We start from the raw sequence: 72089 nt of genomic DNA, 5'->3' as shown, positions 1-72089 counted from the left end.
TATCTCTTGCATTGACAGGCAGGTTCTTTACCACTAGTGCTACCTGGGAAGCCCCAATATAAGAAGAGGCTTTTTATTAATCAAATTGGTTCACTACTTTAGGATTGACAAGCACTGTGCTTCCTTGGGCACATTGCTGAATCATCATATGCATTGTTTACATTTTCATTGACTTATAGTTGTGATATTTTTCTGGGCTCCAAAATCACTACAGATGGTGATTGCAGCCATGAAATTAAAAGATGCTTACTCCTTGGAAGGAAAGTTATGACCAACCTAGATAGCATATTCAAAAGCAGAGACATTACTTTGCCAACAAAGGTTCGTCTAGTTAAGGCTATGGTTTTTCCTGTGGTCATGTATGGATGTGAGAGTTAGACTGTGAAGAAGGCTGAGCGCCAAAGAACTGATGCTTTTGAACTATGGTGTTGGAGAAGACTGTAGAGAGTCCCTTGGACTGCAAGGACATCCAACCAGTCCATTCTGAAGGAGATCAGCCCTGGGATTTCTTTGGAAGGAATGATGCTAAAGCTGAAACTCCAGTACTTTGGCCACCTCATGCGAAGAGTTGACTCATTGGAAAAGACTCTGATGCTGGGAGGGATTGGGGCAAGAGAAGAAGATGGCTGGATGGCATCACTGACTCGATGGACGTGAGTCTGAGTGAACTCCAGAAGTTAGTGATGGACAGGGAGCCCTGGAGTGCTGCAGTTCATGGGGTCGTAAAGAGTTGGACACGACTGAGCGACTGATTTGATCTGATCTCTGATAGTTGTGATAATACGCTGACTGTGAGTATCAACTGATGTCTAAATGAACATTTTTTTGTTATTCTTTTTTTTCTTTTTTTTAATTTTATTTTATTTTTTAACTTTACAATATTGTATTGGTTTTGCCATATATCAAAATGAATCTGCCACAGGTATACATGTGTTCCGAACCCTCCTCCCTCCTCCCTCCCCATTGCAAAGTTAGGAGAATTCCTTGAGTCTTTCCAAGGGACTCTATCTAGCTACATGCAATCATAGTCTTTCAAACTATCTGGTGTCCACCACCTTATGACAAACACAATAATTAAAAATTTTAATAAAACAAGCAGAAATTTATTCCATTTATCACAATCTATGAAGAATGTCAGATATAAAGAGAAGTTTGTATTGGAATGAACTGAAATTCACAGGAAGAGCCTAACAAAATAATTGGGGACTAATTTCACATTTAATAATGATAGGAATAAGGAACAGAAAAAGGAAGGAAGGAAAAGATAGAGGGTGGGAAGAAGGAAAGAAAAAAGGTAAATAGGAAGGAAGAATTTAATGAGTCCATGAATGAATAAGGATTTTGGAATATATCCTTGTCTTCATTATGAGATCCTGAGTGATGTCCTTTGACTCTTTCTTCTATTTTTATAGAAGATCTAACTCATGCCCTCTATATTTTATTGCATCCCTAGCAATTGTCAGTAAAGTGTTCAGCCAAGAATATTTCTTTATTCAATAAATGTTTATTGAGCAGCTACTATTCGTCATGTACTATGTTAATTACTGAGAACACTTCAATAAATAAAACAGACAGAAAGATATGTTTTAGGTAAAGCAAAGTGAGGCAATAAGCAAGTGAGCTTTAAAGCTGGGAAGAGGAGGAAATAAGGGGAAAGGTGACTGAAAGTGTCCTGAAGGGATATGCTGATCTTTGGAAGGTGCTAGAGCACTTCTCATTGTACTTTCCGAGACTTCAGTACAAGTGTATGTTACCTCAGATTTTACTCACAGAATCAAAACAATTTCCAAAGCATGATAAACATAGTCATTTACATTTCCATACACATCCTACACACCAAGACAAATTTCTCAGTCTTTTTTAATATCGAAGAATACGATGTGAACGATGCCACTTTGAGGATTCTAATGTTTCACAAACTCCATCTGTTAGGCACATCTGAGAGATTGATTCTAAGTTAGAAGAATATCTAATTCATTCTATCAGAATTGCATAAAATGTGCAACATACTAAGTGATTTCAAATTGATTTGCCCCTGAAGTAGATAAGATGTAAGAGGGTTATAAGAAACAAGTAGCAAGTGTATACACTCCTGGCACATGGAAAAGACAATTTCCTGAACACAAAGAAAAGAAAACTTCTGAAAAGAATCCATTGGGATAGCCAAAATTTACTGATTTATGACATCTTCTTAGAGGCTTGAGCACCAGTTGATCTGGTTGTGGCCACATTCCTCTGTATTAGGACCTTTGAAGGCACATTTAATTCTATCCCTGATTGACTCCTTGCAGAGAGGAATGATTCGCCAAGGAGTCTGACCTGTTTAATTTTCTACACTGACCTAACTACCTCTTACCATCCCGCATTACTTTCTACTTTGCCCTCTAAATCCTCATTCTATTGAAAATAAACATTCAATAGACCCTGTAAAAATTCCTTCCACATATCCTAACTGAAACCTGACTGTCTGTGATAGAGCTCTTTCATTTGTGGTTACTTCTGGTCCTCCTTCATCTAAAACACTTCAAATTTAGAGATGAGAACAGGATTCTTGTCACTATCACACCCCCTCAAAAAACAGACTCTTGCCTTTGACCCTTTGGGGCTTTGCCTTTTACCCCTACTTTTCCCTATTCCTTTTATCACTCTCATCTTTATAAACATCAGACACTCTTCTGTGGGAACCTTGTTTTACTGTTTTCTCAGAAATGTCTCCTGGAATTGAATCTTACTCATCCCCTTCCTTGCTTGCTCTCCCCTGCCTTTAAGTTAGATGTTCTGGTTGACACATCAGCATTAGCAAGATGCTGTTCTGCATAATAAACAAACCGCCCCCCTCCTTCTTCAAAGACCTTTCTTTAGGACTCTCATGTGATTTCCTCCAGACCTCCAGGAGGTAGCTTCCTTAACCCCAGAGTGCTGGTCTCTGTCTTGCTTTACTGCTCTTAGTTAAAGATTATACGATAAGTTACCAATAAATATGCGCTCAGCGTTTTCTCAGAGAGTTGCTCTTCCACAAACTCTCCCTGCACTGTCTCTTACAATCCTGTGTGTTTGTGAGAATTATTCAGTGTGACACCACCACACTCTTCCTTATATGTTGAATATGTAAACATATAAGATTCTACTGTAACCTAAAATACTCCTTGACTTAAATTCAGAGAGGACAATTCAGAGAGAAACCTGAACTCATCAACTCTGAAGTCTATCAATTAGGATCCCTCTCAGTCACAAACTCCCATGGCCACACTCCAGAAAGATGTGATGATATTTCTCCAGTTAGATGCCGCTCCACCTCTGAAATCTTATATCCTGTCTAAATCTTGATCCTCAGATTCTTACACTCATATACTTCTGCTGCATTCGTTCTTTGACACTTTATGATCATTTAGTCCCCAGATCTCTTTATTGTTATCTTATTTCTCACAAGTTTCCAATCTTTTATTTCTCTTTCTACCATATCTAAACTTCACAGCCCTCCTTCAATCAGTCTTCAGTCACTAACTTCATTGTTTTGAGTTAATTCTATGTCATATCAATGATCTTATTAATGCCTAATCATGGATTAATATCTGCCTTCTTATGTACCTCATTGGGGTAATGATTCAAAACACTATATTACACACATACCATGGAATACTGTTCAGTCATTATAAAGATCAAATTACCAAAAAATCTACTTTCTTATCTACTTTGATAAAGCAGAGTTCAAGAAAATCACACAGATGGGCAGACTGGTGTCATTGAAATTGTTATCACCTCCAACACTAACTAGACCCACAGTGCTTCCAAGAAAGTATTCTTTTTCTCTGTAATCATTTCTCATTGTCAATTCCTAAAGTGACTTTCTCAAAACTTCTCACACTCATCACATTTCTTAACCCAGGATCTCTTTTATTAATTATCTTGGAAGGTACTTAATTTCTATCTACAAGAAGAAAAAAATCCATTAATATTAATAGATGTGTCAACTTTCTGCCTTCATACCCTTAAATAATACTGAAACCCAAACAAATTCTTTCCTTCTTCATTCCAATAAAATTGGAAATAACTGTTTCTCCTCACAAATTAATTCTCCTACCTGTGGTCCATATTCCATCCTGGCTGTCTCTTCAGAAGTTTGATCCATTGTCTATAGAACATTTCCAAAAACATGTAAATATATCTCAACCTTAAAACCCCTACGATTTACACTTCAGCATCCTTGTCTACTCAGCACCATGTCTTTTCTCCCCTTCACAGTTCAGCCTCTGGAAAGAGATTTTCTGTATTCCAAAATTTTTCTCCTTTGTCTTGTCTCTACTACAGTTGAGTTTCTGCTGAAAGACTCAAATCATGATCTTTGTGCTGCTAAAAGTCAATAGACACTTTTCAATCATCATCTCACTAGGTAGACATTTTTTAGCAACTGCACTGATGGACAGTCCTTCCTTTTCGAAACTCCACTTTCCTGCTCTTTCAGGACACCAGTCAGTTCTGATTTGCCATGTACCTCTCCGGACTACCTTTGAGGTTTCTCTGATACTTTTTCCTACTGGCCTTCACATCACTGTTTGAGTTCCTTGGAGATTTTCTTTAGTTTCTATTCTCTTGTGAAGTTTGCTCTGGGTGTGTGTCTTGGTGAAATTGCATTTATTCTAAAGAGTAGTATTGTCAGTAGTTGTCAGTAGACTGACAGCATAGTGGAGTCTAATTGAATTAGGTTCTAATCTTCATATATCCTTGGACAAATCATTTACCTTCCAAAGGACTTGATTTCCCCTCTAATAAGTGAGGATACTATCTAGCCTAATGGCCATAGTGCTAAATTGTCAGTGGCCAAAGATGCAGATTTTTGAATCATACCAATGGGACAAATTCCAGATTACTTACTGTGATATTGAGCAGATTACATCCTTCCTTCCTTGCTTCAATTTTCGCATCTATGAAAATAAAGATTAATTTACTTTATGTGATTATATAATGCTATTTAATTCATAATAATAAAAGAGCCTCTTAATAAGCAAACACCTGAAATATTCTCATCAGTTTAGGATGCTAAGTAATTCAAGCCTAAATAGGAGCAGAAAGGAGATGGGGCACAAAAGCCTGAAGACTCAATTTGTTTCTTTTTTTGACCTGCAGAGGGTGATGTTGGATAAACTGGAAGTGTCTATTTCACTCCTATGAGCTTCTTTATCTTATAGCTCATTGAAGTGCATATTTGTACAGGCTCAACATCAGGAGCAGTCATTCTTAAGGAACCATTTCTTACTGATAGTAGCTAGGATTGCCTAAACAGGGTTCTTCTTAACTCTCAGATTTTCCCCGTTACAAGGACTCAGCACACCCTGGCACATTCGTTCCTGCTCCTCAAGGGAGATCTTCCTCCCTGTATAGCCATGCTCTCAGTGACTTTTCTGCTACTTGGAATGCTCTTCACAACAAGTAAGTAACATTATATTCCATGCTTCTGCCTATATAGGAGGAATTTTGTTCTGAGGGTATCTGAATGGAAACACTGTCTCATTATGGATAGGTGTGTCCTGGATTCACTGATTCTGCATTGATGTTGCAGGAGGAACTGGAGCCCAGTTAGTGACCCAGCCTGACGGTCACATCAACATCTCTGAAGGAAACCGTCTGGAGCTGAGATGCAACTATTCTTATGGTGGATCTATTTATCTCTTCTGGTATGTCCAGTACCCCAACCAAGGCCTCCAGTTTCTACTGAAGTATCTATCAGGGCCCACCCGAGTTAAAGGCATCAAAGGCTTCGAGGCTGAATTCAAAAAGGATGAAAACTCCTTCCACCTGATGAAAGCTTCAGCCCATTGGAGTGACTCTGCCAAGTACTTCTGTGCTCTGTATGACACAGTGCCTGAGTCTGCAGGGGGAGCTGAACAAAAACCTTCTCAGACATTGTAGCTTAAAATACTCAGGGTCTCAGCCTGACCTGATTTTAGAGAGGTCTCTGATCTGATGAAAGTGAGCAGGAGAAGCAGAGTCCTAAGGAGTGCTTGGTCCTGGAGGAAAAACAAGATTTTCAATGTGTCCCTTGTTTTACAGCTATGCAAGAGCAGACCCGGAATAGATTTGTATGGATAGTCTCCTTTTTCGTGGTGACATAGCATTCTGAAGGATCAGGATTCTAATTTAATGTGTTGTGGTTGTTGTTTAGTCACTAAGTCATGTCCAACTTTTTACAACTCTGTGGATGGCAGTCCCCCAGGCTCCTTTGTCCATGAGATTTCCCAGGCAAGAACCCTGGAGTGGGTTACCATTTCCTTCTCCAGGAGATTTTCCCAACCCAGGGATCAAGCCCATATCTCCTGCTTGGCAGGCGGGTTCTTTACTGCTGAGCCACCTGGGAAGCCCCAATTCAATGTGAGCAACACTAAACTTCTGATCTTTCACCTTCTGAACTGTCTTCCAACATGCTCCTCCCACACCTCTTGCTTTACAGTTGACAGCACCTCCATTCTGTCCATATCTCTTGCTATAACTTTAGTTATCTTTGACTCTTATTGTTTTCTCACTGCTTACATCTAACTCAGAGAGAAATCCAGTTGGCTGTATCTTAAAAATTAATGCCAAATCAAACCACCGCTGCCATTTTCACGGCTACTTCTTTGGTCAAGCCACACTCATTTCTCAAATGTATTACTCTGAAACCTAGTTTAAATATTATGACATAGACATTCTTCAGCAAACGGTATTGGGAAAGTTGGAGAACTGCATGTAAATCAATGCTGTTAGAACATACTCTCACACACCACACACAAAAATAAACTCAAAGTGGCTTAAAGACTTAAATATAAGACACAATACTATAAAACTCCTAGAAGAGAACATAGGCGAAACATTCTCTGACATAAATCTCACCAATGTTTTTTCAGGTCAGTCTCCCTGGACAATAGAAATAAAAGCAAAAATAAACAAATGGGACCTAATAAAACCTACAAGCTTTTGCACAGCAAAAGAATTCATAAACAATACAAAGACCTAAGCTACAGACTGGGAGAAAATATTTGCAAATGTTGTGATGGACAAGGGCTTAATTTCCAAGATATACTAGCAGCTTATATAACTCAATAACAAAACAGCAAACAACCAGTGGGAAATGGGCATATGACCTAAATAGAAATTTCTCCAAAGAAGACATACAGATAGCCATCAGGCACGTGCAAAGATGCTCAACATTGCTAATTACTAGAAAAATGCAGATCAAAATGACAGTGAGGTATCACTTCACACCATTCAGAATGGCTATAATCAAAAAAATCTACAAACAATAAACATTGGAGAAGGTGTGGAGAAAAGGGAACTCTTCTACATTGTTGGTGGGAATGTAAATTGGTGCAGTCACTGTGGAAAATAGTATGGAAATTCCTCAAAAAACTAAAAGTAAAGTTCCTACATAACCAGCAATCCCTCTCTTGGGCATATACTCAGAGGAAAAAACATGGTCCAAAAAGATACACGCACTCCAATGTTCACTGCATTATTTACAATAGTCAAGACATGGAAGCAACCTAAATGTCCATTGACAGAGGAATGGATAAAGAAGATATGGTACAAGTATACAATGGAGCATTACCCAGCCATTAAAGGAAATGAAATAAATGCCATCTGCAGCAACATGGATGGACTTAGAGATTATCATACTGAGATAAGCAAATCAGACAGAAAAGGAGAAATATTGTGTGACATTCCTTGTATACAGAATCTAAACAGAAATGATACAAATAAACTTATTTACAAAACAGGAACATATCCACAGACTTAGAGAATGATCATAGGTTGCCGGGGGGAAGAATGAGGAAAAAGAATAGTTAGGGAGTTTGGGATCAACATGTACACACTGCTATATTTTAAATGGATAACCAAAAAAGTCCTACTGTATAGCACAGGGAACTCTGCTCACTGTTATGTGGGAGGGAAGTTTGGGGGAGAATGGATATGTGTATATGTATGGCTGAGTCCCTTTACTGTCCACTTGAAACTATCACAACATTGTTGATTGGCTATATGTGTCACTCAGTCGTGCTGACTCTTTGTGACCCTATGAACTGTAGCCTTCCAGGCTCCTCTATCCAAGGAATTTTCCAGGCAAGAATACTGGAGTGGTTTGCCATTTCCTACTCTAGGAGAATATACAATAAAAAGCTTTAAAAAAGTAAAGTCGGTTAACTTTGTACAAGTTAATTTTCATATAGAAAGTAAAAGGCAAAAAGAAAACTCAATCTATGAGCTTCTCTCATAGAAATATTTACTATGCACAGCTCAAATAATTTTCTAATTTCCTACCCTGTCTACCCTCTTCAACTTTTTTAATTGGTGTTTCTCTAGTTTCGTATGTACTATGCAGCATGTATTATGCAAAACTATCTGAGTATGTATGTAATTCAATTATAATCATAACCTGGAAAGTAGAAATAATCCCTGATAAGTAAAGCAATATAAAAGCATTTAAGAGGGTAGGTGTATGCATATTCCAATTCAATTGAAATACAGCAAAAAGAAGTTGATAAATATTTTAATCTTAGTTTTGTTCTTGTATACTGGGGTAGTTACAAGAAAGAAAGGGCCATAGGACAGTGTTCAAAAGATAGTAGATGGAAAAATGAGTCCGGTCCGGCTCATTTGGAGACTGCTGTGATGGCCATGGAAAGAAAATAAAGATTCAAAGTGTATGGCTTTTCAGCAAGATTCTGGACCATTCTGAATAGCTGTAAGTCAGCGGCCAAAATGTTTTTGGTTGCTGAGTATTGTGGAGGGAAAGATTTCACTTCTGAATTTGAATTATTAGGTGACATGTTTTGATATGGTGGACTCTAGCCCTTTAGTTTTCTCTATCGTGTAGTCACACGCACTTGAGGAAAATTAAAGGATAACTAAAACAAATTTTTTTTAATCACAAATCTCTCACTATTATGACTTTGTGAGCCAAGTATTTGAGTGTGAACCTGGAAACTTAGCAGCCATAAAGCCTTCATCAGCAGAACAGAACCATGTGCTCTGATAAAGGGGATAAGATCTTATACAAGAGGTTGTTACTGTGAGCAACTAATTCACTTAAGGCATGTTCTTCAAATTTTACAAAAAGAATGAAAGATAAAAATGGGAAAATCAAGTTATTTTTATTATTGGTTTCACCTAGGTCTTTACAAAAACCTTTCTTAAATATTTGAAGTTAATTCATCTTTTTTTCTAAGGTGGTTGACCTGTGACTGCCCTATAAGCTCACTCTCATGTAGCTCATTTCCAAGTGTGCAGGCATGTGTGTGACCCCATGGACTATAACCAGCCAGGCTCTTCTGTGCATGGAATTTTCCAGGAGTGGGTTGCCATTCTCTTCTCCAGGGGATCTTCCTGACCCAGGGGACTGAACCTGCATCTTTTGCATCTCCTGCATTGGCAAGCAGATTATTTACCACTGTGCCACCTGGGAAGCCCAAGAGCAACAGTGTATATTGTTTGTTGACTGCTTGTTCTCTCTCACTCTTGCTATGCTAACCTTTAGCCAGAGTATTTCCAATACTTCACCAAAGTGTGGACTTTGGACATAACGATGTGACCATGTTTGACCAATAAAATGTGAGTGGATAGTTATATCCTAGTTAAAACTAAATATATTTACATGATATATCTTTTTTGTTTGTTTGTTTCTTCCCTGCACATACCAAATAGTAGTTGTCCTTTCAGGTTTTATTCCATAATGTGAAACAGATGCAAGTTTCAGAATGAAGAGACAACTCATGGGAGCAGACCTGAATCCACTTGTATGCAAGAGCAGAGCCACAGTGTTGGAATGGCAGCTGACCCACAAGTAACACACCGTGGACCATTCATTAAGCTTTGTTCCTGTGAGCCACTGAGATTGTGAGGTTCTTTGTAATAAGTCTTATGCTAGTCAAAGTTGACTGATATATGAAGTCACATCAGTCCTATCTTCTAAATATCTCTCACATTCAACCACCTCTTTTTTAGTTCCCTTGTTACTATCCTGGTTCAGGTTCTTGTAATCTCTCACCAAGTTGGTTGGAATAACTTCTTAAATATATCCTTTACCCATGAGCTCCTACCACTCCAAACTCTCTAAAGTAATCATTGTAAAACACACATTTGGATTAGATTGCTATTCTATTTCAAGACCTTCTATAGCTCACCATGACCCACAAGTGAAAATCAAGGTTTCTGTGGCCATCTACAGTATTACTTCCAGGAAATTTTCATCCTCATCCCCACCACTACCCCAAGATTTCTAAACATCAGGCATAATGAACTCACTTTAATATTTTATTCTCATATATATTATTCTTTTCTCAACTTTGCAAAAGTCTACTCAACCTTCAGGACTCAGTAAATGTCACATTTACTTTTTAAAAGATTTTCCACCTTATATTTATTTGTCTTCTTCCTTTTTTAGTATTTTGTACACAATTTTGCAATAGCAATATTTACAATGTCATGAATATTGTTTGGTTTTTAACTCTTTACTGGTACAAGTTCCTCAAGGATAGGGGCCATTCGTACTATTCTTTAATCTCACCTGTTATTACTGTCCCTGACATACAAGGAACATTCAGCAGATGGGCCTACAGCTTGACCACAGGGTGCTTTTGACATGTGCACTGATGAATGAGAGCTGGTTTGTGAAGCTGGATTGTACAGGTGGACTGGAAACCTTCCACTGTGGGAACACTTGAGGACACCTTAACTTCATTACATCCCTCAGACCAACACATGTCTATGTTTCCCTCTCTTACGTACTTAAACCCTAATCCCCAGAAGACAACATGACTCCATCCAGCCATATGAATCATACAGTCTTACAGAAGTTTGCCTCCATATATTTGTGGCTTTTTTTTTTAATGAAATGGTGAATGAAAATTTTTTCATGTTTCTATAATATATCATTTATATCTCCTTTGACTCTGTACTCTTCTAAAATAGCCAACCTACCACATTTGATGAGTCATGGTAGGTGACAATAAAAACAATTCGTATCATTAAATGAATCTTCCTCAACTTTCTGCATCCTAGGTAAAACATTCTTGTTTTACACATATAGTTTACGTTCTCTCCCATAATAATAAAAAAGGTGTCTCTCTTACTTTGAAATGGTACCCCTCTGCCCAAATGCTTTACCCACAGTATTCTGTCTGAATTCTCTGGTGCTTCAGCCCACTGATCATACAAACTTTGGTCTGACTTTTCAAGATTTTCTTGCTAATTCCCTCCCAGCATTTAAAATATCAAGCTTTCTCATCTTAAAAAATATTTAATATTCCCACAAACCCATATGTGCCTCTCCAGCAACAAATCTTTTTTTTTTTGCCACATGTTCCTTGCAAGATCTACAAGATGATAGATATCATTATTTTTATTATTTTTAAAAATTTTTTAATTGAAGGATAATTGCTTTACAGAATTTTGTGGTTTTCTTTCATACATCAACAAGAATCAGCCATAGGTACACCCATGTCCCCTCGCTCCCAGAACCCCCTCCCATCTCCCTTCCCACCCCACCCTTCAGCCTGTCACAGAGCCCCTGTTTGATTTCCCTGTTCCCTCAGCCTCTCTTCGGAGTCTTACAGCAAATTCCCATTGGCTATCTGTTTTACACATGGTGTTGTAAATTTCTATGTTACTCTTTCCATACACCTCCCTTTCTCCCTCTTCTCCTACCTTGTCCATAGGTCTATTCTCTATGTCTGTTTCTCCATTGTTACCCTGAAAATAAATTCATCAGTGCCATCTCTTCAGATTCCATATATATGTGTCAGTATACAATATTTATCGGAGAAGGCAATGGCAACCACTTCAGTGCTCTTGCCTGGCAAATCCCATGGACGGAAGAGCCTGGTAGGCTGCAGTACATGGTGTCGCTAGGAGTCAGACACGACTGAGCAACTTCATTTTCACTTTTCACTTTCATGCATTGGAGAAAGAAATGGCAACCCACTCCAGTGTTCTTGCCTGGAGAATCCCAGGGACAGGGGAGCCTGGTGGGCTGCCGTCTCTGGGGTCGCACAGAGTCAGACATGACTGAAGCAACTTAGCAGCAGCAGCAGCAGCAGCAGCAGCAGCATACAATATTTATATCTCTCTTTCTGACTTACTTCACTCTATATAATGGGCTCTAGTTTCATCTACCTTATTAGAACAGATTCGAATGCATTCCTTTTTTATGGCTGAGTAGTATTCCATTGTATATATGTACCAGCTTCTTTATCCATTCATCTGTTGATGGACATCTAGGTTGCTTCCATGTTCTAGCTATTATAGAGAGCTGCAGTGAACATTAGGGTACATGTGTCTTCTTCAATTTTGGTTTCCTCAGGGTATATGCCTAGGAGTGGGATTTCTGGGTCACATGGTGGTTTTATTCCTAGCTTTTTAAGGAGTCTCCATACCTTCTTCCATAGTGGCTGTATCAATTTACATTCCCACCAGCAAAGCAAGAGCATTCCCTTTTTTCCATATGCTCTCCAGCATTTATTGTTTGTAGACTTTTTGATCATGGCCATTCTGACTGGTGTGAAATGGTATGTCATTGTAGTTTTGATTTGCATTTCTCTGATAATGAGTGATGTTGAGCATCTTTTCATGTGCTTGTTAGCCATCTGTATGTCTTCTTTGGAGAAATGTCTCTTCAGGCCCCTTTCCCACTTTTTGATAGGTTGTTTGTTTTTTTAGGTATTGAGTTGTATGAGCTGCTTGTATATTTTGGAAATTAATTATTTATCAGTTGTTTCCCTTGCTATTATTTTCTCCCATTCTGAGGGTTGTCTTTTCACCTTGTCTGTAGTTTCCTTTGTTGTGCAAAAGCTTTTTAGTTTAATTAGGTCCCAATTGTTTATTTTTGTTTTTATTTCCATCACTCTAGGAGGTGGGTCATAGAAGATCTTGCTTTGATTTATGTCATTGAGTGTTCTGCCTATGTTCTCCTCTAAGAGTTTAATAGTTTCTGGTCTTACATTTAGGTCTTTAATCCATTTTGAGTTTATCTTTGTGTATGGCATTAGGTAATGATCTAATTTCATTCTTTTGTACATCGCTGTCAAGTTTTCCCATCGCCACTTATTGAAGAGGCTGTCTTTGCCCCACTGTATATTCTAAGGTACCCATAGGTGTGTGGGTTTATCTCTGGGTTCTCTATCTTTTTCCATCGGTCTGTTTTTCTGCCAGTACCATACTGTTTTGATTACTGTAGCTTTGTAGTATAGTCTGAAGTCAGGAAGATGAACTGCTCCAGCTCCATTCTTCTTTCTCAAGACTGCTTTGGCTATTCAGGGTCTCTTGTGTTTCCATATGAATTGTGAAATATTTTGTTCTAGTTCTGTGAAAAAAAGCCACTGGTAATTTCATAGGGCATTGAATCTCTAGATTGCATTTGGTAGTATAGTCATTTCACAATATTGATTATTCCCACCCAGGAACATGGAATATCTCTCCATCTGTTTATGTCATCTTTGATTTCTTTCATCAGTATCTTATAGTTTTCCATATACAGGTATTTTGTTTCCTTAGATAGGTTTATTCCTAGATATTTTATTCTTTTTGTTGCAATGGTGAATGATATTGATTCCTTAATTTCTCTTTATGATTTTGCATTGTTAGTATATAGGAGTGCGAGTGATTTCTGTGTTTTGACCTTGTATCCTGCAACTTTGCTGAATTTGTTGATTAGCTCTAGTAATTTTCTGATAGTTTCTTTTGAGTTTTCTATGTGTTGTATCATGTCATCTGCACCAGTAAGAGTTTTACTTTTTCTTTTCCTATCTGGATTTCTTTTATTTCTTTTTCTTCTCTAATTGCTGTAACTAGGACTTCCAAAACTATGTTGAATAATAGTGATGAGAGTGGACACATTTGTCTTGTTCCTGATCTTAGAGGGAAAGCTTTTAGTTTTTCACCATTGAGAATAATGTTGCTGTGGGCTTTCCATATATGGTCTTTACTATGTTGAGGTAGGTTCCTTCTATGCCCATTTTTTAAAATCATTTTTATCATAAATGTATGCTGTATTTTGTCAAAGGCTTTTTCTGCATCTATTGAGATGACCATATGGTTTTTAATCTTTCAATTTGTTGATATGCTGTATCATGATGATTGATTTGCATATATTGAAGAATCCTTGCATTGCTGGGATATACCTGACTTGATCATGGTGTATAAGTTTTTTAATGTGTTGTTGGATTCTGTTTGCTAGAATTTTGTTGAGGGTTTTTGCATCTATGTTCATCAGTAATATTGGCCTGTAATTTTCTTCTTTCCTGTTGTCTTTTCCTGGTTTTGATATCAGGGTGATTGTGGCCTTGTAGAATGAGTTTGGAAGTGTTCCTTCCTCTGCAATTTTTTGGAAGAGTTTCAGAAAAATAGGCATTCGTTCTTCTCTGAATGTTTGATAGAGTTCCCCTGTGAAGCCATCTGGCCCTGGGTTTTTGTTTTGGGGGAGATTTTTTTTTATCACTGTTTCAATTTCAGTGTTTGTAATTGGGTTGTTCATAATTTCTATTTCTTCCTGGTTCACTCTTGGGAGGCTGATCTTTTCTAACTATCTGTCCATTTCCTCTAGGTTGTCCATTTTATTAGCATACAGTTGCTCATAATATTCTCTTATGATCCTTTGTATTTCTGCATTGTCTGTTATAACCTTTCCTTTTTCATTTCTAATTTTATTAATTTGATTTTTCTCCTTTTCTTTTCTTGATGAATCTGGCTAGTGGTTTGTCAATTTTGTTAATCTCAAAGAACTTAGTTTTATTTATCTTTGCTATTGTTTCCTTCATTTCTTTTTCATTTATTTCTTCTCTGATTTTTATGATCACCTTCCTTCTGCTGACTTTAGAGGTTTTTTTGTTCTTCTTTTTCCAGCTTCTTTAGATGTAGAGTTAGGCTGTCTATTCGATGCTTTTCTTGCTTCTGAGGTATGATTGTATCGCTATAAACCTCCCTCTTAGAACTGCTTTTGCTGAGTCCCATAGTTTTTGGATATTTGTGTTTTCATTGTCATTTGTTTCTAGGAATCTTTAGATTTTTTTTTAATTTATTCAGTAGCCTCTTTGTTATTTAGCAATGTATTGTTTAATCTCCATGAGGTTGTGTATTTTTGCTGTTTTTTTTTTTCCTGTAGTTGATATCTAGTCTCATAGCATTGTGGTCAGAGAAGATACTTGGTACAATTTCAATTTTCTTAAATTTACTGAGGCTTGATTTGTGTCCCAGGGTGTGGTCTATCCTGGAGAATATTCCATGTGCACTTGAGAAGAAAGTGTATTCTTCTGCATTTGGATGGAGTGTCCTGAAGGTATCAATTAGGTCCATTTGGTCTAATGTTTCATTTAAGGTTTGTGTTTCCTTATTGATTCTGTTTTGATAATTTGTCCATTGGTGACACTGGGGTGTTAAAGAATTCTCCAAGCCACGCTTCAGCAATATGTGAACCGTGAACTTCCTGATGTTCAAGCTGAATTTAGAAAAGGCAGAGGAACCAGAGATCAAATTGCCAATATCTGCTGGATCATGGAAAAAGCAAGGGAGTTCGAGAAAAACATCTATTTCTCTTTTATTGACTATGCCAAGCCTTTGATTGTGTGGATCACAATAAACTGTGGAAAATTCTGAAAGAGATGGGAATATCAGACCACCTGATCTGCCTCTTGAGAAACCTATATGCAGGTCAGGAAGCAACAGTTAGAACTGGACATGGAACAACAGACTGGTCCCAAATAGGAAAAGGAGTACATCAAGGCTGCATATTGTCACCCTGCTTATTTAACTTATATGCATGAGAAACGCTGGACTGGAAGAAACACAAGCTGGAATCAAGATTGCCAGGAGAAATATCAATAACCTCAGATATGCAGATGACACCACCCTTATGGCAGAAAGTGAAGAGGAACTCAAAAGCCTCTTGATGAAAGTGAAAGTGGAGAGTGAAAAAGTTGGCTTAAAGCTCAACATTCAGAAAACGAAGATCATGGCATCCGGTCCCATCACTTCATGGGAAATAGATGGGGAACAGTGGAAACAGTGTCAGACTTTATTTTGGGGGGCTCCAAAACCACTGCCTATGGTGACTGCAGCCATGAAATTAAAAGACGCTTACTCCTTGGAAGAAAAGTTATGACCAACCTAGATAGCATATTGAAAAGCAGAGACATTACTTTGCCAACAAAGGTCCGTCTAGTCAAGACTATGGTTTTTCCTGTGGTCATGTATGGATATGAGAGTTGGACTGTGAAGAAAGCTGAGCGCCAAAGATTTGATGCCTTTGAACTGTGGTGTTGGAGAAGACTCTTGAGAGTCCCTTGGACTGCAAGGAGATCCAACCAGTCCATCCTGAAGGAGATCAGCCCTGGGATTTCTTTGGAAGGAATGAAGCTAAAGCTGAAACTGCAGTACTTTGGCCACCTCATGGGAAGAGTTGACTCATTGTAAAAGACTCTGATGCTGAGAGGGATTGGGGGCAGGAGGAGAAAGGGACGACAGAGGATGAGATGGCTGGATGGCATCACTGCCTTGATGGACGTGAGTCTGGGTGAACTCCGGGAGTTGGTGATGGACAGCGAGGCTTGGTGAGCTGCGATTCATGGGGTCACAAAGAGTCAGACACGACTGAGCAACTGAAATGACCTGAACTGAACTATTATTGTTTTGCTGTTGATTTCTCCTCTTATGCCTGTTCAGTTCAGTTCAGTCACTCAGTCATGTCCGACTCTTTGCAACCCCATGAATCGCAGCACGCCAGGCCTCCCTGTCCATCACCAACTCCCGGAGTTCACCCAAACTCAGGTCCATCGAGTCAGTGATGCCATCCAGCCATCTCATCCTCTGTCGTCCCCTCCTCCTCCTGCCCTCAATCCCTCCCAGCATCAGAGTCTTTTCCAATGAGTCAACTCTTTGCATGAGGTGGCCAAAGGACTGGAGTTTCAGCTTTAGCATCATTCCTTCCAAAGAACACCCAAGGCTGATCTCCTTCAGGATGGACTGGTTGGATCTCCTTGCAGTCCAAGGAACTCTCGAATCTTCTCCAACACCACAGTTCAAAAGCATCAATTCTTCAGCTCTCAGCTTTCTTCACAGTCCAACTCTCATATCCATACATGACCACTGGCAAAACCATAGCCTTGACTAGACAGACCTTTGTTGGCAAAGTAATGTCTCTGCTTTTGAATAAGCTGTCTAGGTTGGTCATAATTTTCCTTCCAAGGAGTAAGCGTCTTTTAATTTCATGACTGCAGTCACCATCTGCAGTGATTTTGGAGCCCCCAAAAATAAAGTCTGCCACTGTTTCCCCATCTATTCCCCATGAAGTGATGGGACCAGATGCCATGATCTTCGTTTTCTGAATGTTGAGCTTCAAGCCAACTTTTTCACTCTCCTCTTTCACTTTCATCAAGAAGCTTTTTAGTTCCTCTTCACTTTCTGCCATAAGTGTTTGCCTTATGTATTGAGGTGCTCCTATGTTGGATGCATAGACATTTACAATTGTTATGTCTTTTTCTTGGACTGATCCCTTGATCATTATGTAGTGTCCTTTGTTTCTTTTGATATTCTTTATTTTAATGTCTATTTTTTCTGAAACAAGGATTGCCACTTCAGCTTTCTTTTGGTTTCCATTCACATGGAATATCTTTTTCCATCCCTTTACTTTCAGTCTGCATGTGTCTCTAGGTCTGAAGTGGGTCTCCTGTAGGCAGCATATATATGGGTCTTAGTTTTGTATCTATTCAGTCAGTCTGTATCCTTGGTTGGTGCTTTTAGTCTATTTACATTTAAGGTAATTATTGATACATATGTTCCTATTGGCATTTTCTTGATTGTTTTGGGGTTGTTTTTGTAGGTCTTTTCTTTCTTTTGTGTTTACTGGCTATGTAAGGCCCTTTTGGTATTTGTTGCAAGGCTGGTTTGGTGGTGCTGAATTCTCTTAATTTCTGCTTGTTCATAAAGCTTTTGATTTCTCTGTCAATTTTGAATGAAATCTTTGCTGGGTATAGTAATCATGGTTGTAGATTTTTCTCCTTAGTACTTTAAATATATCCTTCCATTCCCTTCTGGTCTATGGAGTTTCTGCTCAAAGATCTTCTGTTAATCATATGGGTTTTCCCTTGTATGTTACTTGTTGCTTTTCCCTTGCTGCTTTTAATGTTCCTTCTTTGTGCTTAATCTCTGTTAGCTTTATTAATATGTATCTCAATGTGTTTCTCCTTGGGTTTAACCTGTAGGGGACTTTCTGTGCCTCTTGGACTTGATTGACTATTTCCTTTCATATGTTGAGAAAGTTTTCAACTATAATTAATTCAAAAATTTTCTCACTGCCTTTCTTTTGTTTCTTCTTCCTCTGGGACCCTTATAACTCAAATATTGGTGCATTTAATATTGTCCCAAAGGTCTCTGAGGCTTTCCTCAAGTCTTTTCATTCCTTTCCCTTTATTTGGCTCTTTAGCATTTATTTCCACCATTCTATCCTCCAGCTCACTTACCTATTTTTCTGCCTCAGTTATTCTGCTATTGGTTCCTTTTAGAGTGTTTTTAATTTCAGTAATTGTGTTATTCATCTCTGTTTGCTTATTCTTTATTTCTTCTATGTTCTTGGTGATTGTATTAGATATCATTCTTGTTATTGTTTTTATTATATGGCAAAGGGAAGGAGATTTGCAGATGTAATTAAAGTGCCTAATCAGTTTGAACTTGAGTGAATCAATAGGGAGATTGTCTTTGGTGGGCCTAATTTAATCAGGTAAGCTCTTTCAAAGAAGGCTTAAGCTTTTTCTCAGATTAGAGAGATTCACCCAGGCTTGAGGGAGCAAGCTGTCATGAGGGCTATGGCTATGAGGAAATGAATTCTGCCACAATCACACGAGTTTGGAAGAGAACCCTCAAGCCTCAGACAGGACCACAGTGTTAGTTGACTCCATGTTTGCAGATTTGTGAGATCCAGCTTAGCTGTGCCCTGACTTCTGACATACAGAAACTATGAAATAAATGGATGTTGCTTTAAATCACAAAGTTCATGATAATTTATTACACAACAAAAGGAAAATAACAGACTTAATAAATGTGTTAAGTGTTAGTTCATAGTGCTTAGAATTGGTTGTAGAATAAGAAAACTTGAAATACAGTGAAATCTTGTAGCACATAGTAACTTGATAGAAAATTCCCAAATTTAACTCTAATCATAAAAATGTTCATGCATTACTAAAACTGTGAATAGTAAAAAAAATTATCAAGTATGCTAGGAGTAAAGACCAAATTATCTTTATTTTCTTTAGATAGGAAGTATTAACAAGTTTATTGTCATATGAAGAAACATAGTATGGAGCCAAAGAACATAGAAAGAAAAGGTATTATAGAAAATGTCAGGGAAATAACTACTGAAATATTTTATCATTTTCTAGATATATACTGCTTGTGGTATTTGTTTTTGAGATTGTAATTTCCTATAGTTTTACTTCTCATTCTAAAAATTATTTTATATTCAATTTTATTCATAATTTTGTGTTTTTTTAAAAAGCCCAATCTTATAACTTTCAGGGCCTACAAACCATAAATTCTCTTCTCTGCATAATTTTAATGCTTTAAATTCAACCATACAAGGGCAGGAAGGGAGTGAAGAAGGTTCACAAAAATGTGAACTTCTCTTTATTTCTCCATCTGGCTGATAGAGGAGGCTGTTGAATAAATTGGAAATGTCTTTCTGTATAAGATCAGAATAAACTCACAAAAACTTTCTTTCTTTACACTTTAAAGAGATATTCTGACATTTTTTTTACACAATGATATGTAAAGCATCTCAGACACTAGAGGCAAGCAGTTCTGTTAAAGACAGCCTCTCTTCCTAACACTGCATACAATCTCCTTCAGGAGGAGAAATCTAAATCTTCTGTCATACCTCAACCTCAGAGCAACCTGGGTTCAAGTCAGCCAGTCTTAAGACTTTTGTTTGTGCAGGATCTCCAAGAAAGGTTCTCACCACTTCTTCACTGCTCTGCCATGACTGTGGGGTCCATTTTGAGGTGCTTCCATTCCTGACTGACTGGCATTCCATTTTACTCCCTTGTCTGCACATGGAACATTGTTCCAATTTGACTTTGAATAGAGACTTTTTGTTTTAGCTGAGTTCTTTGATTCAGCATTGATGTTCCAGGAGGAGCTAGATCCCAGTCAGTGACCCAGCCCGATGGCCACATCACTGTCTCTGAAGGACCCCATCTGAAGCTGAGGTGCAACTACTCATCTTCTGTTCAAACAAATCTTTTCCAGTACGTGCAGTACCCTAACCAAGGACTCCAGTTTCTCCTGAAGTATACATCTAAAGATAGCCTTGTTTCAGACATCAACTGTTTTGAGGCTGAATTTAACAGGAGTGAGAACTCCTTACACTGGGAGAAAACATCAGTCCATTGGAAAGACTCAGCCTAGCACTTCTGTGCTTTGAGTGATATGGTGCCTGGGACTTCAAGGGAGATCTGGTAGCTTAAAAGATGCAGGGTCTCAGACGGTGTTATTTTTAGGAAGTTGGCATGTTCTTTGAAGATAAAGAGAATCCTGGAAGAGTTTGGTTCTCAAAGACATCTTAGATTATTTTTCTTTGTTGTTGTTGTTTGTTTTACAAAAGAAAAAATACTGTTTTCTTAAGTTCAGTGTTCTCCATGGAATTGACGATGGTAGGTGGTGCTTCCTGTCAGTGTCACCTGAGCAGGGTTTGTTGGCTGAGCTGATGGGTTGCAGAAGCAGGAACATTTCCAGTCAAGTCATGACCCTTACCTCCCAGGGTTTACTATGTATCTTAAGGTGAAAATTTCCCAGCAGCAAAGCAAAGTGTCATGAAGAGTCAAGTGGACACTGTGCTGGGGCTTCTGTTTGCCCAGGTTTGCTGTGAGTTGGGGCTGCCCCACAGGGGAATCTGAAGGATTGAGTAGTGGTAGTGCTGTGGGAGGGAGAAGCAGGAGCTCACAAGTTCTACAGACTTTCTATCCTCATCGTTCCTGAGGGCACTTTCAGAGTTTTGCAGGAGCTCTGTGGCTCAGCTGGTAAAGAATCACCTGCAATGCGGGAGACATGGGTTTGATCCCTGGGTTGGGAAGATCTGCTGGAGAAGGGACAGGCTACCCACTCCAGTATTCTGGCCTGGAGAATTCCATGGACTGTATATAGTCCATGGGGTCGCAAAGAGTGGGACATGACTGAGCGACTTACACTATACTACTGTGACCCTCACCTGTGACTGTTTCGCTCTTTCTCATCAGGTGTGAGAGGGGTGGATGTGGAGCAGAGTCCCCCAGCCCTGATTCTACAGGAAGGAGTCAACTCTACACTGTGGTGTAATTTCTCCACCCTCACAGACAATGTGTAGTGGTTCCATCTGAACCCCGGGGGCCGCCTCATCCGTCTGTTTTACATTCCTTCAGGGACAAAGCAGGATGGAAGATTGAACACCATGACAGTCCCTACAGAACGCCACAGCTCACTGCATGTTTCCTCTTCACAGACCACAGACTCAGGCACTTACTTCTGTGCTGTGCAGCGTAGTGCTCCCCAAGCACCTGCAGCCTGTACTCAAACCCTCCACGGGGCTCAGCCCCTCCTCCAGCCACAGTCACACCGTGACGCCGTTACCAGGTATTTGCACTGTTTAGTATTTCTTACCTACACTAGTACAGTTTTAACCACAAACACTTTTTGGCCCAACGAATTTGGGATTTGGTCTTTTCCCTTCTGAATATCTCCTATATTTCCCTCTGCACTAGAACCTCTGACTTGTAGATAGGAGAATATCTAGATAAGACTACATATTTAAAGTAAATATTTAAACACAATATGCTGGACACCAAAATGATAAAAAGTGAAAGGATCTAAAAGGGGAGAAAATGACTCCAATAAAGATGTTATCCAGTTTAGTTGGGTGTCTCAAGAATATTCAAATCTGCCTTACCATAATTGCAAATACTCACGTTTGCAAATTGCAAATACTCACATCTCATCCTATGACTGGGTCAAAGCAAACAGAAAATATTTGTTCAGTGTTCATATATGAATTGATCACTTGAAACAAATTTATCCTCTTTCAGTTCTGGATGCAAGAAGTCTAAAATCAGTTTCACTGGCTACAGTCAAGTTCTTGGCAGGGTTGAATCTTTCCCTTCACTGCACATTACCTAGTTTTAATTTATTTATTTTGTAAGTGGAAGTTTCTACCTCTTAATCCCCTTCACCTATTTCACCCCTATACCCACCCCTTTCCCCTTAGTAGCCAATAGTTTGTTCCCTATATGTCTGAGTCTGTTTCTGTTATATTTGTTAATTTGTTTTGCTTTTAGATTTCATATAAAAGTGAAAGCACACAGTATTTGTCTTTCTCTATCTGACATTTCGCTAAGTGTGATATCCTCCAGGTCTATCATGCTGTCCCAGCTGGCAAAATTTTATTCTTTTTAATGGCTAGTAATATTCTATTGTACACACACACACACACACACACACTGACACATATATATCTTCTAGATCCATTCATATGAGTGAAAACTGAGGTTGTTTCTATATATCTTCACTATTGGAAATAATGTTGCAGTGAACATTTGGGTGCATACATATTTTTGAATTAGTGTTTTTGTTTTCTTCTGATAGATACCCAGGAATGGAATTGCTGAATCGTATAATGCATGTGCATGCTAAGTCATTGCAGTCGTGTTCGACTCTTTGCAACCTCATGGAAACATAGATTGCCAGGCTCCTCTGTCTCTGGAAATTTTCCCAGCAAGAATACTGGAGTGGGCTGCCATTTACTACTCCAGGGGATCTTCCTGACCCAGGATCAAAATTGTGTCTGCTGCATTGAAGGTGGATTCTTTATTGCTGAGCCACCTGGGAAGCCCCGAATCATATAGTAGTTATATTTATTATATATAAACTACTACTATTATATATATAATATATAATTATATAATTATTATATATTATAATATATAATTATATATTAAATATATAGAATCAATAAATATATATTATTTATTATATATAATTATATATAAAATAAATATAATTATATTTATATAATTAATAAATATATATTAAATATATAATATATAATTATAAATATTATATTATATATATATATATATATATATATATAACTACTAGTTATATTTTTATTGGTTTGGGGAATCTTTTGAATAGAGGCTACACCAGCTTACTTTCCCAGCAAGAATACACAAGTTTTCCCTTTTCTCCACATCCTTGACAATACTCAATTATTTTTCATTTTTGTCATGATAGTATTCATGACAAAGTAGGAGTGAGGTGATATCTCATTGTGGTTTTGATTTGCATTTACTTGATGGTTAGAGATGTTGAACATCTTTTCATGTGTCTGTATGCCATCTGTATGTTTCTTTGGGAAAATGCCTATTCTTGTCCTCTGCCTGTGGTTTTGATATTATGTGCAAAAGTTATTTTATATATTCTGGACATTAACCCCTTATTGGCCAATCACTTCCAAATATCTTCTCCCATTTGATAGGTTGCCTTTTTGTGTGTGTTAATGCTTTCTTTCACTGTGCAAAATATTTTAATTTAATTAGGTCCTATTTTCTGTGTTGTTTCTTTTTTGTCCTTGCCTGAGGGAATAGAGACAAAAATATGGCAAAGATGAATCTCATAAAGCATATTGCCTATACTTTCTTTAAGAATTTATGAGTTCAGATCTTATATTTAAGTCTCTAATCCATTTTGAGTTTCTTTTAGTATATGTTGTGAGAAAATATTCTAATTTCATTCTTTAACATGTAGCTGTCTAGTTGTCTAACACCACGTATAGAAAAAGCAGTCTTTCCCCCAATTGCTTATTCTTGCCTCCTTTGTTATAGATTGATTGACCATGTATACAAGGGTTAAAATCTGGACTCCCTATTCTGTTCCATTGACTGAATCTCTGTTTTTGGGCCAGCAATGTATATTTTAGATTATAACAGCTTTGAAGCATATTTTGATGTCAGGGACTGTGATGCCTTCAGCTTTGTTCTTTTTGTTTCAAAATGGCTTTGACTATTTGTGGCCTTTTGTGGTTCTATACAAATTTTAGGATTATTTGCAGTAGTTGTGTGAAAAATGCCATGATTATTTTGAGAGGGGTTGCCTTAAATCTATAGATTGCTCTGGTTCAGAGGACATTTTCACATTGTTTATTCTTAAAACCCATGAACATGAAATATTTTTATATTTACTTGCATTATCTTCAATTTTCTTCATCAATATCTTATAGCTTTCAGAGTGACATCAATACAATTCTAGGGCACATGATCTAATAAGTACAATTCTCCTCATAGAGGCAACAAGACTGAATATCCTGATTCTCCTCAAAGTCTAATAAATAAGATTCAATGTCAGATTTCAAAAGAACAATATTCTATTCCTGTTTGAGTTTCATAAAAACACATACAAATGAATAGATTCTGAAAGTCAGAAGAACTGATGTTTCTTCATTTCATGTTAAAGTAATTTTATTTACTAAAAAATCTAAATAGAGCCCTAAAACCCAGTTAAGGAAAAAAAAGATAAGCTAATTATTTTGGATAAGATAGCTTTTCACCAAGACAGCTGAAAATCTGTGGGTTTTAAAAAAGTCATTGTTTCTGAATGGAGGAAAGGTAAGTATGGGTTAAATGAATGGCCAGTAAGTAAGTTACAAAAAGAGTTCACAGCCTATACTAAATTCTATCTTAAATGAGCTGGTAAAATTATTTTACTGAATGACTATCAATTTTTGTCAACTTGTTTAAAATTCAGTTCCCCTCAGCTCATACCTTTATTTTTTTTTAATTAATTTTATTTTATTTTTAAACTTTACAATATTGTATTAGCTCCACCAAACATCGAAATGAATCCGCCACAGGTACACCCGTGCCCCGCATCCTGAACCCCCCTCCCTCCCCCCTCCCCACACCCTCCCCCTGGGTCATCCCAGTGCACCAGCCCCAAGCATCCAGTATCCTGCATCGAACCTGGACTGGCGACACGTTTCATACATGATATTATACATGTTTCAATGCCATTCTCCCAAATCTCCCCACCCTCTCCCTCTCCCGCAGAGTCCATAAGACTGATCTATACATCAGTGTCTCTAATACTATTTTTTTTTTCCCATACTCCTTTTCAGGATCTGCCTAACTCAATTACCAGGAAAAGACAAGTAGACAAAACAAAGTTTGTGGTGAGCCAGACTTTTTTCCCATATGTGCACAGACCACGTGGTCTATGAACATGACAAACCCCACTTCCCGTTGGGGGGAGTCACACAGGTACCGGGTACTATGTATATGCGCTGCCAGGCACTCAAAGACACTGAACTCTCATCTTGAGGCAGAAACTAAGCACATTTGTGCAGGGAAATCCATGCCTCATGCCGCACTCCAGCCTGCTCTGGGTGTTCCTGGCCTTCACCTTCTCTGGTAGGGAGGCTTCCAAACATGGGTGCATGCGTTCAGGGTGAAAGGACTGCACACAGGCGCATGGTGCTTCACAGGGACTTGGGAGGAAAGGAGGGTTGGAGAAAAGCATACTTCTTATGATTTCAACTTGGGTTTTCTTTGGGTCCCAAATTAGTCTAATTCCTAAATTATTTTGTTCATTACTTCAGCTGGGTTTCCTGATTTTTCCCCCACAGGATCTGGTGTGGCACAGAAAGTTATTCAAGACCAGCCAGACACATCCAGTCAACTGGGACAGTCAGTCACCCTGAACTGTCGGTATGCAACAGCCTGGAGCTACATGTTTTGGTACAAGCTGCTTCCCAATGGAGAGATGATTTACCTTATTGGTCAGGTTTTTACTGGCCAGAATGCAAGGAATGGCCGCTACTCTGTAAACTTACAGAAAGCTAGTAAATCCATCAGCCTCACCATTTCAGACTTACAACTGGAAGATTCTGCAGAGTATTTCTGTGCTCTCTGGGAGCTCACAGTGTTTGAAGTAATGGGAATAGCTAAACAAAAACCCCAGAGTTTAATAAAAGAGAGCTTCCCTGCTGCAGAACTCCAGCTGAAATATGCACCTGCAGATCTCAGACCAGAAATGGTAGTTGTGTGTTTGCTTAATCTGTGGTCTGGAAGTTCCTTTTAAGTCACTTAGGAACAGATGTCCAGACTAACTTTCTAGTAATATGTTCTCAGTCTTGATTTTTTTAATTTTATATCAATCATACAGAACATGTGCAAAGTTGTCTAAATTTGAAAACTTTCCCTGTAATAATTTAATGTGGCAACGGCACCTAAAAAAATCTCACATCATAAATCTGGGTTTAATTTTCAGAAATTGTCATGAATATAATTTCCTTAATCTTTTCTTCTTAGGTTTTGTGTCAGTTAGGGTACAATCAGAAAAGTAGAACCACAGTGATACAGAATAAGAGACTCATTTTAAGGAATAGAACTCTCAGGCAATTGCTAGAGTTGGTGGAGGAGTTTATACAAAGCTGTTATCTTTGCATCTTGTGCTGAGCCTGAATTTACTTTAAATCAACTAGAGTGTCATTTGGAAAGGAAAGTTGGATATGGATAAAAGCATGGAAAAACTGGCATTTAAGGACATACTAGAACTCATGAGGATGACTGAAACCCACAAAAACACACTAAATACTTGTCTGTCTCTCACTTCCTTCAATCTCATGGTAGTGGGTGACCTTCAGTAGAAGTGGATATTTATCATCATGCTACATGCACATTTGGCCCAAGACAGAGGGATGATGAGGAGAAGATCTGGTTGGAGGTTAAGGAGCTGTAAGTCAACAGTAAGATGAGCTAGCAGATCAGCAGCAACATGTGTGAGTTGCACAGTGACTGGAGCCCTGCACCAACCAGCAGGGCATAAAAAATGTGGCTACTTTATGACAACTACCTTCTAAACCTTGCACAATCTTTTTTATGGCCAACCCTAACCCAGAACAATACAGAGAAACAAATTCTGAATCATAGATTTCCAGCTAGTAGAGACACTACAAAGCTATTCCAGTACCTTCTATGTCAACTGGTCATCCATCTATACCTCTTTTAACAACACACTTTCAAATAAAGAAAACAGAAAAACTATGCTTCTTGTTCAGTTCAGTTCAGTTCAGTCTCTCAGTCATGTCCAACTCTTTGCATCCCCATGAATTGCAGCACGCCAGGCCTCCCTGTCCATCACCAACTCCCGGAGTTCACTCAAACTCACGTCCATCGAATTGGTGATGCCATCCAGCCATCTCATCCTCTGTCGTCCCCTTCTCCTCCTGTCTCCAATCCCTCCCAGCATCAGAGTCTTTTCCAATGAGTCGACTCTTCGCATGAGGTGGCCAAAGTGCATCATTCCTTCTAAAGAACACCCAGGACTGATCTCCTTTAGAATGGACTGGTTGGATCTCCTTCTTGTTAATATGATGCAATTATTCCCCATTCGACCATAATCAACATAACCTTCTCCTGAAAAGAGTATACCCGGTTTGTGCATGCGTACTAAGTTGCTTCAGCCACATCCGACTCTTCATGACCCTATGTACTGTAGCCCACCAGGCTCCTCTATCCATGGGATTCTCCAGGCAAGAATACTGGAGTGGGTTGCCACGCCCTCTTCAAGGATATCAAGTTCAATTATCCATTTTTGGGTGTTGTTCTTTCCTTTTATACTTCACCCATACTGTCCCATTGGATCCTGCATCTTAACTATTGAGATACTATCAGAGACAAGATTAACTTGTATTTTGCACATCATGATTCCATAGGCAGGCAAGTGGGGGAGAGATTTTAAAATGGTTACTCTATGCATAAATATATTCATATCAAACTGAAAAGGAGATTGTCATAACTACTGTCAACTTAAAAAATATTCACAACCAGAAGTTGAGAGTTACATTTTATCTGGTGGGAATTTTTAGGACTTCAAGCCTGGGAGATAGCATCTCAAGTAAACCTGAAAGAACTGCTCCAAGGAGGTGAGCAGAGGAGCCAGGTTGTATAGAAGTTTTGCAACAAAGTGCAGGTAGTCAGAACATCAAAAGTTTATTGTTAATTAAAGAAAAACAGATATCTCAAGTTAAGGATGGACTTCCCTGGTGGCTCAGACAGTCAAGAATCTGCTTGCAATGCAGGAGACCTGGGTTTGATCCCTGGGTTGGGAAGATTCCTTGGAGGAGGGCATAGCAATCCACTCCAGTATTCTTGCCCAGAGAATCCCCATGGACAGAGGAGCCTGGCAGTCTACAGTCCATGGGGTTGCAAAGAGTCAGACATGACTGAGTGATGAAGCACAAGTTAAGGAGTCTAGCACACTTCTATGCATGGGGAGATGTAAGAGTCTGGGCTCACTGAGGTCATTCTTTTACTATTCTCCTCAGCTATCCTGGGGCCAGTATCTGTGTTTCTTGCATCCTGAGCTCCTTTAGTCTCATGGTAGGGAGTGACTGCAGTTCTGATGGCTGTTAGATCACAGATATTCTTCTCCTTCCTGAGTGCGCTTAGGCTCAGGAGCTCACATTGGGCAGCAGTTGCTGATGACTGTGACATTCTTGTTTACTGATATGGCAGGAAATACTCCATTTCTCATTATTACAGTTTTTGTTACTGCAAATGACCACATGATTGTTGGTAGTATTTATAACTACCTTTTCCATTACCCATTCCATAACATTTTTGCTCATAACAAGCACCTTCACTCACTGCCATACTTGACTTCCTATAAAACAAGCTCCTTACACAGGAGCAATGCTATGTGGAAAGTCATCAAGGTGAATAAGACATTCTGCAAGCCCACCACTGTAGTTTTGACAGAAGCTCAAAGAGTATTGGAGGCAAATCCAAGGGTCTATTTAAGTGGAAATAATCTTGCCAATAAACAGGGAAAACTGATATACTGTATTCTGGGAAATATAGTTAAGAATGATGCTTGATTTCATATCAGATGCAATAGAAGTCACCAAGGGAAAGCATTTTTAAAGTGTTAAAAGGAAGCAAACAAGTAATACTTTCAAACTAGCTTCTTATGAACATGAAAATGATTCCTTTATCTAAATCTTTCTATTTTTTTCCACTGAGAATCAGGCTGGAACACACTGCATGAATCAAGAATGAAAGCTAAAGCTCTGCCAGCTGGTGTCCTGCTCACATATCTTATGATGCTTACACTGGCCTCTCTGCTCCCCTCCAGTGATCATGGGTTAAACTGCGAGGAAGCCTGTTGCAGTGAAAAGGAAAAAAGAGAAATGAGGTTTTTTTCTTTCCCTTTCCTGAGACCAAAGAAGATAAAAAGAACAGTGAGCAGGCCTGAACATTCCTGAAGTGAAGTGAAAGTTGCTCAGTCATGTCCGACCCTTTGCAACCCCATGGACTATAGTCCTTGGAATTTTCCAGGGCAGAATACTGGAGTGGGTAGCCTATCCCTTCTCCAGTGGATCTTCCCAACCCAGGGGGTGAACCGGGGTCTCCTGCATTGCAGATGGATTCTTTACCAACTGAGCTACCAGGGAAGCCCTGATAGAGATTCCCTGAGGTCTCAATAGGGAAGGGTGTGAACATTCCTAGTTGTTTTTGTTTTGTTTTGTTTTGCCTTAAGTGCTCCTAACTCTGCATATCTGTAAGTTTGCTTTACTGCTCCCTAACTCTGCAGGAGCTGCAATTCACACTGTCTCCTTTGTCTCTATGCTAAATACTTCTCCTGTCTAGTGTTTTCCCTTACAACACCCTTCCCTTTGTAGTTACATATCAGAAAGAAGGCTGCAGAGCCACCTAACTGCCAGACTCAATTGCTGGGTTACAGATGCCAGGCTATGACTCTTTGAAACAATGCAAGAGGAAGAAATCAAGATCTTATTATCACCTTGACTCCTGACTGTGAGCCCTTGCCTTGTGTTTCAGATGGTAAAGAATCCACAGGTTTGATCCTTGGGTCAGGAAGATCCCCTGGAGAAGGGAATGGCAACCTACTCCAGTATTCTTAAAGCCACCTTTCTACTTCCTCCAAATTCTGTCTCTGTCCTTTTTATTTGGCTTCAGTGGGCAGAGAAAGCCAAGAATTTGGCCAGCAAAAGCGTAATCACAATGGGAGCTGTCATTGCTGAACCATTCAGTAAACTTCCCTATGCAGAAATGGGGAGAAAGAAGATTCAACAAAACTGGCTGTTTTCTTTTTTTCTTCTTCTTTTCCTGCCAGATGTGAAAGTGATTGACTTCAAATGACAAATACAGCACATTGCCTGATTATGGCTGCAGAGTAAGAGGCTACCTTGAAAAGAAAGCTTGGAATTGTTGCACAAGATGGATGTCTTTCTTCTCTGGCAAGTAAAATTGTATGTACTGCTCTGTCTTTTCTTGTAGTATAGAAATAGCTAGCTAAGTGGGAGCAAGAGTCAATAATGGGAAAAAATAAACAATCGCAGGAAACACTGCTTGGTATACTCATTCCAGCTTATATTATGGCACCTAATCTCTCAAAATAACACCCTAATGAATTAATTTCTCATTAATACTAATAAGAACATGATAGACATGGACACTTATGATAACACATGAAATCTGCCAGGTAAACTACTACATATACATCAGAAACTGCTCCCCTGGTGGCTGAGCTGGTAAAGAACCTGCCTGGAAATGCAGGAGCCACAAAAGATGCCGGTTTGATCCTTGGTTATGGAAGATCTCCTGGAGTTCAGTTCAGTTCAGTTCAGTCACTCAATCATGTCCGATTCTTTGTGACCCCATGAACTGCAGCACGCCAGGCCTCCCTGTCTATCACCAACTCCCGGACTTCACCCAAACCCACGTCCATCGAGTCCGTGATGCCATCCAACTATCTATCCTCTGTTGGCCCCTTCTCCTCCTGCCCTCAATCTTTCCCAGCATCAGGGTCTTTTCAAATGAGTCAGCTCTTTGCAAGAGGTAGCCAAAGTACTGGAGTTTCAGCTTCAACATCAGTCTTTGCAATGAACACCCAGGACTGACTTCCTTTAGGATGGATCTCCTTGCAGTCCAAGGGACTCTCAAGAGTCTTCTCCAACACCACAGTTCAAAAGTATCAATTCTTCGGCACTCAGCTTTCTTCATAGTCCAACTTTCATATCCATACATGACTTTGGCACTCAGCTTTCTTCATAGTCCAACTTTCATATCCATACATGACTACTGGAAAAACCATAGCCTTGACTAGACAGACCTTTGTTGGCAAAGTAATGTCTCTGCTTTTTAATATGCTGTCTAGGTTGGTCATAACTTTCCTTCCAAGGAGTAAGCATCTTTTAATTTCATGGCTGCAATCACCATCTGCAGTGATTTTGGAGCCCCGAAAAATAAAGTCAGCCACTGCTTCCCCATCTATTTGACATAAAGTGAAGGGACTGGATGCCATGATCTTCATTTTCTGAATGTTGAGCTTTAAGCCAACTTCTTCACTATCTTTAGTTTTTCTTCACTTTCTGCCATAAGGGTGATGTCATCTGCATATCTGAGGTTATTGATATTTCTCCCAGCAATCTTGATTCCAGCTTGTGCTTCCTCCAGCCCAGCGTTTCTTATGATGTACTCTGCATACAAGTTAAATAAGCAGGGTGACAATATGCTCTGGAGTAGGAAATAGCAACCTGCTGCAGTATTCTTGCTGGAAAATCCCATGAAGAGAATAGCCTGGCAGACCATAGTCCATAGGTTGCAGAGTCAGTCATGAATGAGCACACATGCACTCATACATATCCCCCAAAAAATTGACCTTTAAGTTGTAGATAGATTATTCTGCAATTTCAGATTCTGTCTCCCAACCCCATCCCCAAGATTTTGCACATTGCTGCAGCTGATTGAATATTTAAGTTAGGGAAGGTATTATGTTGGGTGATTTGAATGTTTGTTCTTACTTAATTCTTATTGGAACACTTCAAGGTTGGATCAATTCACCTTTAGGCAGGCAATGTTACAAAGTGCTTGAGACCGAAGACTTGGTTTGTATTTCTAGATCTACCACTCATTAGTTGAGTATCTTGGCAAAATGACTTAATGATTTTTGGCTTTAGTGTTCGCGTATCTGCAATGTTAGATATTGATAGAATATCAATATTGATAGAATCTACCGTGCAGAGTTCTCATGAGAAGTGAATGAGATAATAAGTGCCAGTGCTGAGTCCAGTGCCCAGCAGAAAGATACTGACTACTTACAAGAAAGGAAATTGAACTTGAACCCCCTTCAATTTTTCCTGGTGTTGCATAGTAAGTATCATAGTGGAGCCTCCTCTCCATTAGAGCAGATGCCCTTTGTCACCCCAAGAGTAACTCTGTCTCAATACAGTATTGTATTGTGTTTATAGTACTTATTACTCTTTAAAATTATTTTTTCTAAAAAAAAACCCATTGATTTAATTTTTCTCTCTTCCTACTGAACTATAGGCATTTAATATCTCTTTACTACAGCATCCTCTAGACCTGAACCCTGCTTGGCACACAATATGAAACCCAGCAGGATTCTATAGGGTCTTTCTGAAACAGACTCCCAATACCCAAACTCTGTTGCTTCTTGTGCATAGAAAACCATTAGCCTCTCGGGCTTTCCCTGAATTCCAAAGAATAAACTTAATCAGAAAAATTGCAGAAGGAGAGGAAAACAGTCAAGCAAGACAAAATAATAATAGTTTCACCATTAAGCAAAGCTAAGAAGAACTTTTTGTCTCTTTCCATTTGAAAGTTTTAAATTTTTAAATTGAAATTTTATATAAAAAATTTCTAACCAAAGTGTTTTTCCTCCCAGAGGATGCCATACCAATCTCTCTCAAGTTGAATAGCAGCAGTCCAAAACAAGGGAACTGACTTCTGAAAGTCCTCAGAAACTTTCAGTTTCTCTTTGCTGAAAGATGGGGTCAGTTCTTCATGTGACTTTACAGGGGATGTCTGATCAAGCTTCTTCTTTGGCTTAAGTTTTTTCACAGACAAGGGCAGGCTAAGGACATGGGAGGCAAGGACCATAGAGCCCAGCTCCATTTCAGTATATTTAAATGAATCTTCAACTTTCTGCATCTCATAAAACATTCTGCTTTTACACTTGCAATTCACCTTCCCTCCCATAATAATAAAACAGGTATCTCTTTTACTTTGAAATTGTACCTCTTTGCCTAAACACTTCACCAACACCATTCTTTCTGGTTTCTATGGCACCTTAGGCCACTGATCATCCAAATTCTACAGTCTGATTTTTTAGGACTCATTTAAAATATTCAAGTTTTCTCATCTTAGAAAAAATATTTCACATTCCTCCAAACCCCATACATGCCTCTCCTGCAACCAATCTATCTTTTACTCCCTGCCTATTGTTTAAAAGCCCTGATTATATAACTGCTTACACTCTGTCACCTTTTTTCACTCCGTACACTTCTGTTTTTTCTCCCAATATTTTCTAAAATCTGTTTTCTTAAAAATCACCAATGATCTCTTTATTGTTAAATCTAAAAGACGTTTTTAACCTCCTTCATCTAGACAAGTAGCTCTCAAATTTTAATGTGCACAGGAATATTATTAAAATGCAGATTCTGACTTAAGAATTTTGGGTTAGGCCTGAGATTCTGAAGTCAGAGTAGCTCCCTGGTGATGTAAATGCTACCTACCTACAGACCACATTCAAGCAGCCACTCTCTGCACTGCTTGCCACTCTTTCTGGGGACCTTTATGTTCCTGGCACACAGTACCCCAACCTTAAACTTTAACTTCTGAGAGATCCTTTGCAAGATCTCCTATTCTTCTTTACCCATCCCACATCAAGAGCATTCCTACTGCTTAGGCCCTCTTTCCCTCTCAATCTGTATACTATTCTTTGAAAATTTCATCTGCTCATATTGCTTCAATTATCATGCAAGCAGTCTTAGTGGAGTGCACATAAGACTGTCTCTGGAGTTAGATCTAGATTCTAATCGCTACCCTGTCACTTAAAAATACTTCAATCCTGTGTAATTTAAATTCTTTGAAGCTAGGTTTACCATCTGTAAAATGGAGGGTAAAAATGAGTAACCCAAGGTGTTGTTGTATTAAATAAGATATTTCTTATAAAGCTCAGACAGTAAAGAATCTGCCTACAATGTGGGAGACCTGGGTTCAATCCCTGGGTCAGGAACATACCTTGGAGAAGGGAATGGTAACCCACTCCAGTATTCTTGCTTGAAGAATCCCATGGACAGAGAAGTCTGGCAGGCTACAGGTCATGGGGTCACAAAGAGCCAAACACCACTGAGCAACTAACACTTTTAGCATTTCATTTTAAAATAAAGCTTAAACTTCAGTGCCCCTTACTTAAACATGTCAGCCCTAGCCATATTTTATAAATGTTCCAAAATATAAGATATCTTAACGAGTTAAGATCCTTGCCAGTTAAACCCCAACTTCCCCTCTACTATAATTCTAGTCTGTCAGGAGGTGATGGAGTGAGCCGCAGGCTTATTTAGCATCTGCAAGAGTGAATTTGAATTAAGAATGCATATAATTTTGGCTTAGTGGAATTTATTTATGCAGCTCACAGTCACTTCAGTATATAAATATTTGTTATCAAGATCTCACAGGCTAAGCATCAGAGACAGATTTCAAACAAAAATCTATTTGACACTAATGCTAATTACCTTACATTACACTGTACTGCTGTTCCTTTGGTAATGATCCATTAACAAGTCTTTGTTTCCAAAAGGCATGATAGTCTATTGCCAGAATTTTTAGTGTTTTTAAAGCATGTAACACCTCCCTAACTGGTTCCAGTATGTTTTTATAGTTTCCTTGCACACTGTTGCATTCCAGTCTGTGGAATATCTGTGCATTCCACCCTATACATTGGAAGACGAGTTTGCTTATGTTCTTCCTTTGGTATGAAAATGGCCTCGTCTGATCATATTTATTATTGTTCATATTAACTTCTTACTGTCTGGTCACAATGTTTTACATTTATCAGAATAAAGTGAAGCTCATAGCATGCCAGTCCAATGAGGGCATTAACAACCATGGTAAGTAGATGATACCAGGGTTCCCCAGGTAGTGCAGTGGGGAATAATCTGTCTGCTGATGCAAGAGATGTGGGTTTGATCCCAGGATTGGGAAGATCCCTTGGTGGAGGAAATGGCAACCCACTCCAGTATTCTTGCCTGGAAAATTCCATGGACAGAGAAGCCTGGTGGGCTACAGTCCATGGGGTTGCAAAGAGTCTGAGGGGCTGAGCACACACACACACATAAAAGAAATTTGCAGGTGTAATTAAAGTCTCTAATCAGTATGACCTTGAATGAATCAAAAGGAGATTGTCCTAGGTGGGCCTAATCTAATCAAGTGAGCTCTTTAAAAAAGAGCTTAAACTTTTCCTGCCATCAGAGACATCCTCCTTGTCTTGAGGAAACAAGTTGCCATGAGCGCTACAGCCACAAGGAAATGAATTCTACCAGCAACCACTGACTCTGGAAGAGGACCCCACGCCCCAGACAGTCTTAGTTGCCTCCTTGACTGCAACCTTGTGAGTTCAGCTTAACTGTGTGCTGATTTCTGACTTACAGAACCTGTGATATAAACAGATGTTGTTCCATCACAAAAGTTCTTGATAATTTGTCACTCATCAATAAGAAACTAACATAGAAAATAAACTCGTTAATTGGTGTGATCAGTTGATAGTATTTAGGATTTGTTATGACATAAGAAAATTTGGAATGTAATGACATCTTGTAGCACATAGTACTGTGATAGACAGTTTCCAAATTTTGACCATAATCCTATAAATTTTCATCCATTTTCAAAATGCACTTTGAATTTTTTAATAAAGTAAATTTCAATCAATAATTATCTTTCTTTTCTCTGTATTAAAGTTTTTAAAAATTTATTGTCATATGAAGGAAAGTGTAAAAAGTATGAAGACAAAAAGCATAGAAACAAAAAGTATTATAGCAGTGTGTCATGGAAATAAGTACTAAAATATGACTCAGTTTTCTAGATTTATGCTGTCTGTGGAATTTGCTTTCTAAAATTTATAATTCACTATGATTTTATTTCTCATTCTAAACATTATTTTGTATTTAATTTTTATCCATAATGTTGTGCTGTTATAGAAAGTGCAATTTTGTAAGTTTCAGAGCCTACAAAACATAAATTTTGCTCTGTACATAATTATAATGCTTTAAAATTCAACCATACAAAGCCAGCAAGGGGGTGAACAAAAATTATGAATTTCTCTTTATTTCTCTATCTGACCCCTGGAGGACACTGTTGTGAAAATTGGGAAAGATCAGAATAAGCTCAAAAAAATGTTCCTTTCTTACAATATAAAGAGATATCCTGACACCATTTTTTACACAATGACATGTAAAGCATCTCAGACACTAGAGACAGGAAGTTTTAAGACAGCCTCTCTTCCTAGCTCCCTCTACAGTCTCCATCAGAAGAAGAAATCGATATCGCCTGTCATTCCTCCTCAACCGCAGAGCAACTTGGCCAGTCATGAGACTTCTGTCTGTGGGGAATCACCCAGAAAGCAGCTCACTGCCTCTTCACTGCTCCACCATGACCTTGGTGTTCACCTTGATGCTTGAGGGACTCCTGCTGCTGAGTGAGTACTGTTCCATTTTACTCTCTTGTCCACACACAGAACATTGTTCTGGTTTGACTTTGAATAGAGACTTTTGTTTAGCTGAGCTCACTGATTCAGTAATGGTTCAGGAGCCCAGTCAGTGACCAGCCGGATGGCCACATCACTGTCTCTGAAGGAGCCTCTCTGGAGCTGAGGTGCAACTACTCATTTTCTCTTCAACCTAATCTCTACTGGTATGTGCAGTACCCCAACCAAGGACTCCAGCTTCTCCTGAAGTACATGTCTGGAAACAATCTTGTTTCAGGCATCAAAGGTTTTGCATCTGAATTGAGGAAGAGTGAAACTTCCTTTCACCTGAGGAAAAAGCCCACTGAAGTAATTTGACCAAGTACTTCTATGCTCTGAGTGACATGGTGACTAGGAATGTAGGGGGAGCTATCTGCAAACCCCTGAGATCTGGTAGCTTAAGGAACTTAAAGTTTCAGCCTGTGTTATTTTCAGGTAGTTGGCATGTTCTGTGAAGGCGAATAGTACAGAGAATATAGAGTATTGCAAATGTTTCATTCCTATGGGCATCTTAGATTTTTTCTTTTCTTTTTCGGTTTGCAAAGAAAGGATTTGTTTTCTCAAGTTCAGTGTTCTCAGTGGAGTTGACTGTTAGGTGGGGCTTCCTGTCACAGAGTGTCACCTGAGCGGGGTTTGTTGGGTGAGCTGATTGGTTGCAGGAGCAGGAACATTTCCAGACAAGAAGTGACACGCCACTTATGGGTTTAGCTGTGTATTTTAAGGTGAAAATTTCTCAGTAGCAAGTCAAGGCATCATGAAGAGGCTAGTGGGCACTGTGCTGGGGCTTTTGTTTGCCCGGGTTTGCTGTGAGTTGGGGCTGCCCTGCAGGGGAATCTGAAGAAATGAGCAGCTGCTGTACTGTTTAGGGAGGGAGTAGAAAAAGTTGACAAGTCCTGCACACTTCCCATCCATCTCAACATCTATAAGAGCTGGAGGGACACGTTCAGGGTTTTCTCAGAGTTACAGTGAGCCTCACCTGTGGCTGTCTGTCTCTTTCTCATCAGGTGTGAGAGGGGTGGATGTGGAACAGAGTCCCCCAGCCCTGACTCCACAGGAGGGAGCCAGCTCTACACCGTGGTGTAATTTCTCCACCTTGGCAGACAGTGTGCGGTGGTATCTTCAGAAGCCCGGGGGCCGCCTCATCCACCTCATTTACATTCCTTCAGGAACAAGGCAGGAAGGAAGATTAAATGCATCAACAGTCCCTGAAGAACGCTGCAGCTTACTGCACATTTCCTCTTTGCGGACCACAGACTCAGGCACTTACTTCTGTGCTGTGCAGCACTGTGCCCCCCGGGCACCTGCAGCCTGTACTCAAACCCTCTGAGGGGCTCAGCCCCTCCTCCAGCCACAGTCACACTGTGAGGCCACCACAGGGCATTTGCAGTGCTTCTTATTGGCCTTACAGATTTGAGACTTTGGTCTTTATCTTCCCCTCAATCTGTATCTTCTTCTGCGCTAGAGTCTCAAACTTGTAGCTAGGAAAGGTCTATTAATAGATAAGAAAGTGAACGTGGAAGGTGTTCAGTCAGGTCCGACTCTGCGACCCCATGGACTATACAGCCCATGGAGTTCTCCAGGCCAGAATACTGAGGTGGGTAGCCTTTCCCTTCTCCAGGGGATCTTTTTAACCAGCTGAACCACAAGGGAAGCCCAAGAATACTGGAGTGGGTAGCCTATCCCTTCTCCAGCGGATCTTCCTGACCCAGGAATGGAACCGAGGTCTCCTGCATTACAGGCGGATTCTTTACCAACTGACCTATGAGGGAAGCCCTATCACAATAAATATTTAGCTACAATATGCTCTAGTCCAAAATGGGAAGAAGTGAAAGGAACTAAAAGAAGAGAAAAGAGACTCCAGGAAGATGTTATTCAGCTAAGTTGTCTGTCCCGAGAATGTCCATCCAAACCTGCCTCACCATGATGCATCCCAGCAGACAATTGCAGATACATCTCATCCTACTCCTGCAGCAGCGCAAACAAAAAACACACATATGCTCAATGGTTAATATGAACTTGGTCATTTAATTAAAACAAATTTATCCTCTTTCAATTCTGGATGCAAGAAGTCTGAAATCAGTTTCACTGGCTACAGTTAAGGTATTGGCAGGGTTGATTCCTTTCCTTACTGTGCATTACATAATTTTATTTATTTTATAAGTATGGAAAAATACACATAATTTTTGTACCTCTTAATCTGCTTCACCTATTTCACTCCTACACCCACCCCTTTCTCCTCTAGTAACCGGTAGTTTATTCCCTATATCTATGAGTCTGTTTCTGTTCTGTTAGTTTTGCATTTTAGAATCCATATATAAGTGAAAACATACAGTATTTGTCTTTCTCTGCCTGACTTTTTTTGCTAAGTATAATACCCTCCAGGTTTTCCATGTTGTCTCATATAATGAGATTTTATCCTTTTTATGATTAAGTAATATTTCATTGTGTGTGTATATATATATATGTGTGTGTGTGTGTGTACACATATTCTCTATCTATTCATATGGATAAATACTGATTGCTTCCATATCTTGGTGATTAGAAATAATGCTTCTGTGAATATTAGGGTGCATATATATTTTCAAATTAGTGTTTTTGTTTTCTTCTGATAGATATCCAGGAATGGAACTGCTGAATGATATAGTATTTATATTTTTAATTTTTGAAAAACCTTTATGCTGTTTTGAATAGTGGCTGCACCAGTTTACTTTCCCAACAAGGGTGCCCAAAGGGTTCCTTTTCTTCATATCCTCAGCAACACTCATTACTTCTTGGCTTTTTGATGATAGTTTTCTGATTGGGGTGAGGTGAGATCTCATTGGGTTTTGATTTGCATTTACCTGATGATTAGAGATGTTGAATGTCTTTTCATGTGTCTGTTGCCCATCTGTATGTTTCTTTGGAAAAATGTTTATTTAGGTCCTCTGCCTTTTTAAAAATCAGATTATTTATGGTTTTCATATTGCATATAAATTTCTTTATATATTTTGGACATTAAGCCCTTATTGACTAATTATTTGCAAGTATCTTCTGTTTGATAGGCTGTCTTTTTGCATTTTAATAGTTTTATTCCAATTTGGATGCCTTCTATTTCTTTTTCCTATGTGACTGCTGTGACAAGGACTTCAAGTACTATGTTAAATGGAAATGGTGAGAGTAGGCATCCTTGTCTTGTTCCTCATCTTGGAGAAAAGCTTTCAGTTTTTACCATCAAATATGATATTAATTGTGTGTTTGTTGTAAATGGCCTGTATTATTTTGAGATGTGTTCCCATTATACCAAGTTTATTAAGAGTTTTAAACATGAATGGATGCTGAATTTTGTCAAATACTTTTTCTTTGTCTGTTGAGATAATTATATAAGTTTTTATCCTTCATGCTATTAATGTATATCATGTTGATTGATTTGCAAATACTGAACCATCCTTGTACACCTAGACTATATCCCGCTTGGCCATGATATATCATTCTTTAATAAATTGTTGAATTAAGTTTCCTAACTTAATTCAGTTCTAAAGGGAGTTAGTCTTGAATATTCATTGGAAGGACTAATGCTGAAGCTGAAACTCCAATACTTGGGCCACCTGATGCAAAGAAACTGATTCATTGATAAAGACCCTGATGCTGGGAAAGATTAAGGGCAGGAAAAAAATGGGACAACAGAGGATGAGATCATTGGATGGCATCACTGACTTTATGGACATGAGTTTGAGCAAGCTCCAGAAGCTGGTGATGGACAGGGAAGCCTGGCGTCCTTCAGTCCATGGGGTCACAAAGAGTTGGGCATGACTGAGCAGCTGAACTGACTGAATTGAAGTTTGCTAATATTTTGTTGGGGATTTTTTTATCGATGTTCATTCAAGAAATTGACTTTTTTGGTAGTTTTATTATCTGGTTTTGGCATCAGGGTAATGAAGGCTTCATTGAATGAGTTTGGTAATATTTCGTCACCTTCAATTTTACGGAAAATTTGAGAAGGATGGGACCTAACTATTCTTTAAATGTTTGGAGAATTACCCTGTGAAGCCATGGAGTCCTCTACATCAGGAATCAACAAAATATGGCCCATAAATCAGTGCATTCAGCCATTTACTTTGTAAATAAATTTTGTTGGAACACTAGAAAGCTTATTTATTTATGTATTATCCACAACTTATTTCATGAAACAATGGCAGAGTTCAGTAGCTGCAACAGAATGAATGGCCTACAAAGACAAAAATGTTTACTATTCTACCCTTTATTGAAGAAGTTTGTAATCCCCTCTTCTACATCATTAGTCATCATGGAAATGCCACAGTGAGATCTCTATACACCCATTAATGGCAACCCACTCCAGTATTCTTGCCTAGAGAATTCAGTGGACAGAGAAGCCTAGTAGGCTGCTGTCCATGGGGTTGCACAGAGTCGAACACAACTGAAGTGTTCACAACACAAGTGACTAGCATGCATGGCATTGGAGAAGGAAACGGCAACCCACTCCAGTGTTCTTGCCTGGAGAATCCCAGGGACAAGGGAGCCTGGTGGGCTGCCATCTATGGGGTCGCACAGAGTTGGACATGACTGAAGCAACTTAGCAGCAGCAGCAGCATACACCCATTATTTTGGCTAAAAATAAAAAGACAACTATATCAAGTATTGTTAATGATACAGAATAATTGTCAGATTTAGAATCTATTTAGAGACATATTCTCTTCAGCGTGCAGCAATCTCTTTGATCTGATGTTGATCTTATGGGAGGAGAGACAGCCCCATACAGTGACTCGGCTTGAGGGCCAGTTTCTGCCTTTGAAGGGATCCCAGGACAGGTGAGGCCCTATCATGAGTATTTCAAGAGCCCTGCCTCCTCCTGGTGTGTCCAGCACCCAGACCAAGGCTTCCAGACCCTCATGAGACATGTCTCCATATGGAACAGAGAATGTTTCACAGGGGACCTCAACAAGGGCAGAGATTTACTATCTGAAGAAATCCTTGACACAAGAAAAAGACTTAGCCACATATTTCAGTGTTCTGATAGATGCTCTAATATATATATATATTATATATATATAACTATTTTTGATTATATATATATATAATCAAAAATAGTTAAAGAAGAAATAGAAAAGCTAAATAAGTATATAATCATTAAAGTAATTTGACAATTAGAAATATAAATTTGTAGAGAATTCCTAATAGATGGGAAGTTCTGAACCTGCAAGCATGCCCCACTACATAATTAAAAATCAAATGCATAGTAAAATGTATAGGAAACCATGTAACCAGAAAACATTAGAAATCAAGTTTATGTAGGGGACTTCTACAAATAAACAAGAAAAACATTAAAAATGAAAAGAGATAATAAAGATTTACATAAAGGCAATTTAAAGAAGAAATAGACATGTGAACATATAAAACATCAACTTCTGCAGTAATCAGAGGAAATTAAATTAAAGCAAATTACTATCTCATTTCTGTCAGATAACCAGAAATGTGAAAATCTGATAGCATTAAGTTTTGACCCAAATACAGGGAGAAGACTATTACATTTCTCCAGATGGAGAAAAGCAACCACAGAGAGAACATTTATTTAACAACTTCAGAGAAAAATTGCCTGAACTATTTAATAAAGAAGAAAACGTATACATTCAAAAGTCAAGCAATTCCAATTCCTGTTATCTACATTCAAGTAATTCCAACATTTGAACAAGGAGGCATTTACAAGGATAGTCACACCAACCCTGTAAGCAGAAGTATAACCATTCAAGTACAGAATGAATGAATAATGAATTATATATGAAGTCAAAATACATGAAGTATTACAAGCAAATAAACAGTTCTCTGTATTATTTTCTTAGATAACTCTTACAAAAACAAAATGCTGAGTATAAAAAGCATCAGAATGATATATGCTGCATGATGCTACTTATGACAAATTTCAGAATATAATCACAATATAATATATTGTTTTGTGATACATAGCTATAACAGTAAAATAATAATAAAAAAATTTTTTTTAATTAAAAAAAGAAAAAAAAAAGAAAAGACATACATGGAATCTTCCCAATAGTAGTTATTACTTTAAAAATAGGAATAGTACTAGGAGTTACTCTTTAGTTTTGTCTGTACCGTTTGGAGACAGCTATTGAAAATATAGCAAAATTAAATATCTGTTTACCATCATTGCCAGGGGAAAATGTGTCAGCACATAATTTTGTGTACTGTTCCATGTAAGAATTATTTAGTATTTTTTTTTAATTTCAAAATTGGATGGTAGCAAACACAGCTTTTACTAGTCCAATTAATTCATAGAAGAAATAAGATAACTCCTGTTACCTAACTTTGACAGATGTACATTTAATAGGCCATAAAATGCCAATAAAATGCCAGAGAAAAAACTTTTAACTTGTTTAAGCACTAGAAATTATTCATCCGAAAGTAAACAGCACAGAGACTTCCTACCACAGTTAAAATATAAACTTTTTGAGTACACAAAAAGAGAAAGTGAAAAGAAATTCAGATCATCTGGCTTAGCGGTGGGAGACATGCTCCCAAGATGTTAGTCTATGTTGTAACTGATACACAAATTCAACAAAGTTGTAGGATACAAAATTAATCTGCATTCCAATGATGAACTATCTGGAAGAGATATTAAGATAACAAATCTTTTTGCATCACACCAGAAAGAAAATACCTAAGAATAACTTTAAGCAAAGAAGTATAGATTTGTATATTGAAATCTGTAAGACATTGATTATAGAAATTGAAGACAAAAATTAATGGGAAGATATTTTGTTCTTACAGACCGAAAAAATTCAACTGTTAAAATATCCATACTACCCAAATCATTCTACAGATTCAGTGAAATCTCTATCAAAATTCAATGACATTTTTCATGGAGATAGAATAAACAAACCCTAAGATTTGTATGAGAGACAATAGACTACCAATAGCCAAAGTGAACTAGAGAAAGATCAAAACTGAAGGCATCACATGACCTTATTTCAAACTACATTACAAAATTATAGTAATAAAAACAGTGTGTGGGGGGGGGTTGGCATTAAACAAAGACACAGCAGCCTCTATGGCAAACAGTATGGAGGCTCCTCAAAAAATTAAAATTAGCCCTACTATGATATTCAGCATTTCCACCTCTGAGTATTCATCTGAAGAAAATGAAGTCACTATCTCAAAAAGATATCTGTACCCCTCATTTATTGCCGTTCATCTACAACAGCTGAGACATGGAAACAACCCAAGTGTTCTTTGACAGATGAATGGATAAAGAAAACATGATTAAAAAAAATAATTTTTTTCATAGATTTACAACAACATGAATGAATCTTGAGGGCATAATACTAAGTGAAATAATCAGGCAGACAAAGTCAAATACTGTATGAAATCATTTGTATGTGGACTCTAAGACACAGGTGCAGGAACACACACACACAGACATATAGACACACAGACACACACACACCCAGACCTCACAGATACAGAGAATAGATTGGGGGTGTAGGGTGTGGAATAGGTGACTATGTTCAAAAGACAGAAACATCTAGTTATAAGAGAAATAGGTCCTGAGGATGCAATATACAGCATGATGACTATAAAAAAAATTTTTTTAATGGTGTCAGTGTGTAAACCCTCTTGGCTCTCAAATATATGTATATATATATATATATATATATATATATATATATATATTTTTTAGTTAAAAAAATTGGCTGCTCTGGGTCTTTGCTGCTGCACACAGGCTTTCTCTAGGTGCACTAAGCGGAGGCTGATCTTGGTTGCAGTGCACAGGCTTACTGTCCTGCCTTCTCTTGTTGTGAAGCACAGGCTCTAGGAGCACAGGCTTCAGTAGTTGCAGCATGCAGGGTCCAGGGCACGTGGGCTTCAGTACTTGTGGCTCTTGGGCTCTAGAGCAAACCTCCATAGTTGTGGTGCCCGGGCTCAGTGGCTCCAGGGCATGTGGAACCTTCCCAGACCAGGGATTGAACCCATGTCCCCTGCATTGGCAGGTGAATTCCCATCCACTGTACCACCAGGGAAATCCTCTTGAAGTTTGTTTTGCTTTTTTTTTTTTTTCTAGTAGTTTGAACAGTTGAATAACAAGTTTGGAATAGGATGTATAACTACTGGACTGGAGTATCTTTCATTGGACTGTAATATGCAAAACTCAAAATAGGATGTAGTACCCAGATTGGAATGCAAGGTGAGCTTCAGAAGACAGTCACCAGAGATGTAAGAGGAAGAACTAGGGAAGATCTGGGAACCTCAGTAGTAATTCTATGCCCTCTTTTGCTATGTGAGTTTGGGGATTCCTATGAAGGAACCACGGATAATCCAAGGACAATCTATTATAAAATAACTCAGTTAGGTCTTCCCTGGAGGTTCAGTGGTAAAGAATCTGCCTGCCAAAGCAGGAGACTTTGGTTCAACCCCTGATACAGGAAGACCCCACATGTCATGGAGCAGCTGATCCTGTGCACCACAACTATTGAGTCTGTGCTCTAGAGCCTGTGCTCCACAGTAAGAGAAGCCACCGCAATGAGAAGTGCAACGACAGAGTAACCCCCTCTCTCTGCTGCTAGAGAACAGCCTGTGTAGCAATGAAGACCCAAACACTCTAAATTAATAAAAATAAATAAATAAATAAATAACATTATAAAAAGAATAAGTTATTCTTATTGTTTTTTTTTTTTTTTTTTTTGTGGTGTTGAAACAAAAATAAATCACAAGGGAAGGCAGAACAATGTTTAGGACAGTCTAAATCTTCCAACCTGAGTGTCAACACATTCAGACTTGATCCAGCCAGAAGCTACATTTTTCAGACTCAGAGTCTGTAATGCAGCTGAGGGAACATGCACCATTACTGTCAGGAACTCAGAGCAAGGCCATATCAACAAAGGGGAAAAACCGCCTTCATGCTCTCCCTGTGTTGTTGTGGACATTTGTGGTATCCTCTGCTGCTGCTGCTGCTAAGTCGCTCCAGTCATGTCTGACTCTGTGCGACCCCATAGACGGCAGCCCACCAGGCTCCCCCGTCCTTGGGATTCTCCAGGCAAGAACACTGGAGTGGGTTGCCATTTCCTTCTCCAATGCATGAAAGTGAAAAGTGAAAGGGAAGTCGCTCAGTCGTGCCCGACTCTTAGCGACCCCATGGACTGTAGCCCACCAGGCTCCTCCATCCATGGGATTTTCCAGGCAAGAGTACTAGAGTGGGGTGCCATTGCCTTCCTCTACTTAGTTACAAATAATTGGAAACCAGGACATCTGCTGCCTGCCAGCACCCAGAGGTGAAATGGAACAGAGGAGTAGATGTCTCAACTAAATATAAACTCTCCTCCCTGCATCACTCATTAATGTGCTACTTCGACTTTAAAATCTAAGAACTGGCACTGTTTTAGATCTTTCTGTACTTTCTTTTCTACTTGTATATTTGCCTTTGGTTCTTTTATATTAATTCATCTATTAAAACAATGAAATCAAATGAAAGATTGGCAATGACATACTACATGATTATGTACAGTATACAAAACTTCAGTCACCAAATAGCTTGGTGTCAACGTTTACTAAGTGTTACAGATGCCATATTTTGTAAGAGCGCACTGTAGCCTTGTGGCACAGAAAAAGTCAGCATGAAAAAAAAAAAAAAAAAGAAAAAGTCAGCATGCTTAGCTTGACTTTACAGAGAAAAACAAAGAACCACTAAGAAGAGAAACTGAACACTTTGGGGTAAAAACTATGACATGAGGATAATTTAAGGACACCTGATCTAATAAATACAATTCTACTTGTAAAGGCAGCAGGATTAATATACTGATGCTCTTCAAAGTCTACTAAGTAAAACTCAATGTCAGATTTCAAAGATTAATATATTTTCCTGCTAAGCATTTCATAAAAAAAAACACATACCACTGAGTAGATTCTGAAAGCCAGGAGTGATTTTTTATCATTTGATATTGCAATCACTTTATTTATTGAAAAATATAAACAAAGACCTAGAACCAAGTGAGAAAGTAAAAAGATACATTAATTATTTTGGAAAAGACTGCCTTTTGTCAAGAAAGGTAAAGGGCTTCCCAGGTTGAGCTAGTTGTAAAGAACCCAGCTGGCCATTCAGGAGACATGAGATGCTGGTTCAATCCCTGGGTGAGGAAGATTCCCTGGAGGAGAGCATGGAAACCGACTCCAGTATTCTTGGCCCTTCCCAGGTGGTGCTAGTGTTAAAGAACCCATCTGCCAGTGCAAGAGATGAGGGTTTGATCCCTGTGTTGGGAACCCACTCCAGTATTCTTGCCTGCAGAATCCCCATGGACAGAGGAGCCTGGCAGGTTACAGTCCATGGGGTTGGAAAGAGTTGCACATGACTGAAGCAACAGCACAGCACACACATAAGAAAGCTAAAGATCTGTGAGTTTGTTTCATTGGGGGTTTTTTAGAGTCATTAAATTCTGGATAAAGAAATATAGTGAAGGGAAAGTGAAGTCGCTCAGTTGTGTCTGACCCTCAGTGACCCCATGGACTGCAGCCTTCCAGGCTCCTTCATCCATGGGATTTTCCAGGCAAGAGTACTGGAGTGAAGCATAGGCTAAATGACCAGAATGACCAGTAAGTAGACTACAGGAAGGATTCATAGTGTATACTAATATGTTTTGAATGGGCTAGCAAAATTATTATCACTGTTTGTCAACTTATTTAGTCTTCTGTTTCTCTCAGCTCAAACCCTTAACATGTATGTGTGTTAGTCACTCAGTCGTGTCCAACTCTTTGGGACCCCATAGACTGTAGCCACCAGACTCCTCTATCCATGGAATTCTCCAAGCAAGAACGCTGGAGTGGGTTGCCATTCCCTTCTCCAGGGGATCTTCTTAACTCAGGGATCAAACCAGGGTCTCTTGAATTGCAGGTATATTCTTTACCAGCTGAGCCATCAGGGAAGCCCTCACACATATTACTAACTGCTTTTTCCATGATGCTTTCAAGATCTACCTAACATAATAATCAGGGAAAGAAAAGCAGAAAATTAAACATCTGTGAGCCAAAAGTTTTTCCCATCTGTGAAAAAGACCATGTGACCTATGAACATGACAGACCCCACTTCCTGTTTGAAGGAGTCACACAGGAACAGGTACCATGTATATGTGCTTCCAGGCACACAGAGACACTGAACTCTCAGCTTGAGGCAGAACTAAGCACATTTGTGCAGGGGAATCCATGCCTCATGCCGCTCTCCAGGCTGCTCTGGGTGTTCCTGGCCGTCACCTTCTCTAGTAGGGATGCTTCCAAGCCTGGGTGTGAGAGTTCAGGGTGAAAGGGCTGCACACGGACACGTGGAGCGTCACAGGGACTTGGGGAGGAAAGGAGGGTTGGAGAAAAAGAAGCATTTTATAATTTCAATTTGGTTTGTCTCTGGGTCCTAAATTAATCTAAATCCCGCACTATTTTATTTACTACTTCATCTTTGTTTTCTGTTTTTTTTTTTTTTTTGGGGGGGGGGGGGTTTGTTTGTTTGTTTGTTTCCCTATAGGATCCAGTGTGGCCCAGCAAATAACTCAAGTCCAGACAGCCGTACCCAGTCAAGTGGGGCAGACAGTCACCCTGAATTGTCAATATGAAGTAAGTTGGACCACGGAATACTACAACATTTTTTGGTATAAACAGCTTCCCAGGGGAGAGATGACTTTCCTTATTCGTCAGTATTCAGAAGACGATAATGCAAGGAACGGCCGCTACTCTGTAAACTTCCAGAAAGCAGATAAATCCATCAGCCTCATCATTTCAGCCTTACAGCTCAAAGACTCTGCAAAGTACTTCTGTGCTTTCTGGGAGCTCACAGTGCTTGAAGCAATGGGAAAAGCTGAACAAAAGCCCCAGAACTTAATAAGAGAGAGCCCCACTGCTTCAGGACCTCAGTTGAAGTGCACACCTGCACATCCCAGAAGAGAGATGGTAGTCCTGTGGTTGCTTCATCTGTGGTCTGGATCAGAGGGAGGATTTAATTCTAAATAAAAGCTCCTTCTAGGTGGATCACCAGGCTACAGCTGGAACCAGGTGGGCCTGTCCCACAGGAACTGGAGCCTGAAGAGGACAGGGAATCACTGTGGTTACTGCCTCCCTTTGGTCCCCCAGTTTCCCACCACTGCTTTGGGTCCCCCATTTGAGCAGGAGGCTGGTAGATGCTGGAACTGGAAAAGCACATCTTATCTCCTGCAACTCCTTTCTGGTGGATCCACTTCACAGCTCTTTTCTCCCCTTTCACTAAGGGTTTCCTTTGATTTGCCAGGTTGATACAGACTTTCAGCTCTTGCTAGTATCTTGATGCTTCCCATCTCTTATTTGTTTTCCTTAACCCTGCCTGCAAATCTATAAATATTTCCTTCATTAAGCTTTGTAGTTAAATCTTCAAGTAAATCAAAGATCTTTCTATGTTATTTGGAAGCAGGTGTCCATTACATCATGGGAAATAGATAGGGAAACAGTGGAAACAGTGTCAGACTTTATTTTTCTGGGCTCCAAAATCACTGCAGATGGTGACTGCAGCCATGAAATTAAAAGATGCTTACTCCTTGGAAGGAAATTTATGACCAACCTAGATAGCATATTGAAAAGCAGAGACATTACTTTGCCAACAAAGGTTCATCTAATCAAGGTTATGGTTTTTCCAGTGGTCATGTATGGATGTGAGAGTTGGACTGTGAAGAAAGCTGAGCGCCAAAGAATTGCTGCTTTTAAACTGTGGTGTTGGAGAAGACTGTTGAGAGTCCCTTGGAATGCAAGAGATCCAACCAGTGCATTCTGAAGGACATCAGCCCTGGGAATTCTTTGGAAGGATGATGCTAAAGCTGAAACTCCAGTACTTTGGCCACCTCATGTGAAGAGTTGACTCACTGGAAAAGACTCTGATGCTGGGAGGGATTGGGGGCAGGAGGAGAAGGAGATGACAGAGGATGAGATGGCTGGATGGCATCACTGACTCGATGGATGTGAGTCTAAGTGAACTCCGGGAGTTGGTGATGGACGGGGAGGCCTGGCGTGCTGGGATTCATGGGGTCCCAAAGAGTCGAACACGACTGAGCAGCTGAACTGAACTGTCCACAGTAACTTTTTACTAATACATTCTTCTCTTGAACTTTCAACTTTAAATCAATCATACAGAACTTGTGTAAACTTGTCTAAAGCTATAAACTTGCTGCATAATAATTTAAAGTGACTGCTTCACTAAAATACCCTCACATCACAAACCTGGGTATAGTTATCTGGAATAGTTATGAAAATCATTTCCTTAGTCCTTTGTTCTTAGACTTTGTGTCACTTAAGGTACAATCAGGGAAGCCAACCACCAGTGATGTCGAATAAGAGATTAGTTATATATAAAGACTAGAGCTCAAACAGTTGCTAGAGTTGATAGAGTAGTCTATACAAGCAGAAAAGATAAAAGCACTCTAATGTTCATTGCAGCACTAATTACAGTAGGTGGACATGGAAGCAACCTAAATGTCCAACGATGGAATAATAGATAAAAAAGATATGGCATATATATATATATATATATATATATATATAATTGAATATTATATATATATATATAATTGAATATTATTCAGCCATGAGAAAGAACAAAACAGTGCCATTTGCAGTGGCATGGATGGACCTAAAGATTGTCATGCTGAGTGAAGTAAGTCAGACAGAGAAAGACAAGTGTCATCTGATATCTCTTTTATCAGATGGAATTTTAAAAAGTGGTATTTACAAATGAAGATGTTTACAAAACAGAAATAGAATCCAGGATGTAGAAAACTAATTATGGTTACCAAAGGGGGAAAGGGATATGAGGGATAAACCAGCAGACTGGGATTCACATATACACACTGCTATATATAAAATAGATAACTAATGAGAACCTTCTGTATAACATAGGAAACTCTACTCAATATTCTATAATGGCCTATACAGGAGCACAATCTAAAAAAGAGTGGATATATGTATACAAATAACTGATTCACTTTGCTGTACAACAGAAACTAACATTGTAAAGCAACTATACTCCAATAAAAATTAATTTTAAAAGTAGAGATAATAAATCTACTGGAAAAAATAAGAGTTTTCAGAACTTTGAAAAAACAGTGATACCTGACTTCCCATCCAGACCAACTGAAATTACAAAGGAAAAGTATTTTTAAAGTGTTTAAGAAAATAAACAAATAAAACTTTCAAGCTAGCTTCTTATGAAAATGAAGATATATATTAAAATGTCTGTGTTGAATATCAATGCTAAGAGTGTGGAAAGTCCATGTGCAGACTTTTAAACTATATTTGCAATGCGTATTTCTGAAAAAGGACTCAAATGAAAAAATATATATAAAGCACATACAAATTATTTAGTAAAGAAAACAGTCAAGAAGAATGGGACAATCTTGGAGATCCAATTCAGAAATTTGATATTCAATACCTAATAAATATACTAAAAATAATATTATTATTCATCAGGTAAGTAAAAATAAAGCTTCCTCTGAGTGCTCCATCTGTGTCCTTACAGCACCCTGAATGTACTAATGTAGCTAGGAGAATATGACCCAAGAGGACAGGGAAAAATAATGACTGTCTCAAAGAAAATAAGTGATTAAATAAATTTCCTATAGTTTCCCTCATCAAACCAATGTGGAGGGAAAAAAAAAAAGTAGTAACAAGTCACAGATTCTGGATATTGAAGAAAAGGCAAGTTTCACTAGAAAAAAAAGAAAGATGGTATTTTTTGAGCTTATTCTATGTCAGGCACTGTGGTATGCATTTCAGACTCATCATCTAATTTAAATATCAAAATCCTATGAGATAGGTTTTATTGTTTCATTTTTTTTTTAATCTTTGGGAAATGAGCCATAACTTTCCTAACAGTAAAATGCTTTTCTACTTTTTATTATCAGCCAGAGTGTAGCATTTTAGGGGGCTCCTGAGGAGCAAGGTCTGGACTATGGAGAAGCACTTGGACTCCAAATAGGGTGGCTGGACATCTGAGTGATGGTGACATTACTGGTTTAAACTGAAACCAAAAGTGAGCTAGAATAGAAGATTCCAAACCTAGGCACAAAGTCCCAGGATGAGTGGATGAGGAAATCATCCACTAACCAGTTAACAGTGCTGAATGCTTTAGCAAGTTTTTTATATAATATCACCCTGTTTATTTAACTTATATGCAGAGTACATCATGAGAAACGCTGGACTGGAAGAAACACAAGCTGGAATCAAGATTGCCGGGAGAAATATCAATAACCTCAGATATGCAGATGACACCACCCTTATGGCAGAAAGTGAAGAGGAACTCAAAAGCCTCTTGATGAAAGTGAAAGTGGAGAGTGAAAAAGTGGGCTTAAAGCTCAACATTCAGAAAACGAAGATCATGGCATCCGGTCCCACCACTTCATGGGAAATAGATGGGGAAACAGTGTCAGACTTTATTTTGGGGGGCTCCAAAATCACTGCAGATGGTGACTGCAGCCATGAAATTAAGACACTTACTCCTTGGAAGGAAAATTATGACCAACCTAGATAGCATATTGAAAAGCAGAGACATTACTTTGCCAACAAATGTTCGTCTAGTCAAGGCTATGGTTTTTCCAGTGGTCATGTATGGATGTGAGAGTTGGACTGTGAAGAAGGCTGAGCGCCCAAGAATTGATGCTTTTGAACTGGGGTGTTGGAGAAGACTCTTGAGAGTCCCTTGGACTGCAAGGAGATCCAACCAGTCCATTCTGAAGGAGATCAGCCCTGGGATTTCTTTGGAAGGAATGATGCTAAAGCTGAAACTCCAGTATTTTCACCACCTCATGCGAAGAACTGACTCATTGGAAAAGACTCTGATGCTGGGAGGGATTGGGGGCAGGAGGAGAAGGGGACGACGGAGGATGAGATGGCTGGATGGTATCACTGACTCGATGGACGTGAGTCTGAGTGAACTCCGGGAGTTGGTGATGGACAGGGAGGCCTGGCGTGCTGGGATTCATGGGGTCGCAAAGAGTCGGACACGACTGAGCGACTGATCTGATCTGATCTGATCCAGGTCTAAAATTGTTGAAAGTGTTCTAAGTAAGCAACTTTTTCATTTTCTCATGGAAAAGATCAATGAGTGCCAATGACTTCTAGTAACATTTTGACACAGTATATATGAAATAACAAGTATGGAATAACCGGCTTCCTTCAGTACCAGGTGGAGAAGAAAGAAGGATTTATGAGGGAGTCAAATATGCTAGAACACCTTGTACAGAAGTAACATAAAAGGGTCACATTTTAGAATCAGCTCGTTGCAACAGCGCCCCCATGTGGTCCATGTGTGGATTTAATTTGCAGCTTGTACAGCTGGTGGGAGGTTTTTGGATCTTCTTCCTTGGTCACACTGCCCTTGGGTTTCAATTGTGGTTTTGTTTCCACCTCTGCATGTGGGTCATCCACTGGGGTTTGCCCCTGAGGCTGCCCTGAAGGACTTGGGTTTGCCCCTGTGAGGGCCAGATATGGAAGTGGTGCAGCTGCTTGGGTTGCAGGGGTTCTGGCAGCACCAGTTACTCAGGAGAGTTGGCGGCTAGGGCAGCAGGAAATATAGTGCTCTATAAGGGTATGGCAGCCAGTATTGGCCAATACGCTCCAGTATTCTTGCCTGGAGAACCCCCACCCCACAACAGAGAAACCTGGTAGGCCAGTCTGCTGCTGCTGTTACTCCAGGCAAGAATACTGGAGTGGGTTGCCATTTCCTTCTCCAGGTAGGCCAGTCTACAGGGTCGCAAAGAGTTGGACACTACCAAAGCTACCCTGTGTGCATAGGCGCAAGACTTTTTTTGCCTGTGGCAGCTCCGCCCCAGTGAGAGTTGAGCATGAAGGTGGCACAGCTGCCTGGCTTGTGAGGACCCTGGCAGCGCCAAATGTGCAGGGACACGGACTGCCTCCACTGCAGGACTTATGGCGCTATCAGAGTCTTTTTGAGCCTCTTGTAGCTGGTCATCAGAATGCCTCTATGGCCAGTCTTTCTCCAAGGCTCTGCCCCTTCAGGCACTTAGATGGCTTCCTTGCCTGGGGTCCTTCTCTGTTGCTCAGGTGCATCAGGCACATAGAGGAGCCCCCTGAGCTGGGGTCCTACTCTATAGAGGGGCACATCAGGCACTTAATGGGGCACCCTGGGTGGGGTCCTACTCTGTAGTTCAGTGCTCAGGTGTTTGATGGGCCAGCCTCCCTATTGTTCAGTTGCCGACGCTGGCGTGTAGGGGGAGAGAGGCTACAGTGATGGCTCCACCCCCTACGCGTGACTCAGCAGGATCGCCTTGCTTCCATGGCTGCCCGGCTTTTCTGCACAGGCATTGCACACCACAAACTCCTCCCTCACATCCCCTTGATCTGTCTCTGTGCAGTCAACAGCAGCCCTCCCCCGGGGATTGCTCCACAATCCCTAAACTCCAGGTCCCAGCCACTGTGCCATCTGGGGTCCGTATGGCTGTGGCAAGGACTCTCTGATTTTCATTCCATTTAGGCTGCCACAGATCAGCTGTTTCACTCTAAGCCTTAAATGTTCTTCTCTGACTCAGACAATTGCTCCAGTGTGGGGATTGGACCCCTGCTTCAGTTCCCCCACCTGAAAAACCATAGCCTTGACTAGACGGACCTTTGTTGGCAAGGTAATATCTCTGCTTTTGAATATGCTATCTAGGTTGGTCATAACTCTCCTTCCAAGGAATAAGCGTCTTTTAATTTCATGGCTGAAATCACCATCTGCAGTGATTTTGAGGCCCAAAAAAATAAAGTCGGACACTGTTTCCCCATCTATTTCCCATGAAGTGATGGGACCAGATGCCATGATCTTCGTTTTCTGAATGTTGAGCTTTAAGCCAACTGTTTCACTCTCCTCTTTCACTTTCATCAAGAGACTCTTTAGATCCTCTTCACTTTCTGCCATAAGGGTGGTGTCATCTGCATATCTGAGGTTATTGATGTTTCTCTCAGCAATCTTGATTCCAGCTTGTGTTTCTCCAGCCCAGCTTTTCTCATGGCTTACTTTGCATATAAGCTAAATAAGCAGAGTGACAATATATAGTCTTGACGTACTCCTTTTCCTATTTGGAACCAGTCTGTTGTTCCATGTCCAGTTCTAACTGTTGCTTCCTGACCTTGACTAGACTTCCTCACAATTTAGTGCTTCCCAGATGGCGCTAGTGGTAAAGGAGTATAGGAGTGTCAGTGTAGGAGATCTAAGAGATGTGGGTTTGATCCCTGAGTTGGGAAGATCCCCTGGAGGAGGGCATGGCAACCCCACTCTAGTATTCTTGCCTGGAGAATCCCACGTACAGAGGAGCCTGGTGGGCTACAGTCCATGGGGTTGCAATTGGACACGACTGAAGAGACTCAGCACAGAGGGCAGCAAGGAAGCCAGTGTAAGTATCACAAAGCATCTGAGTAGGACCCCAGGTGGCAGTGCTTCAGCTTTCATGCCTGCTACATGCAGTGTGCCGGAGTCTGATTCTCAAGGAAGGAAAATAGAAAGATTTAAATAAAGAATTCACCAGGTAAAAGATGAGTAAAGATGTAAAGGAACTTCAGAAATAACACCATGTAGATATGTGGGAAGATAGCATCACAAGAGTGTTTAAAGAATAATACCCGATCGTAGCCTTCAATTTCCCAGGCATCAGATCAGATCAGATCACATCAGTCGCTCAGTCATGTCTGACTCTGAGACCCCATGAATCCCAGCACGCCAGGCCTCCCTGTCCATCACCAGCTCCCGGAGTTCACTCAGACTCACGTCCATCGAGTCAGTGATACCATCCACCCATCTCATCCTCCGTCGTCCCCTTCTCCTCCTGCCCCCAATCCCTCCCAGCATCAAAGTCTTTTCCAATGAGTCAACTCTTCGCATGAGGTGGCCAAAGTACTGGAGTTTCAGCTTCAGCATCATTCCTTCCAAAGAAATCCCAGGGCTGATGTCCTTCAGAATGCACTGGTTGGATCTCCTTGCAGTCCAAGGGACTCTCAAGACTCTTCTCCAACACCACAGTTCAAAAGCATCAATTCTTGGGCGCTCAGCCTTCTTCACAGTCCAACTCTCACATCCATACATGACCACAGGAAAAACCATAGCCTTGACTAGATGAACCTTTGTTGGCAAAGTAATGTCTCTGCTTTTCAATATGCTATCTAGGTTGGTCATAACTTTCCTTCCAAGGAGTAAGCGTCTTTTAATTTCATGGCTGCAATCACCATCTGCAGTGATTTTGGAGCCCAGAAATGTAAAGTCTGACACTGTTTCCACTGTTTCCCCATTTATTTCCCATAAAGTGGTGGGACCGGATGCCATGATCTTCGTTTTCTGAATGTTGAGCTTTAAGCCCACTTTTTCACTCTCCACTTTCACTTTCATCAAGAGGCTTTTGAGTTCCTCTTCACTTTCTGCCATAAGGGTGGTGTCATCTGCATATCTGAGGTGATTGATATTTCTCCCGGCAATCTTGATTCCAGCTTGTGTTTCTTCCAGTCCAGCGTTTCTCATGATGTACTCTGCATATAAGTTAAATAAACAGGGTGACAATATACAGCCTTGACAAACTCCTGTTCCTATTTGGAACCAGTCTGTTGTTCCATGTCCAGTTCTAACTGTTGCTTCCTGACCTGCATACAGATTTCTCAAGAGGCAGATCAGGTGGTCTGATACTCCCATCTCTTTCAGAATTTTCCACAGTTTATTGTGATCCACACAGTCAAAGGCTTTGACATAGTCAATAAAACAGAAATAGATGTTTTTCTGGAACTCTCTTGCTTTTTCCATGATCCAGCGGATGTTGGCAATTTGATCTCTGGTTCCTCTGCCTTTTCTAAAACCAGCTTGAACATCAGGAATTTCACGGTTCACATATTGCTGAAGCCTGGCTTGGAGAATTTTGAGCATTACTTTACTAGCATGTGAGTTCTCCCCAAATATTTTCTAGTGATTTTCCTTTCCCATGTTATATGAGCAAAGAACTCAACATACCACTATTTTTTTCCACATTAATATGAGTGTCTAACGTGTTTTCATTATTGCAATTGGCTGATTCAACTAACATTAAGATATCTTTTGGATTTAGCTCTTTTTCAGAGTTAAATTTTTTTGTTTGTTTGTTTTACTGTTTCTGAGTTTATTTTGGGTTGTTTTTTTTTGGCTGTGGGATTTAGTTCCCCATATACACCCTGCAATGGAAACTTGGAGTCCTAACCACTGGACTGCCAGGGGATTCTCTACTGGGTATTTCTTGAAGGAAGATTGAATGATCCATATATACATTAAAAATAGTCACATATACTATAATTCCTACACAACTGCTTTCTACTGGTCACGGTTCTTTAATGTGGGTTAGAAAAGAAGGAAAGGAATGAGAAGCAATTACAGTTTACTGCTGACTGTTTCAGAGAAGATAATGGCACCCCACTCCATTACTCTTACCTGGAAAAATCCCATGGATGGAGGAGCCTGGTGGGCTACAGTCCATGGGGTTGCTAAGAGTCGGACACGACTGAGCGACTTCAATTTTACTTTTCACTTTCATGCGTTGGAGAGGGAAATGGCAACCCACTCCAGTGTTCTTGCCTGGGACAGGGGAGCCTGGGGGGCTGCTGTCTTTGGGGTTGCACAGAGCCGGACACGACTGAAGCGACTTAGCAGCAGCAGGAGCTAGTCAGTAGGGACTAGTGAAGTGTCCACTTTGCTGTTTAATATCTGTTAAGTGAGTTTGAGTAGCAGATGTAAGGTGTGGACTTAGTGTGATTCCAAATGACACCAGGGTGTCAGGAGATGAAAGGTCCAGTTCAGATGGCCTCATTTGCTCTTTTGTGGAATAGGATTAAGATTTCATTTCATCTTACATTGGAACCAATGGGGTATTTCTGGGCATGAACGACCACCTCAGATGAATTATTCTCAGACCTCCATGAATATGAGACTGACTACAGTGGATGAGCACCTTCTGGAACTGTGGAAAATCGATGAGGAATAAGGAGCCCAGTGGAATCTATCCTTTGAAATATTTGTTTCATTCAGACCAAATCTTCAGAGGGTTAGAACATAGCAAAGATCTAAAAGGAAATCCAGGCTGCTGTGCTGTTGTGCTAGAAGTTTTTACCACTGTTCTTCCTGAGTGCTCAGTTGAACCTTGAGGGGAAGCCCATTCTGAGGAGCTGTCTCCCTGCTATTGGCTTGCTTCTGGGGACAGCCCCGTGTGAGAGCTGCTAGTGTGGGCTCTGGAAGTTGCTGCTGCATCTCTTCCCTGGTTCATAGCCTGGTCCAGGCTCAGACTCAGCAACAGAACTTAGACCCTGGGTCCTGGTTTACATTAGAATATGAGGCAGATGACAAGAGTAACCGTGCTCCTGACCTTGGGTAAGTTATTATGGCATTAAGAGAAACTGGAATCTGGATCCAGACAAGGATCTACATCCTTGCCTGCTACCATTGCTCTTTATTCAAGATGCTGAGGGATGGCTTTGGGGTCCTATTTTTCTCCAGGCTGTTCCTTGGCATTTTTGTGAGGAGTGAGAGAAATAAAGACATTCGGGGTTACTGAGCTCTGGTCTATCCATGGGAGGAAGAAATTAGACCTGCCACTTCTGTTCATGTGTTCCTGGGATTCCTCAGAATAAATATACATATACATAAAAATGTGTCCCAAAACATGAGTGAGAAGTAAATTGTCTGTTCATGTGTTCCTGAGATTCCTCAGATTAATTATTTTAAAAAAAATGTGTCCCAAAACACAAGTGAGAAGTAAATTGTGTGTGTCTGTATATGGTGGGGAAATAGGGGGTTTACTTGAGAAAGAACCTGGAGGGTGCTGAGTTGGACCTTCAATTTGATTTCAAAATAGGAGCTAGTGTTGTGTCTTTTACTTCCACAGGTACTTTGAGTCTTGCTAAGACCTCCCAGCCCATCTTCATTGACTCATACGAAGGACAAGAAGTGAACATATCCTGTAACCACACCACAATAGCTACAAGTGACTATATCTTCTGGTATCGACAGTTCCCCAACCAGGGACCACTATTTATCATTCAGGGATATAAGACAAACGTGGAAAATGAAGTGGCATCTCTGTTCATTCCTCCTGACAGGAAGTTCAGCACTCTGAGCCTGCCCCGGGCTTCCCTGAGAGACACCGCTGTGTACTACTGCATCGTGGGAGAGGCACACTGTGACAGATGGGGCTGCACCTGTGCAGTATCCCCGTGTGGGGTGGAGTCACAGCCCAGGGGATCCCCAAAGCAGTACCTTCTAAAGTGTTTATTTTACTGTATTATTTCAGAAGGTATTAGCAAATCCATGTATTACTTTACTATTTTAAAAAATATTGGTCTTATTTATTTTTAAAATAGGTATTCCATTTCTATGGTATAAAATTCAAAAAACACAAAAGGGCGTGATGCCTTTGTCCCATTATTGTCTCTGAGCTGCTCAATTATACAAAAGGAGACAATCTATGGTAAGTATACTGTTATCACTTAGCTCACTGATGCCCCTCAGTTCATGCACATGCATGCACACACACACTGTGCACACACACTACACACCCTTACATGCACATTGCATGCAGTCAGTTTAGACAACAAGCTTCTCAGCTTTTGAAAAATTCAGTCTAGTGTCAGGCAATTATTGCCACACAAATCTTGAACATTTCTTTGGCATTTTAGGCCCCCACAAGATTCTTTCCAAGTCTTCTCTGTGTTTGGATCTTTTACTCTCTGTTACCCCTCTTTCTCTCTTCTTTTGTCCCACTCCCTTGTTGTGGATGGCATGGCAAATAGAATGGGGATGATGGTGGGGGAGTCAAAAAGTTTTTTGATTCTGATTGGTATCATAGACTATTTTTGCAATATATTAAGCAGAAACATAGGGACTCTGGGTCATTAGCAATTTTCAGAGTTGAGTCCTTTGGGGACCAAAGGGAGACAGGAATAATGACAAAGCTCCTGGGAATCTTGCTAGTGAGCCCTGTTGTTATTTGGACTTACAGAACTTCCATCATAGTGATCAGAAGTATTTATGGAGTATCATTAGAGTAGGGAGCTTGCTTAGATCTCACTGCTGCACTGAAAATCAAAGGGAGACAGGAATAATGGCAAAGTTCCTGGGAATCTTGCTACTGAGACTGCAGCTTAGTCAGGACTGTGAGGATATTATTATTAGTGTTTTAGTGGGCAGTTGTCTCTGATTTTGGCAACAAGGAATGCAACAGTTGATGATATTTTCTACTGAGACCCACCCCATGCAATGGGTTTTAAGCCAACTTTTTCACTCTCCTCTTTCACTTTCATCAAGAGGCTCTTTAGTTCTTCTTCACTTTCTGACATAAGGGTGGTGTCATCTGCGTATCTGAGGGTATTGATATTTCTCCTGGCAAACTGATTCCAGCTTGTGCTTCATCCAGCCCAGCGTTTCTCATGATGTACTCTGCACATAAGTTTGATAAGCAGGATGACAATACACAGCCTTGACGTACTCCTTTCCCGATTTGGAATCAGTCTGTTGTTCCATGTCCAGTTCTAACTGTTGCTTCCTGACCTGCATACAGATTTCTCAAGAGGCAGGTCAGGTATTCCCATCTCTTTAAGAATTTCCCACAGTTTGTTGTGATCTACAAGGTCAAATGCTTTAGCATAATCAATAAAGCAGAAGTAGATCTTTTTCTGGAATTCTTTTGCTTTTTCTATGCTCCAACGGGTATTTGCAATTTGATCTATTGTTCCTCTGCCTTTTCTAAAACCAGCTTGAACATCTGGAATTTCATGGTTCATGTACTGTTGAAGCCTGGCTTGGAGAATTTTGAGCATTACTTTGCTAGCATGTGAGATGAGTGCAATTGTGCAGTAGTTTGAACATTCTTTGGCATTGCCCTTTGTTACTGGAATGAGAACTGACCTTTTCCAGTCCTGTGGCCACCGCTGAGTTTTCCAAATTTGCTGACATATTAAGTGCAGGACTTTCACAGCATCATCTTTTAGGATTTGAAATAGCTCAACTGGAATTTCATCACCTCCACTGGCTTTGTTCATAGTGATGCTTCCTAAGTCCCGCTTGACCTCACATTCCAGGATGTCTGTCTCTAGGTGAGTGATCACACCATCGTGATTATCTGGGTCATGAAGCTCTTTTTTGTACAGTTCTTCTGTGTATTCTTGCCACCTCTTCTTAATATCTTCTGCTTCTTTTAGGTCCTTACCATTTCTGTCCTTTATTGAGCCCATCTTTGCATGAAATGTTCCCTTGGTATCTCTAATTTTATTGAAGTGATCTCTAGTCTTTCCCATTCTGTTGTTTTCCTCTATTTCTTTGTCTTAATTGCTGAGGAAGCCTTTCTTACTCTCCTTGCTATTCTTTGGAACTCTGCATTCAGATGCATATCTCTTTCCTTTTCTCCTTTGCTTTTCACTTCTCTTCTTTTCACAGCTATTTGTAAGGCCTCCTCAGATAGCCATTTTGCTTTTTTGCATTTCTTTTCCATGGGGATGGTCTTGATCCCTGTCTCCTGTACAATGTCACGAACCTCATTCCATAGTTCATCAGGCACTCTGTCTATCAGATCTAATCCCTGAATCTATTTCTAAGATCATGGCATCTGGTCCCATCACTTCATGGCAAATAGATGGGGAAACAGTGACAGACTTTATTTTGGGGGGCTCCAAAATCACTGTGGGATGATAACTGAAGCCATGAAATTAAAAGATGCTTGCTCCTTGGAAGAAAAGTTATGACTGACCTAGATAGCATATTACAAAGCAGAGATATTACTTTGCCAACAAAGGTCCATATAGTCAAAGCTGTGGTTTTTTCAATAGTCATGTATGGATGTGAGAGTTGGACTCTAAAGAAAGCTGAGTGCCGAAGAGTTGATGCTTTTGAACTGTGGTGTTGGGGAAGACTCTTGAGAGTCCCTTGGACTGCAAGGAGATCCAACCAGTGCATCCTAAAGGAGATCAGTCCTGGGTGTTCATTGGAAGGACTGATGCTGAAGCTGAAACTCCAATACTTTGGCCACTTGATGTGAAGTACTGACTTATTTGAAAAGACCCTGATGTTGAGAAAGATTGAAGGTGGGAGGAGAAGGGCATGACAGAGGATGAGATGGTTGGATGATATCACCAAATCAATGGACATAAGTTAGCCTCAGGAATTGATGATAGACAGGGAAACCTGGCATGCTGCAGTCCACGGGGTCGCAAAGAGTTGGACACGACTGAGCTACTGAACTGAACTGAACTTGGAATGGGAGAATATTTCCATCTAGCTCATCTGAGGGTTTGGTAGGGAAATACAATTGTGGAAAAACAAAGGACTATAGAGCATTAGAGTCCATGAACTCATCTCGCTTTGGCTAACTTCTTTTTAAAGATAGTTGAAGAACCTGCAGAAGGAGTGCCTGGCCACTGAATGTTCAAGATGTAGCTAGCTCTTTTCTCAACTTTGCCTAACACCATAATTTCTAGTACTTCATGCAGTAGAGATAACATCCTGGGAAAACCCAAGGCTTCTAATCTCCATAATCTCAAATGGAGAAAAAGAGAAAAGATTCAAAGCATTCAAACAAAGACAAGAAACACATCTCCCTGCACATCACAGATTTGAAGCTTGGAGACTCAGACATCTATATCTGGGTAGCGAATTCACAGTGGTCCCAAAGTATCTGAGGCCTCTGCCCAAACCAGCAGCAGGGGCTCCAACCACACTCCTGACGTGAGAGTTGAGAGAGTAAGGTAGAGGGGAATCTCTAATGTTTCTATCTACTTTTGAAAATAAATATTCATATCATTTCTTAGAGTCTCTGTGTGATTAACTAAGGAAGATGTTAGACAGTTCTGTAGATAACTGATCCAGGAAATATAGATGGAATATTTGCTGGATAAATCTTCAAAATATTTTCTATCTACATTGGCATTTCATCCCACATGACATCATGTTTGAATGACTCCTTGGTTATAGTATAGAGGACAGGAAGTCTCAGGGATGAAGGAACAAGAAATATGGTCCAGCTTGTCTCAGGGATGAAGGAACCAGAAATATGGTCCAGGTTCTTTCAAGGAGTCACTGGCTATGGGGAAACAACAGAGTGAGGTTTAGTTTTAAGTTCTAGTTTTATAAACAGGAGTCTGCATGTTGAACATTTTGGAATAATAACCACTGTGTGATGGTTAAAAGAGCACTGGGATTAGAAGTAGTAAGTTATAATTCTAGTTGTGCTTCTTCATTGCTACTTGCCCTTGGGTAGCAAAACAATGGAAAAAGAATAAGCTCTGGAGCCAGGCCTTCCTAGGTTGGAATCTGAGATCTTACTCTTAAAGAGTTTGACGATCAAATACTTATGGGTTCTGAGCTTCAATACTGCTTCTATAAAATGAGGCTCAGAATCCTATGTTCCAGGGTTATCATGAGATAAAATAATATTACACCAAAGGTCTTGCACTTAATATGCTCTCATTAGATAAATGGTGTCCATAGCCTGCATTATCATTTCTGGATAATAAAGTTACTAAACCTTATCTGCCAGCTATTCAAAGCTGTTTGGAAAATGACATCAAATCTTGTCATAAATTGAAGAAGATCAAAACACATATAAGAATTTTTGTGGGTGACAGAAAACTCTCGGTTTTCTTACCTTTGTCCAAAAAAATCAATATTGATCAGCCATTTCTCTGTAAGAGATAACACAACTTTTTTTGGGGGGGGGAGCAGCCAAATAATCCCCAGAGTGAGGCTTTCAAGGTTCAAGTAGATGAAGGATGGTTCATGGAATGATTGTTGATTCTGGACTCTCAAGGATGAATGGATAACTCTCTGCCTCCAGGTTGAAGACAGTCTATTATGAATAAATGATTACAAACGGTTTAGAGCTTTGTGCAATTACAGAGACAAGGATGAGTTTTTGTCTGCCTTTCTGGCAGTCAACAGTGTATCAAAGCACAGAGCCCTGTTGTTATTTGGACTTACAGGACTTCCATTATAGAGATCAGAAGTATTTATGGAGTATCATTAGAGTAGGGCTCTCGCGTAGATCTCACTGCTGCACTGAGCGCATTACAGGCACATAGCCTACTTTACTCAGATGCATTTCCATACTCCCATGGACCTACACATGTGTGTGTGGTTTTAAAATATAGATATATAGTTGATCTTTCCAAATGGTCCCTGCACATGCTGTCATCAGCGTGGTAGTTGGGTTTCTTTCATGGTAGTTGCTAAGAGTTTGGAGAACTGCTTAAGCTTAAGTTCAGGACTGGTTTGACATCACTCTTTCTGCATTCTATCAGTTATGTGAATCCCAGGGCCCTCCCAGATTCATGGAGAGGGGACATGAATACAGGGCAGTGAATATGAGGAAGCATGATTCATTGAGAGTCATCAATGTAATGGAGTACTACTGTAGCAGTAGAAAATCTAGAAAACAATGATAAGTAAAATGGACAAAGAAATAAAAATGCCCCCCATACCTCAATATCTTTAGATAAACATAATTTACTTTTTGATGTGTATACTTCTGGAATTTTCCCATAAAATTTAAGAAGCTAGATAGCATATTGAAAAGCAGAGACATTACTTTGCCAACAAAGGTCCGTCTAGTCAAGGCTATGGTTTTTCCAGTGGTCATGTATGAATGTGAGAGTTGGACTGTGAAGAAAGCTGAATGCCGAAGAATTGATGCTTTTGAACTGTGGTGTTGGAGAAGACTCTTGAGAGTCCCTTGGACTGCAAGGAGATCCAACCAGTTCATTCTAAAGGAGATCAGTCCTGGGTGTTCTTTGGAAGGCCTGATGCTAAAGCTGAAACTCCAGTACTTTGGCCACCTCATGCGAAGAGTTGACTCATTGGAAAAGACTCTGATGCTGGGAGGGATTGGGGGCAGGAGGAGAAGGGGACAACAGAGGATGAGATGGCTTGATGGCATCACCGACTCGATGGACAAGAGTTTGAGTGAATTCCGGGAGATGGTGATGGACACGTAGGCCTGGCATGCTGCGATTCATGGGGTTGCAAAGAGTCGGACACGACTGAGTGACAGAACTGAACTGAATTTTAAAAACAAAGATTCTGAGAGCCAAAACTTTGGAAAATAATGCATGATTGTCTTTAGAGGGTTAGATCATATCTTCTGGATGAGTTGATTCTTTTAAAAAAATATATATCATGTTATTTATTTTTTAAGGATAATTGCTTTATAATATTGTGTTGGTTTCCACCATATATCAACATGCGTCAGCCATAAGTATACATATGTCCCCTCCCCCATGAACCTCCCTCCCAGCTCCCACCCCTCTAGGTTGTCACAGAGCCCTGGTTTGAGTTCCCTGAGTCCTACGCAAATTCCCACTGGCTGTCTATTTTACATATGACAGTGTGTATTTTCCACGCTACTCTCTATTCGTGGCACCTGCTCATTTGTCCCTTCCTTACCATGCCCACAAGTCTGTTCTCTATGTCTGTGTCTCCATTGCTGCTCTGCAAATAGGTTCATCAGTACCATCTTTCTAGTTTCTCTCTATATATATATATATATTAATATATATTTGTTTTTCTCTTACTTTCTTAACCTTGTATCATAGGCTCTAGGTTCATCCATCACATTAGAAATGACTCAGATGTGTTCCTTTTATGGTTGAGTAATATTCCACTGTGTATATGTACCACAGCTTCTTTATCCATTCATCTGTTGATAGATAGCTAGGTTGCTTCAATATCCTAGCTACTGTAAATAGTGCTGCAATGTACCTTGGGGGTACTTGTGTCTTTTACATTTATGGCTTTCTCAGAGTATATGCCCAGTAGTGGGATTGTTGGGTCATATGGTAGTTTATTTCTTGTTTTTTAAGGAATCTCCATAACTAAAACTGAGCCTGGGTCAATCTACCTGATTCTCTTGCCCTAAGGGTTATTCTGATGCTTTCTATGTAATTTATTATGGGAAAGGACTCGGAACACTATTATACTCGTTCAATCAATTTTTCTGTGACATCTCAGATTCTCTCTTTTTATGTGTCTTCATACGTGGGATAAAGAGTATGAACCTGCCTGCAGTGTGGGAGACCCGGGTTCTATCCCTGGGTTGGGAAGGTCCCCTGGAGGAGGGCAAGGCAACCCACTCCAGTATTCTTGCATGGAGAATCCCCATGGATGGAGGAGGCTGGCAGGCTACAGTCCATGGGGTCGCACAGAGTCGGGCACAACTGAGCGACTTAGCAGCAGCAGTAGCAGCAGCAGCATGCTGCTGCTAAGTCACTTCAGTCGTGCCCGATTCTGTGAGACCCCAGAGACAGCAGCCCACCCGGCTCTGCCATCCCCGGGACTCTCCAGGCAAGAACACTGGACTGGGTTGCCATTTCCTTCTCCAATGCTTGAAAGCGAAAAGTGAAAGTGAAGTCGCTCAGTCGTGTCCGACTCCTAGCGACCCCATGGACCGCAGCCCACCAGGCTCCTCTGTCCATGGGATTTTCCAGTCAAGAGTACTGGAGTGGAGTGCCATTGCCTTCTCCGAGCAGCAGCATAGCAAGGTGTAAGAGAAGAACTACTTCTGTTTGGCCTCCAGAGGGCGATGTTGCACAAACTAGAATTACAGTTAAGAACAACAACGTTCTTTTAGCTCCTCCTTCCCAGAGCTGGCTGAGGTGTCCAGCTGCAGACAGTGATAAATGAGAAGCATTCAGAACTCAGAAAACATCCAGATTTGTAAAGGAAGAGACTCTTCCAAACATCTCTGGGACGTGCTTAAAACAAGATTCTAGAACATCAACCATATCCACTCTTCCTTAAGAGTGCTGTTTCTTCAGCCATATTCCTTCGTGCTCAGGAAAGATCTTCAAAAAAGTATCCCACAGCTTCTTCACTGCTCAGTCATGAGTCTTGTTCCCATAACAGTGCTTATGACACTGTTAGCCCTGAGTGAGTAAAATTCTATTTCATCTTCCTGTTCTCTCGAAGTGTGGTATCGCAATTGGACTCTGAATAGAGACACCGTTTCTTAGTAGGTAAGTCTGTCTTGGACTCACTAACACAGCATTGCTGTTTCAGGAGGAGCCAGAGCCCAGTCAGTGACCCAGCCTGATAGCCACATCACTGTCTCTGAAGGAGCCCATCTGAAGCTGAGGTGCAACTACTCATCTCCTGTTTCACCATATCTCTTCTGGTACGCCTGGGTCAACCTACCTGATTCTCTTGCCCTAAGGGTTCAGTACCCCAACCAAGGACTCCAGCTTCTCCTGAAGTACATATTTGGAGAAAGCCTTGTTTCAGGCATCAAAGGTTTTAAGGCTGAATTTAAGAGTGGAGCCACTTTCCACCTGGAGAAACCATTAGCCCATTGGAGGGACTTGGCCAAGTACTTCTGTGCTCTGGGTGACACAGTTTGTGGGACATAAAGGGGAGCTGAACACAAACCTCTGGTGAACATGAGGCTGCCAGTGACTCAAGAGATCGACCTAGGGCATTTTCAGAAAGACCACATATTCTATAGACACGTAGAGCAGAGGGAACTCAACTTAGCTCTCATGCAGACATAGTCTTAATTTTCAGAATCAGGATTCATAAGAGGAAAGACAGCCTATGAGGAATATACAATGTCTCCAACAGACTGGAGGCTGGAACTTGCTCAGAGAATCGCTTCAAATGGGACAGTGGCAGCATCTGTTTTTGCATGGGGATTGCCCCATGACCTGAGATCAGACATAGGAGAGAGCTGCGACAGTTTATGCTAATGGATTTAATCCACTGGCTTCACTTTAACTGAGGAACTTTTCTTAAGATCTTAGATAGTCCCGTCTGTGGGTGAATATTTGGAAAAAAAAAAAAAAAACTGAATGGGGAGATGGTTAATAAGAGTTAGAAGAGGGACTGAGGAAAATGTGATAAAGTAAAAGTGACTAAGTGTAAGATAAATACTGTTTGATTCCACTTATAAGAGGTACTTAGAATAATCAAAGTCATAGAGTCAGAAAGTACATTGGAATTAAAAAAAAAAAAGTCCATTGGTAGCTGCCAGGGGCTAGGGGGTAGTGGGGTAATGGCAGGGCAGGGTGGGGGGGGAATGGGGAATTAGTGTTTAATGGGGACACAGTTTCAGTTTAGGAAGGTGAAAAATTTGGGAGATGGATGATGGTGAGAGTTGCACAACAATGTGAATGTACTTAGTGCCACTGAACTGTACAGTTAAATATGGTTAAAATAGTATGTTTTATATTATGTGACTTTTACTACAAAAAAGAAAAAGAAAAATAATGACATTTAAAAGAAAAAATATTCAGAGAGAATATTTACCAAATGTTCCTGTCATTTACTTGGCTCTTCTATTTTAGCATAATCTCAGAAAGATGGAGCTCAGATCTTCCTAGACTGGTGACTGGATCAGGTTGAGGAGGGCCTGGGCTAAGATAATTTGACAGAGATGATTGCTGGAGCAGGGTTAAGAGTAGGAATCTGTTAGAACCAAATAGGGCTGGAGGATCCAGTAGGAAAAAAAAAAAAAAAAAAACATTATCTATTTCCTTTTCCTCTGATTTTTAGAATGAAAAACTCTTAAAATGACCTTTTATTCTACTGACTTAGAAATTACTTTAATACCCTGCTATAGTGTTGTATCCTGTCTCTCCTCTGAGGAAAAAGACAAAGAGAAGAGGGAAATAGGAATAAAAGTAAAGAGAGGAGAAAGGAGGAAGGTATAAGGAAAGACTGGAGGGAAAAAGAGAAAACACTTTGTCTGAAGTAAAAAACGTGGCCCTCCCTTCATGTTCACAGAACAGAACCAGCCATGTGATGTGCAGAATGTCAGGGGAAAGGGTTGGAAGGGAGAAGAGAGGAGGCGGGAATGAGACTAAGGTGGATATCTATACATGGTCATTTAATTTTTTTTACCAAAGTCTAATTGTAGACCTCTTCTGTGTCTAGTCAAGGCAATGGTTTTTCCAGTAGTCATGTATGGATGTAAGAGTTGGACTGTGAAGAAAGCTGAGTGCCGAAGAATTGATGCTTTTGAACTGTGGTGTTGGAGAAGACTCTTGAGAGTCCCTTGGACTGCAAGGAGATCCAAGAAGTCCATCCTAGAGGAGATCAGTTCTGGGTGTTCATTGGAAGGACTGATGCTGAAGCTGAAACTCCAGTACTTTGGCCAACTCAAGCTAAGAGCTGACTCATTGGAAAAGACTTTGATGCTGGGAGGGATTGGGGGCAGGAGGAGAAGGGGACAACAGAGGATGAGATGGATGGATGGGATCACTGACTCGATGGACGTGAGTCTGAGTGAACTCTGGGAGTTGGTGATGGACAGGGAGGCCTGGCGTGCTGCGATTCATAGGGTTGCAAAGAGTCGGACACGAATGAGTGACTGAACTGAACTGTGTTCATATATAAAAATAAATCTACATTTTTAGATTTACAAAACTATTTTATTTTATTTGTGTTTAGTTTTATAACAAAAGGGATTAACAAAATGTAATGTACCATGAAACAGAATTTCTTTGTTAGATATTCCATGTAAATAAATTATCCAATTCTTTGTCAAACTTCCTGTCTTAATTCTTGTTCAGAAGGCAGACTCACTGAAATTATCATCTTCCAGGTTGTGTTAAAACCAAGGAAAACTATTTCCCTCTGAGTTTTTTTGTTTTCACTTTTCTTACCTTCCATCCAAACTTTCACTCTTTCCTACCTAAAACAGTTCTGAAAAAAAAAAAAAAAAAAAAGACTGGGAATTCTGGATATTTCCCCCCTCATTGCCTCCCTCACGCTCACCAGCCTGGGTTTCCCCGCCCCCTACACATCCACACACCTGAGACATTACACACTGAGCCCGGGCTGGGCCATCATTGGTGGAGTTTCCTGTTAAGTGAGTGACACACCTCAGATGTGATTGGTTCTCAGCGATTCTAATGGAACATATTGACAGTAAGAACAAAATTTCTCTGGACCCAAGACTGCACCCTTTGAGTAGGGGAAAAGGCACTCCAGTAACTGGGCAAGGAGTCATGAAGAGAAAATGGGGAACCCTGCTGGGGCTTCTGTGCATCCAGATTTGCTGTGAGTCGGGGTCATCCCAGAGAGGGGACTGGGGAGGGTCCACAGTTGACAGTGAGAGGGAGGGAAGAAGAGCTGACCTGGGGCTCCTAGATGGTCCTACATCCTCAGGTGTTTCTTGATATAGTTTACAGGTCTGGAAATTGCACCCATGACTCCCCAGTGACATCATTTGTGCTTGCTTCTCTCTCTTTCCAAGCAGGGGTGAAGGGAGTGAAGGTGGAGCAGAGTCCTTCAGTCTTGAACCTCCAGGAGGGAGCCAACTCTACTCTGTGGTGCAATTTTTCTGCTGCAGTGACCAGTGTGCAGTGGTTCCAGCAGAATCCCAGAGGCAGCCTCATCAGTCTGTTTTTCATAGCTTCAGGGATGAAGCAGAATGAAAGACTGAGTTCCACAGTGAATTCTAAGGAGGGGTATAGTACCCTACACATCACAGCCTCCCAGCTGGAAGACTCAGCCACCTACCTCTGTGCGGTGGAGGCACAGTGCTCCCAGGTGGCCTGCAGCCTGTACCCAAACTGCAGCTGGGCTCAGCCACAGCCCCTGCCATGGGACAAACTTGCACAGCAGCGTTTGCACAGCATTAGGTTCCCTGATTCATTTTGTCAGTATTTAAATTTTCTCTCTAATTATAAACATTTAATGCTAACACAGAGATTTGTTTTTAAAAAATGGCAAGATTCAAACTCATGTTTCAGTCAACAGTGGAAAGGTCCAACTCAAGGTCAAAGTTAGAGCCTCAAAAAGCAGATACTAAATAGGCTAGTACAGGGAGAAAACTACAAATGCTCATGTGCCACTGGTAACACAAGCATTTATCTGTTAATATTAACTCCTGACTCAACTTTTAAGAAAGGAAAAGGGAGCATTGTCTTGCTTGGCAGTGCTTGTATTCATGACTTTAAGTGTATGGAAGTCCTTAAAATCAAATATAGTAAAGTAGCTAATGTTTAGGTAGCACTTACATGTAATTATTTAATCTCCATATAACTTTATGACACAGGTATTGGGTTCTCCTCATTTTTTTTTTTTACAACAAGGGGGAAAAGCATAAAAAATAAAAAGTAAAAAGCTGAAAGACTTTAAAAGGTAGAAGTACCCAGTGGCAGAACAGTACTGGAAGAGAAGCAATCTGACTTCAGATGCCACAGTTTTATTCCTAGCACTCTGACTGTATTCTTAGACACTCATAAGTCAATTTTTTGCACTGATAAAGTGCAAAATATTTTCATGAGAGTCAACAAGCAAACACATTTTGACAATTGCTGAAAATCAGAGATACCAAATGAACATTTCGTGCAAAGATGAGCTCGATAAAGGACAGAAATGGAATGGACCTAACAGAAGCAGAAGATATTAAGAAGAGATGGCAAGAATACACAGAAGAACTGTACAAAAAAGATCTTCAAGACCCAGATAATCACGATGGTGTGATCACTCACCTAGAGCCAGACATCCTGGAATGTGAAGTCAAGTGGGCCTTAGAAAGCATCACTACTAACAAAGCCAGTGGAGGTGATGGAATTCCAGTGGAGCTATTCCAGATCCTGAAAGATGATGCTGTGAAAGTGCTGCACTCAATATGCCAGCAAATTTGGAAAACTCAGCAGTGGCCACAGGACTGGAAAAGGTCAGTTTTCATTCCAATCCCAAAGAAAGGCAGTGCCAAAGAATGCTCAAACTACCATACTATTGCACTCATCTCACGCGCTAGTAAAGTAATGCTCAAAATTCTCCAAGCAAGGCTTCAGCAATATGTGAACCGTGAAATTCCTGATGTTCAAGCTGGTTTTAGAAAAGGCAGAGGAACTAGAGATCAAATTGCCAACATCCGCTGGATCATGGAAAAAGCAAGAGAGTTCCAGAAAAACATCTATTTCTGCTTTATTGACTATGCCAAAGCCTTTTGACTGTGTGGATCACAATAAACTGTGGAAAATTCTGAAAGAGATGGGAATACCAGACCACCTGATCTGCCTCTTGAGAAATTTGTATGCAGGTCAGGAAGCAACAGTTAGAACTGGACATGGAACAACAGACTGGGTCCAAATAGGAAAAGGAGTTCGTCAAAGCTGTGTATTGTCACCCTGTTTATTTAACTTATATGCAGAGTACATCATGAGAAACGCTGGACTGGAAGAAACAGAAGCTGGAATCAAGATTGCCAGGAGAAATATCAATAACCTCAGATATGCAGATGACACTACCCTTATGGCAGAAAGTGAAGAGGAACTCAAAAGCCTCTTGATGAAAGTGAAAGTGGAGAGTGAAAAAGTGGGCTTAAAGCTCAACATTCAGAAAACGAAGATCTTGGCATCCGGTCCCACCACTTCATGGGAAATAGATGGGGAAACAGTGGAAACAGTGTCAGACTTTACTTTTCTGGGCTCCAAAATCACTGCAGATGGTGACTGCAGCCATGAAATTAAAAGACGCTTACTCCTTGGAAGGAAAGTTA

At 40.0% G+C, this 72089-nt stretch overlaps 3 gene segments (V, D, J or C); all 3 read left to right on the top strand.

The window, feature by feature from the left end:
* The first annotated feature begins 25390 nt into the window (after positions 1-25390).
* On the top strand, positions 25391-26109 carry LOC129621943 (T cell receptor delta variable 1-like). The segment is given in 2 exon segments: positions 25391-25439; positions 25655-26109. Coding segments are annotated over 2 exon segments (504 nt in total).
* A 9240-nt stretch (positions 26110-35349) lies between these two features.
* On the top strand, positions 35350-48594 carry LOC129621942 (T cell receptor delta variable 1-like). The segment is given in 3 exon segments: positions 35350-35469; positions 36364-36552; positions 48113-48594. Coding segments are annotated over 2 exon segments (591 nt in total).
* Positions 48595-57930: 9336 nt separating this feature from the next.
* Positions 57931-63168, top strand: LOC129621941 (T cell receptor alpha variable 4-like). The segment is given in 4 exon segments: positions 57931-57970; positions 58485-58762; positions 61675-61688; positions 63126-63168. Coding segments are annotated over 4 exon segments (375 nt in total).
* Positions 63169-72089: the final 8921 nt, after the last annotated feature.

This window comes from Bubalus kerabau, chromosome 10, assembly GCF_029407905.1.
Source record: "Bubalus kerabau isolate K-KA32 ecotype Philippines breed swamp buffalo chromosome 10, PCC_UOA_SB_1v2, whole genome shotgun sequence".
NCBI classification, from domain to species: Eukaryota; Metazoa; Chordata; class Mammalia; order Artiodactyla; family Bovidae; genus Bubalus; species Bubalus kerabau.
The sequence above is the reverse complement of the archived record's forward strand: the minus strand, read 5'-3'. Positions and strand labels throughout refer to the sequence as shown.